The 72,089-nt window shown below is 38.3% G+C and overlaps 1 pseudogene; it reads left to right on the forward strand.

Moving 5' to 3' along the window:
• The first annotated feature begins 8,929 nt into the window (after positions 1–8,929).
• On the forward strand, positions 8,930–58,415 carry LOC108705052 (annotated as a pseudogene).
• The last annotated feature ends 13,674 nt before the right edge of the window (positions 58,416–72,089 follow it).

Here is a 72,089-nt window from a genome sequence, read left to right on the forward strand (position 1 = left end):
GGGATGAAGGACAGGAGGGAGTTGAAATCCCAATGCTGTGGGTAAGGAAAAGGCTGTGCACACTTTGTATTACCTGCAAGATGTCACTGTTAATATGCTGGTATATAAATAAAACGTGTGAGCAGGGAGTTGCAGAAGCAGGACTTGGTCCTGTGGCAGGTAGTGAACAGGGTGTATAAAAGGTGTAGGTCCCTTTGTCATGTAATGGCCCATATGTTACAATGCGCATGTATTTTAATTCGGAAATTAGACCAACTGCAAATAAGACACGGCATGCTTTTCGCTGCAGCTAACACAAGCAGTAGATCAGCAATGGCTTTATTATAACACTGGGGCTTTATTAATGATTGCATGGGCAGTAGCCCATAATGGCATTTATTTCGGTGATAATGAAAAGAAACAAGAGAGATCACTTAACAATGCTTTCTCTACTATTTATAAACACCAATATGCAGAGTGCAGAAAAGCTGTTTGCAGAATTAAGATTCAATAAATGTAATCCATCCTTTAATATGACTGCCAAGGTTAAGAAGTGGGAATTGTGTGGCCCTATTCAGACAGGATGATTTTGGATTTGGATGCTTGGATCAGTGTTGGATTAGACTTGTACCCAGCCCAGTAGATCAAGACAGACCTACTTTTGGATTCCCATATTATATGTTTACCAACAAATCAGTACAAGGATATTTTACTACGAGAAACACACTCATCCATCATTTAATAAAATGTAAAAATAATTCAGACTCACCCCTGCTCGACTAAAGCTGGCCATAATTGTGCCGACAGATTGTGTGTGGGGCCCTCCGATGGGCTTCCCCAATCAATATCTGGCTGAAAGTCGGTCAAATGTAGATCGGGTAGGGTTAAAAATCCTGTCGGATCACGTATGTATCTGTTCATTGATGCGGTCCCACTGCCCATGTTGCCTTGCATTATGTTCCGATCGTTGGGACCACGATTGCATCAGCCCGATATCATCCACCTCAATGTGGGCATATTGGGGAGAGATCCGCTCATTTTGCGAAATCTCCAAACGAGCGGATCTCTACAGGTATGGCCACCTTTACTGAATATCTCAGATGCACTGCAGAGGATTTGGTGTGCTTTCATTCATGCAGAACTCCTCATACTACATTTATTCAAAGCAAAAAAGAAGAAAAAATGTAAAGCACACTTCCTCATAAAATAAAACCACTGTTTGTTAATACATTAAAAAACACAAGTGGCTGTTGTTGAATGGCCACTTAATGCATTTGCGGAACACCCCTTAATCATAGACCTATGATTAAGGGGTGTTCCCGAAATGTGTTAGGTGGCCATTCAACAGCAGCCACTTGTGTTTTTTAATATATTAATAAACAGTGTTTTTATTTTATGAGCAAGTGTGCTTTACATTTTTTCTTCTTTTGCATCATTTAATAAGATTTATCCTGCTAAGCATCAGCAAAAAAATAAGTCACAACAAAACACAACAACTGATTAAAATGACAAAGCAATTGGTTATGATAAATGTAAACGCTATTTTTTATACCAATATATTCCATATGTGGGGAAAGGGGGATGTTTGCAGGTCAGTAGCAGTATTAATCTCTCCCCTTTCCAATTGCATTCCTCCCACACAGCCCAGTCTTATCACTGTATTCCACAGTCCAGCTGCAAGGAATTATTGGGGGGGATTCAGTAGCAGCATCAAATGAGGAAAGATTTTTACAAGGTTCTTAATGGGGGTGGGGGCAACTGGTGTTGACCATGAAGTTGTTGGCTCAGCGTTAAACTTGCATTATCCTATCAAATACCACAGTAGATCAGTTTAAGAAATAAAACACAAAAATCTGTTTTTGAGCTCTGTCAGAATAAAGAAATGTAATTAGAATAGTCAATTGTAATTATTGACATGACTATATTATGATGGTATTTTTTGTAATACCATTTTTGACCTCGTGTAAGACAAAACTCAGTAAAGGAAAACCTTTAGTAATAGTCAGGCAATTTATTAATACAGAATACAACATAACAGTTTTGTCTGGGTAAGCTGTTGGAGTAACACACAGAATGTCAGCCAAGGACTTACCAAAGACCCACCTCTTGGTCCAGACGTTATATAGCTTTCAGAAGGCATTTACAGTAATTATGACAAGGGGTTCACGGAAATACCATACATGGTCCGGCGAGGAGACTTACTGGAATATATTTGTACATTGCTGTAAGATGTGCAGTTTTGCAACATAAGAGATTTCTGGTTCCAACTGTCCACAGCCTCGTAAACATCTGTTGGCTAAACATAGCCATTGTGGTACAGACAGCTATTGAGCAACACTTCAGCAAAAGGGCATAAGAGACATGCTGACACTATGCTGACACTCTGGAATTCAAGTAACAGAGTGGGGATCATTTATTTGTATGGCCTAGTATAAACTATATGAGTGACCATTGTCCACAGTAGACCATTTAGCCCTTTTTAGTCCATCCTGCCTTGGGCCCTATAGCGTTATGGCGTCATAGAGGGTGGGGGTGACAACTATCAACCCTCTGACACTAGCCATTCGTCCGTCTTAGGATTTGGACCGTTCCAGCTATCAAATTCTACTGTCATATCAAATTCTACTGTCATTCCTCTCTTGAAACATTACATATGTTTCACATTAGTAATTACAGGCACAGTAAGAGTGCTGAGAGGACCCCCAGGAACAAGGGAGGTCTATTATAAATGGGACAGTGGTGTATGCTGTTGTGAGTTACAGTTCAACTGTCGTGGCAGCACCAATACAGAAGTGCAGCTGAAAGCTGAAATCAGTGAAAAGAAAAAACAGGAAGCTAGGGAGCTACAGATACATCCTGTTTCATGAAATAACTTGGTTAAGTGCAGTTGGGAACAGAAAACCCTATAAAATGACAAAGAATATACAATATATATGTAACATGTTATAAGAGACTAATATGATACTGATTTCATTTCTATTGAAAAGTAAAAAATTATTCTTTCTTTCTTTCTTTCTTTCAAACCTCCCCACACATGGCTGAGAAAAGCTTTATCTTATAGATGTAAATCAAATGAAAGCAGAAGTTGGGGGGAGGTGCTTATAGCACAAATTCTAACGGAGAAATATAGAGCAAGTATTAATGCTAGGATGACATGGATAGACTTAATGAAACTTTCAATGGAGTTGTTTAACCAGCTATAAAATTTTACCTAATCATTTGGCATAACTGAACTGTTCTATTAAAAAATTACACTTATTGTTGCAGCTCTAAAACTTTGACTATATGACATTCAACAAACATTTCAGAAACAATATGAGTACAACCTTCTTTTTCCTATCAAAACACATACTAATCTAAAATCATACTATTTTGGTCAGCTACTCTATTTATTTGAACAACCTCTATGTTTATAGTTACATAGTTAAATTGGGTTGAAAAAAGACAAAGTCCATCAAGTCCAACCCTTCCAAATGAAAACCCAGCATCCATACACACACCCCTCCCTACTTTCACACAAATTCTATATACCCATATCTATACTAACTATAGAGCTTAGTTTATGACGGTGATAAGATTTATATTTTTTTTATAGATTTAACATTATGGGCGGGACTAGTCTTGGAATCTAGACTCTACTCAATTCTAACATTAGCACATGACAGAGTTCTATTATTATGGGGTTTATCATTTTTTCTATGTCAGTGCTGTTTACACACAACCGGCTACATATAGAGCTGAGGACCTGGGGCAATAATACAATAATAAGTAATTGCAGGAAACTTCCCTTCTAAAAACTTTTGAACCAGATACAATTTTACCTTTGTTGTTTTCATAACTAATCTAAAACTAAACATATAGAGAAAATGTTACATTATCACATTCCCATTGTTCTTATAAATTGCACACAATTTAACTATATCACATTCAATACTGTATGAATCGAAAACTTAAAATTAACCAGTTTCAATATCAGTCCATCAGTTCATTATAGGGGAAAGTCCAATCAGAGAGACATCATGGCTTTGGATAGGCATATGAAGAAATATTCAACAGTCACTTGTATTCAGTCAATGCAGCAGTCTCTGTACAGTTTTTTTTTTTTTTTTTTAGGAGTTCATAATCAGTCCATAGTTTCGATATTAGGATAGGCAAAAATGTAAAGGCATCACAGATATGAATGGCAAACTTGGAAATGGCTCTTTGTATGTATGCAGAGTTTCTTTCAATGAGTGGTGTGATCAATGGTAGTTGTTCTATTTGGAATGGATTGGAATAATCTCAACAGCTACTGATGGAATTTTGCTCAGATCACCAACCTGGAAACAAAGAGACAATGTGACAATATCTGGTGTTCTGGTAATACTGACTTATCTAATGTACTAGCTAAAAAACTCTAATGAAACTACTGTATGAACTGTCAGTAATGAGAAGTGGTTGTACATTTATGATATGAGTGAAGGGCTTTTGTTTTCTTGTGGTTAATTCAAATGGAGAGAGTCCACAACACCTGATAGGATTGTTGCAGAGAATTGACAGGACAGCTGGGAATAAATCCAACCAAATGCTGCCAGTAATTGTGTTGTTGGAAGTGGGATGGTACAAAGACACGACTCCACTTAAGATCAGTGATATTTGCAATTTTGTAACAGAATCGAAAATGTAATTGTGTAAACTATCAAATACAACCTGTACTGTTTCCTTTCTTATAACAAAATAATATTGATTAATCATAATAACCAGGAAAAACATTTAACAAGTTCTCTCTTGTATCTATATTTATATATATATATTTATATTTTTAGCCTAAATGAGAATGACATAGACCCATTATAGTAGCATCATTTATTTCTACAAATTTGGTAGTGAAATTACTGGTTATCAGACAAAATCAACAATAAATTTAAGTCACTTCTGCATTTTCTTACACTTGCAGGCTTGTGATGCAAGATACACAAGTGCAAAGATTACGGAAGAAATTTTTTTTTTTTTTTAGCAGCGGCACAAGCACATAAGCTGCATTTTTATTAACTGAAACTTATTTAATTAGAAAAAATAGTAACAACAACATAACCCACAATATAATACTCCCCTCTTGTTGTACTGCAAATGCAGTACAATAATATGAAATAATAGATTCACATCTGTCTAGAGAATAATGAAAATAATTTAACCTGTACCAATGAGTGAATCGGGTATAGAATCAAACTGCGTCAAGTTAACCTTCATGTTGGTGAAAAAGATCCAGATGCAGGAGATACAGAAAAAAAATTACAGATGAGTATGAAATGGTAAAGTTAAAAATATGTGCTGTGGTTAAAAGTTCCTGAGCCAGCTGCCTGACAAAAGAGGAAGTTACAAAACAGTGAGAGAAGTTGAGCATCTGAAATATTGTGCAACGGAGGATTCTGGGAAATGTAGTTTTTATGACAGTACCAGCAAATAGAATCCTTCTTGTTATTAATTGGACTATGAACTAGATTTCCTCTAAAGGGTGCTGTAAGTCTAATGCACCATTAAGTACTTCAGTGTGAAACAACTGACGGTGATTTATTTGGTCGTCAGGACGTATGTCTTCAGAATATTCAGGGGAAGTACTACTGTTAATAAGCTTAAAACATTCTGAACCATTAGCTCAATAAGAATCTTCATTACTGGGGGCTGCACCGTCTGTGGAACCAAAAAGTTCTGAGATTGTGTAACCCTGTATCACTCTAAAATTGCCAATAGGCACATTCAAAATGGCATTTAATTGCTCCTGGGTATCCATATAAAGGACTGGATCTAATTTTGCTGAACAGGGAGCAGAGAATAGGTGTAATGTCTCAGCTGAAGTATATGTGAGAAATATCACTTTCTATATTGGTTGGCAAAAGCCTGCTAGATCTAATGGCATGCAATTTGTATAATAAAATATTTACTCTTTCACGTATCCTTTATCTGTCACAGTAGAATTTCAAGTTGTGAGGGAAGAAAACTATCGCCTTCTGGCCAGGAAAACGCAGTCTTGTCCCCTCCACTGTGACACTTAACAAAGGCTTTGAAACTTAAAATGTTTTGGGCACTCAACTAGCATATCTAGGAGGATTGTTAGATATTCTAAACTGATGGAACATGTTTTTTTCAGATCACAAGTCAAACATAATACCCTTAGAAAACAGTTATCAATCTGACACATAAAGATAAAAAAGAGAAGTAAGTTTAGTTTGAGACAAAAAACTATAACAGAGAACATTTAAAGAGACAACACTAATATTTCTGTTCACACAAGAAAGACAAGTGGAGTGAATTAACCTTATTCACGAGTAACCCATTCACAAACAGAAATACACAAGAGAACTAATGTTACTACGAGAATAATAACAAAGAAGACAATGTTAGGATAGGATACGAATAGTGACATGATAGTCTAAGACAAAATGACAATATTTTAGTGATAGACCCATAGAACAAATATTACATTACCAGAGGTACCTACTAAAACATTTAAACAGTAAAGAGAACCAAAAACAGTAAGGCAAACATATTCATTACAGACACATCAAAGTCATATAACCGTCAAGTCAAGTCAAGTCCTTTTCTTTCTAACATACACACAAGTATTACATTCAAAATATGCTCTAACAGACCTGTGGGATGCAAAAAAGCTTAGCAGCAAGCTATTAACATTGGTTTATAAAACAAACAGGGCAAACAAACAGACATATAAACTGGAGTCACCTGCAGGAAAAAATTATGTTATACTTTTCTCTGTAATTTAGAACAGACTTACAATTGAGTGGAAAGGGAAAAAATAGGTTTGAAGTTGCAGATGGACAAAACCTAAATGTTTGTATGACTCTCGTTTTTCATCTGACAATTCAAACGGACAGGAAAGTGATTCACACTTCACACTCTACAGAATTTCCTTCAGAAAACCTACAGATGACAGTTACACTAAAGTTATTCACGCACTCAGCTAGGCAAACATTCAACATTCATGGATCCTTTTGCATACATCAAACAACATACAGTACACGTGTAATTTCTATTTCAAGATGTTTTAGACTACACTTCATGATAAGGAATAAGAGACTTACAAAATACAAAAACAGGAAGGAAACTGCGGATTCCTATCATGAATGGCAGATAATTTCAGCTGATTAACACAACAATTAACAAAACAATAGGCAAAAAGAAGAAGTTAGAAAAACATATATACCCCACCCAGGGGTACTTACGCGCGTGTATCCATCATCCGTTAAAGTAAAGCTTTACGGGGAAACCGTCCTGGAAAAGAAAATATCCACGGGTAAACTATCGACATCCGAGAACAAAGCTTCCTCGGGTACACTCCAATGGCCACAGCCTGGAGCCCTCCATTGCCTGAAAAATGACTGGAAAAAAATGAATCACAGTCGGCGGGTCACCATATGATGGTATTTTTTGTAATACCATTTTTGACCTCGTGTAAGACAAAACTCAGTAAAGGAAAACCTTTAGTAATAGTCAGGCAATTTATTAATACAGAATACAACATAACAGTTTTGTCTGGGTAAGCTGTTGGAGTAACACACAGAATGTCAGCCAAGGACTTACCAAAGACCCACCTCTTGGTCCAGACGTTATATAGCTTTCAGAAGGCATTTACAGTAATTATGACAAGGGGTTCACGGAAATACCATACATGGTCCGGCGAGGAGACTTACTGGAATATATTTGTACATTGCTGTAAGATGTGCAGTTTTGCAACATAAGAGATTTCTGGTTCCAACTGTCCACAGCCTCGTAAACATCTGTTGGCTAAACATAGCCATTGTGGTACAGACAGCTATTGAGCAACACTTCAGCAAAAGGGCATAAGAGACATGCTGACACTATGCTGACACTCTGGAATTCAAGTAACAGAGTGGGGATCATTTATTTGTATGGCCTAGTATAAACTATATGAGTGACCATTGTCCACAGTAGACCATTTAGCCCTTTTTAGTCCATCCTGCCTTGGGCCCTATAGCGTTATGGCGTCATAGAGGGTGGGGGTGACAACTATCAACCCTCTGACACTAGCCATTCGTCCGTCTTAGGATTTGGACCGTTCCAGCTATCAAATTCTACTGTCATATCAAATTCTACTGTCAATGTTTAAATGGTGATAAATATATGTAGATTATGCTCTACAATTGTTTTTCAACCTGTCGAGCTACTGTGGGCTATTTTTCAGACAACCAGAATGAGGTTACAAAAACATTATGACTGTTTTTCAGTCAACATGGATACATGCTAATACTGGCAACATAAAGTACAAAGTATTGCCTTATTATAAACAAAAAGCTAATTGGCCCAAAATGAAGACTTGTTTGCTTAAATAATTACACTACCATATTTTTGAACTTTTATGAAGACAGGTTTTTGGATATCAGATAGATATGGTGTGTGTACTATGAAACAGTATGTATAGCCTATTCACATCACAAGTCATTTTGTTTGTCAGTAAGTTCAATAAAATTACATTGTATATGGGGGAGTTGATGCAGTATGAACATATAAGTGTATAACCTGGAGAAGACATTTAGGGGGTTATTTATTAAAGTCCAATTTTTTTTTTTGTTCTGACGTTTAAAGGGGAAAACACCATTTCTCATAGGAAAAAAGACTCTTAATTTTTCATGATTCAGTAAACCCTGATGGTGTTAAAAGTCTGAATAAAAAAGTACTCCATCTCAGACCTGTTAAGTTCATGTGAAAGTCAATGGCAGATGTCCTGTTTACAATTGGAAGATATCCTGATCTGCGCTGGGTTTTGTACAATAATCCGAAGTTTGTGTTTTTCAATGAGAGTTGAAGTCTCTGAAGAAGGGCAGTGACACGAAACGCGTCAGACCTCAGGCGCTGTTTTTACCAATGTATCATGATGTGTTAATAAAAGACGTTTTTTTACCTTTCAAGAATAAGCGATTCTTCTCAAAAGACCATGGAGTGTGCCGACACAACGACTGGTGCGAGTGGTGGATACGTTCTTCTTAGTGACGGACTCAGGGCGGCTGCACCTGGGTCACAACGCCGACCGGGTAAGAACTTTAAGTAAATGATGTGCAGACTTCACATATGTGGGGAGATTTAACCACTCCAAAACAGAAGCGTTAGGTCCGGGGCTGGGTGCACCCGGGCCAAGATATACCAACGGCGATTTGGGTAGTAAGCTGATAATTAACTATGTACCGAGAGTTGGCCTAACGGATGCAGTATTAACTTGGGAACCCCAGTATGGCGCTGGATATATTTGTCTTTTTCTGGCAGTAATCGAAAAAAGTCACAGTTGCTGCGCATCAAATCCAAAAAAGTACGTTTTCGGAGACAAATCAGTATTTTTTTACGATTTTATCTAGTCTTTTTTTTCATGAAAATTTATTGATAAATAGGGGAGGGGGCAGTCTGTGCGGATTTGGTCAGAGTGGTTTTCAGAAAATAGTGAGAACATTTTGGATTTTGATAAGTGTTTTTTGTGTACACTGCTGTATTGTAGGCAAAGAAAGCTTACATCTGCATTTTTTGGGTACTTCGACCATTGAATAGACTACTACGACCTTCGACTTCGATTCAAATGATTCGAAGTAAAAATAGTTCTACTATTCGACCATTCGATAGTCGAAGTACTGTCTCTTTAAAAAAAACTTTGACTACATACTTCGGCAGTTTAAACCTACCGAGGTACAATGTGGGGACATTCCCCATCACTTTTCTAAGTTTTTTTTGATAGAAGAAAAGATAGAAGATAGAAGAAAAATCCTTCGATCGATCAATTAAAATCCTTCGAATCGTTCGATTCAAAGGATTTTATCTTTCGATCGAACAATTTTTACTTCGATCGATCGAAGGATTAGCGCAAAATGCTTCGAATTCGATAGTCGAAATCAAAGGATTTTACTTCGATGGTCGAATTCGAGGGTTTATTAACCCTCGAAATTCGACCCTTAGTAAATGTGCCCCATACTGTGCCATCTACAATTATTTTCTTTCTAACTTGACCTTTATTGTTACAGTGTGACTAGATAATAAATGGTTGAGCTGAAAGAAATCTTATTTTGTGTGTGGAAAGTCTACAGTGATTCCATTACAACCCTACCATATCTAGCTAGACTTTTTGTAGGTTACCTGAAGTTTTGGTTCCATAATAGCAGTATGGCACCTGTTGTCCATACACGTTCTGCATAACCACAAATATCACTGTTCTTTATATAAAAGAAAACAAAAGCCCATTTCATTCTATTTTAGAAAATTCAGGTAAAAAGAAGGTCTAAACAGTTTTTTGTGCCACATAAAACCTCTAGACCATAGAGGTCACAAACATGTAGATACACTTGTCACCCTAAACATATGTATTTCTCAGAGGGACCCTCTGCCACATTCCATTTCATTTGGATTAGGTTTGTCGTTTATTCTCCAAGTCAGGTACACATATTCCCTTATCCCCCCCCCCATTAGTCATGTAACCCCTCGGGACATACACCAAACACTGTGTTTTGACAGGGGACAGGCAGCTCTGCAGCTAACAGTCTGTCAGACACCATGTTCACATCAAACTGTATGGGATATAACGTGCGGCTTTATGCCCAGACACAGCTAAAGGTCAAGGAGTCCTTCCTTTCCCCTTGCATTTTAGCTGATCAATAAGCCATTAATACAACACATTTAGGAGGGGCTCTGGCATAACAACTTTAGAAAGATCCCTAGAGGAAAAAGAAAGGCAATTTAGCAACTTTTTTAAATGTTACAGTGTAAAGCCTCTCATGAGACCTTTCCATGTCTGTAGTGTGACAAAATACAGCTGATTTGTATATCTGACAGCAGTGCGATGAAGAATATTGACAGCTGTATGGTGGTCAAAGAGAAGATCACTTCAGGGCATTGGATTTTGCATTTAATTAATATGCATTCAAATGTTCACTATCACTCCAAGGGGAACTAATAGCACAACGCATGGTGGGTTTATTATTGAACAAAGGAATAGGATGTGGTTTTTTTTGTTGGTAAAAAGGTTTGCAAAGTAGCTGTTCTCCCAAACACAAATAAAAACACTTTAAAGTAGCACTATGGATATCTCTTAATAACTGTGATTTGTTGCTGTAACAGTTTGCTGTAATTACATGCTACAAAGGTAAAACCCATATTTAATAAAAGGCACACAGTTTGCCCATAGCCCATACCAACAATATGATGTTTAATTTGAGCAATAAATATTAACCAAAGATAAAAGCAGCACAGAAGGCCAAAGTGTAAATGCACTCACCAAGTAAAAAAGGTGCTCCAGATGCATGAGCCCCAGAAACTCAGCATAGGGAAAGGTAAATCCTGAACAGCAAAAACATGGGCAAATACTCAAAGGATTGCACAAAGAGCCACTAAAGTAAAACCTGCTGACCATTAAAATTATACACAGGGAGGACCAGCTTTATATTAAATAATGACTGCATCAAAATGCTAGAAAACATTTGTGGGGGAATGTAATAAAAGACGCAAAGAGCGAAACAATTAGCACAAATATGTAAATAAATAAAAAGTCTCATTTCGCAATGTAATATTTTTCCATTACATTGCGAATTTTAATTGCGCATTGCACACTTTTAAGAAGTGCTTGAAAGTGTCATAATCTTTTGGAGCAAACATAACAACTTTTTCAGTAAGAAGTTTTATTACATTCACTGCGCATTGGCACTAACTAAAAAATTCGCAACCTTCTTCCACTGTCGAAAGTGGTCGCTTAACAGTTTCCGGGTTCGCAGAAGCTATATTAAATTCGCAAAAAGGCAAATTTTTCCGTTACCGACTTTTATTACATTCCCCCACTTGTGCGCCATTAACCTTAATGATTTTTGCAATTGAAGCAAATGCTGATTTGATTTAAAATAAAACAATTTTGAATAAAATGGTTTGAATGGTTGAAAATAGTAATGTCCAGGTACCTCTGACTTATTTAGATCTGCAATGCTGAGAAATTCCTTGATCTCCTGGTTTCCAGTCTATCATTGTTGTCAGTGTTCCAGATGTTGCTGTGGAACAACTTTAGACACATTTTTCTACATGTGTTTACTTTACATACATTTCTTTTTCTAAAGTGTAATGTTTAATTGCTGTTGTTCGGCACCTACTAGTCTAGCCTTTCTTCAGTTTGCTGACTTAAAGATTCTCCTACAATACTAGTTGGAAGGCTATTTTATGTAAAGCAAAACAACACATTTAATTTCAGTACTTCTAATATCATTTAACAAAAGCTGACCTATACCACTGTTATAGATGCAGTAGTAATGCTGATTTTATTTTCTAAATTAGTCAAAAAAGGAGTTACTCAGGGTCACATACATTCCAGCTCAGTACTCAGTCTCCCTAGGCTCCTTAAGGTCGATACATAGACAGCTGGTCAAATGAAGGTCCATACTGATAGCTGTGCCAAAGACCAATCATTGCTATTGATCAGATCAAATTGGGGCAGCAGACATGGCAGTCCATTCAATATATTTTGATTCTCTTCAGCACTCACACAGTGATTGTGGACCAGCTTGGGGAAAATGTCACAGGAGACCATTGTTAGCTCTAGATTTGTATGGAATTCCCCAAGTCAGACTGTTAAGAAAGTTTGTAAGCAGGGTTGCCAACAGAAATGATGCATCCCCATAAGAAAACATTTTCTGGGTAGTAAAACACTTTTGGACAAAGTATTATTAAGCCTGGCACCACATTAAATGCCATAATTGGTGACCATTCAATTTCCGACAGACTTAAAAATAAAAAATTGGTGGCCAGGGCCCCTACCTAAATAAAGATCATTAGCGGACAAGGTAGAGCCCCCTACAAGTAAAAAAAAAAACATTGGTGGCCAGGGCCCCTACAAGTAAAAAACAAAACAAAACACTGGTGGACAGGGCCCCTTACAAGTAAAAAGAAACATTAGTGGCCAGGGCCCCCTACCTAAATAAAGGTCATTTGTGCTGAGGGCTACCTATAAGGTAAAAAAAAAAAACGTTGGTGGCCCCTACTTTTCTATTTTTTATACCTGTACATGTGACGATTTTATTGTAATAAAAACAAACAATCCAACGAACCAATGGTCACAAAAAAGATCATATTTCCACAAAGTTGTGCAGAATGCTGGCGAATCTTCGGTAGCGTTACTTCGTCAGTGCTAGCATTTCATAGCAAAGATGCGCTAGCGTTCGTTTGGTCAATTTGCATACAGCAGGTAATTTAAAGTTATAAATGTTGGTGCAAATGCATGAAGTTACCACTTTTTATTACAAATGTCCAGGGAACCTTAATAAAGACAAGAGAGTTAAAATAATGTCCTACACATGAGCCCACTGTAAAATGAATGTTCCATATGTTATAAAATGTGTGGCGAAAACCGCTCACCCAAAAAAGTCTAAGTTAGGACTTTTGCAGTTAACCCCGCTTAAAAAAAGTCACCAGCGTTTTTTGAACTTTAATGCATTTTCGGCACACAGGATATGATGTAAGTGACAGAAGATTGAGGAAGATCTAGCTGCTTTTTAGCATTTCACCTGGTCTTAGGTGGTGAAGTCAACTCAGGCGAAACGCTGAGGTAATGCTTAGTGATGGGCGAATTTGTGGCGTTTAGCTTTGTTGAAAAATTTGCGTCTCGTTTTTGACGTTTTTTTGGACTGTGGTTTTGCAAATTTATTCGCCGGCGAACCGCGGGAATTCGCCGCAAATTCACGCCTGCCGAATAAATTCACCCATCACTAGTAATGCTCAGTAAAATCCGCACTTAAGTGAATTTGCAGAGTAACGATCGTTCGCCAGAGCGAAAAGTTGTCTGGTGATAGAGTGCAAATGAACTCTAGTTACGATCACGTTCACTTGTGAATTGGCATCTGAGCCTGTTAGTGAATTGTCGATGTCCCTACGGGTGGCAACGCTGGTGAAAAGTCGCGTTAGCCACTCCACCCTTTAGTGAATCTGCCCCCATGTATCAAAGCAAATTGTCTACTTGCATGCTTCTGCTTACTAATTGTAGACACAGAAAGAAATTGTCAGTGCTCGGTCTAACTCACGCTGTGGCGTTGAACAGCTGCCATAGACACCATTGTCCCAGCGCTCAGTCTAACCCACATTCAGGAGTTGACCAGCTGCCGTAAACTATAAAAAGCCACTATTTGTACACAAAGAGAAAGAGAAAATTTTCGGTGTTTCGTGTACACATTGTCGCCAAATATTGCCTATGTAGCTTTTTTACAACAGGGAATCACTTATAGATGTACGTTAATCGCCTGGGGCTAAAAAGTTCCTTGCTTTTTCACTATAGCCCCTGAGTTAAGGGGAAGTGCACCATGGTCTTATTACTCAGTGACATGTTTACTGGGGGACTTGATTTTAAATGCACAACAAAGTTATAATGCTTATATAGTAGGAAGATTATTATTCACAGGTGTATGTTTGTTGGCTGGGCCTTAAAAGCTCCCAGCATTCCCACTACAGCTCCTGAGGGTAAGTGCACAATGGTCTTGCTTCTCAATTACACTGGTTGCTGGGGGGACTTAATTTTAAATGCACTACAAGCTCACAAACAGTGTAGGACTCACGTACAATGAGGGGCCTTGATGTGGCATGTGAGCTTACATATATTGGCCAAAGTTTGGTACTAACACCTCATTTTTTGTAATTGTTTTTAAAGGCAAACTACTAAATGTACTGCATGGTACTCCTCGGTGATACAACCCAACCACACTTTTGCATATATTGTGCAGTGGGCCTTGCTTCTTACTTTCCTGAAGTGAAATTTTTGGCAATGAATTAGCGAGAAAATGTGAATATTGTTAAATGGTGTAATGGAGTACCACATCAGTAATGCAACGGAAAAGGTTGTTGGCGATGTGTGTGTGTGTATATATTTATATATTTACAACAAACAAGGAAAAGTTGTGCTCACTATATATATATTGCATGTGACAATGACAGCAATCTTAAATCGGCCCCTTTGTGTCACAGAGAGCAGTTGTTTGTGGCTAGTCATGAGCAAATTCAATTTGATATAAATTTCCCTTTGATGTAAGAAAAATAATCATGTCTCTAGCAAATATCTACATCACTTTACCTTCATGCTGAAATTTGCACTGTGTAATTTTAAATAGAATTAGTGACTGCCCAACATATTGAATTGGAATTGAAATCTTGTTTTCCAAATATGCAAAAACATATTTCTATTTTAATGAGCCATATTATTTGTTTTAGCATAAATTGGGGAGAAATGCATCCTCATTTTAATATAATCTAGTAAGTGAACATGCATTATGACACATAATTGGCCAATCAAATATAGGCACTGTTCGAGATATTATGGTATGATTACCCCATATACATCTCAGGATTTTAACAGTATGTTTAAACAGTGGAGGCCAGGATGAGACTGGCTTCCGCTGTGCAGATTCTTGCTTTGCTATCAGCAGCAGAGAGTTTAAGAAATCACATACAGAAAACAGAGGAAAGAGTTTAATTCTTAGAAAAAAATCTTAAAGGGATACTGTCATGGGAAAACATGTTTTTTCCAAAACGCATCAGTTAATAGTGCTGCTCCAGCAGAATTCTGCACTGAAATCCATTTCTCAAAAGAGCAAACAGATTTTCTTATATTAAATTTTGAAATCTGACATGGGGCTAGACATATTGTCAGTTTCCCAGCTGCCCCAGTCATGTGACTTGTGCCTGCACTTGAGGATGGAACTACTTTCTGGCAGGCTGTTATTTCTCCTTCTTAATGTAACTGAATCAGTCTTCATTATATTGGAATCCTATAACAAAATGGAAGTATAATTTAAACTACATATAATATGAAAATATAAGCATATATTCACAAAGAAAAGTAAAACTAATATTGTAGTAGTAAATAATCAAGTAACCCCCTTTAAACCTGCTGTCGTACTTGCAACTATATTCTCACTAGGTTCATTCTGTCCTTACGTAACTCGAGCAAGAATGCTAATGTTCCACCGTTCTTATAACACAACACGACATTGTTTATCACTGGCATCATCCAGTGTTAAGAAGAGTTTCTTTTATTCCACTTTCATTTAAAAGTTTGAGATAACCTCTTCAACAGCTTCACTTTATCACCATCGCATGGGGCACACACCTACAACATAGGGAAAGCTGTCTGTGACCCTGATACAGTGGCTAGCGCAGATCTCCCCTATAGCATAGTGGGAAAATCAGACTTGGCATGACAGATTACAATGCAATTTAGGAATCTAAGCAGTCACATAAAGAGTGGGGGAATTGCAGTCTTATTCTGTAATAAAATGAATTTTGTGTTCAATATATACAGTCTGTCCGTCCATAGAGTTATGCGTCGGATGATCAAAGAGACCCAAGCTTTGAGGCTATCACATTTAGACCCCTAATGCTGGCATGTCAAAACAAGATTCCTAAAAGAAGCTTTGAGGTGGGTGCCTCGTGGGAGCCTACCCCCCTTCTTTCTGCATAACATATACAGAAAGTGGCTATTATAGCTCTCCTCTAATTCCCGATGGACATAAATGTAAACAGAAGAAACATGAGCAATATACAGAAGATTCTTGGAACTGGAAATCTCTGGGGTCCAAAGGGGACTCTCACATGCCCTATCATAATGTCTACTCCTGGTAGTAATGGACTCTGAGTTAGTCAGCTTTACAGGTGATAACTTGCATATGATTGGTCCTGTAGACAGTATATTCAATATTGATACTTATGGTACAATTCCAAGGACAGGGTTGGGCATGATAAAGGATTTTAGTACTTGGAAAGAATAATCAGTATCACTGAAACTCATAGCTTATTGCAAGGGCAGGTTTTGCTGAAGATCTAAAGGTAAAGTATACCATACTCAAAAGATTATACTGAATGTTGTTGTTGGTTTTGTTCTTCCTTTTATAGCTGCAATCTCCACAATATCGTCTTTCACTGAAAGCATGTTGACCAATAGAAAACACCAAATAATTTGTTATGATTTGCTCCAAAGTAACAAATAACAAAGATCACCTATTACAGCATCATATAATTATAATCTGGTCCCAACATATTTTATAATGGATAATCTGTAAACTGCATGGAAATGTTGAAATTATGTTATACATGCATTTTATTATTGACAGTAGGGACCTAATGGGCTGCAACCTGGCTATGTTATTTTTTTATGTCAGTACTTTAATAATAGTTAATACTGAGGAACCCAGGTTTTGTTAAACTAGAAAATCACCCCTGTCTATATCCTGAGTTAATTACTCTGTTTTATAAATGTACAGATTACACACCACATAAAGTGACCAAATGTGATCATATATGCATATGGGAAAGCAGCTGGTCATGAAATCATGGTAGAGTGGAGCTCAGCTCCTCACTTTCTGATGTTCCAAATTCCAATCCAAATGAACAGAGTGATACAAAAGTGTCCAAACCTGTGGGCACTTCAGTCGGATAGCACACAGGATCTGTCCACATATGGACACATTTTGGAGACCGTGCACTCCGTACAGACCTGCACCCAATCCTATGCTGCTGATTGCCATCCTACTCTAGAAGTTCCTCTCCATTTTGTAACCTGCAGCAACCTGTTGCAATAGGGTTGCCACCTTTTCTGAAAAAAATACCGGCCTTTCTATATATTTATCTTTTTTCCCTATTAATAACATCATTTTTACCGGCCAGGTGGCAACCCTATGTTCCAATGATGTCACAAATAGGTAAGGTTCGCAAATTGATGTCCTAGTTAGTTTGATCCTCCACATGCCTGAACCCACATCACAGGCCCAGGACTTCGGCTGCTAGAACTAATGCAAATGCTTCAGCGTAATTGCTATAACCCATGGACATAGTTCCGACAGCTTGTTAGCTCTTTTATTAATTATTTTCATTTTTTTAATGGGTCAAATGTTATGATTTCCCACCAAGCTAATACTAAGATGCGGTTAGAAGGACATGTTAGTCCTTTTTGCCTTGTTTGTTTACTGCTTATTTCCTGTTCCCTCAGTGGGTAAGATGTTTACATCCAAATTTGATTCTAACATTTTCACACTAGACGTTGAGTAAGCCAATTGTTAATGTCAGAGGCATTAAAAGAATGAGCTTGCTACTGACATATCTGGACATAACTGTGCATATCGGGGAGGAAATTCACTAAGCAAGAGTATTCAAGGTCTTCAATACCAGCTGACACTATTTTTGTATTTCTTTATAAATTACACTTATCATATATGATATACTGTTTACAGTCAATGGGGCAGATTAACTAAAGGGCGAAGTGGCCGTTGATAGCAAAAAAAAATCAGCAGAAATCCAATTTGCATGGATATCGCCAATTTACAAACAGGTGTAGAGGACAATGAAGTTGTGTGCCCTTTCGCTAGGTGAACTTCCATTGCAGCAAACGACTGTTACTCCGTGCAAATTTTCCATAACGTTACCCCTTTCACCAGCATTTCCTTTGCAACTTTAGACCTGCCAAAGTGATAAGATGATCCTGTATGCCAAAAAGTTTAAAACATTGTAAAAAAACACTGCCGTTTTTCCATATTTTAAAGTGGGATTGTATTTAAAAGTTGTAACAGTTACATTTTTTTTATTATAATATTGTCTTTGGTAAATATTTTTATCCCCATTACCAGTAAAGATTACAAAGCTACAGGTAAAACTGTCTGACACTTACATTTCCAAATCTCAAACCAGAATAAAGTTCAGTGATGTTGTGTTATGCAAAATATATATTTAAGAACACATGGTGTGAAATGAAAAATGGATAATAGAACAAACTGGCACTAGAATTAAAACACAAAGAAACTCTCTTTCTAAAGAAACATGCAGAGTGAACCAAAGACTTGTGGGATAAGACTTTTTTTTTTTAAGAGATAACAGAGCCAGTATTAACTCCCTAAATGTGAAAGTCAGTTTGAAGAATCCTATCTTGGTGGAATAGCAGAAGAGAAGCAGAGACAGATCTTAAGTGCTTCTTAGTATTGCTTTCTTTTATCAAGTTGAGATGAGACTTGAGCTATGTTTTTATCTCTAGGTGGGTGACTCCTCTCTCTCACTCCCCAGGACCGCTGACCCAGGGGTCACTGAAATGAAAGTGAAAAGCAACAGGTCCCTGGCAAAGGTCAAAGGGTGAAATGCAGCTCATCTTATTTGAAAGGTTATATAAATGACTATTATGTAGGGAAGGAACATTTCCATAGAGAAACCAAAGATCCAACCACATCTTTTTAAAGGGCGCCGATCACTTTAAAATTGTTTCCCTACCTGAGGTGCAGGCTGGCAGAGCCCACACTTCTGATGGGAAAAACAATAGAATTTTTTGAAGAAAATGCCCTTAGTGAGCAATCTGGTCTCCACACTTGGAGCTTCCAGCGAGAGCAGGAAGGTAGGATTGGGGGACACATCAACCAATGCTCTATTAAAGTAGAACTAAACCATAAAAACAAATATGAGTATATGTGTATTACTTTATTTGTAAAGCGCTGTTAAGGAGCCACACAATAATAGAGCAGAAAAAGATTACATTATGTTTTGGGGCTTCTGTACCAGCCCGAGGCAACTACAGCCCTTTAGGGAAGATCTGTACCGCCAAAGATGCCCCAGTAGCTCCCCTCTTCTTTTCTACTGATTTGATTGCACATGCTCTGTGCTGCTGTCACTAAGCTTAGGGATCAACTCACAATATACTGAATATATAAGATACAAATGTCACAATACAAAGCTGATTAGTAAATCATTTAGATTATTGGTGCATGGCAGCTCAGAAACCAGCAGCACAATTAGCATCAGAATTTAATATTCAACCCTGTAGCAGCAATTTATATGACATGAAAACCTAATATTTTACTTGATGATTTGCAATGACCCCCAAGTTTAGCTTCTCAACAGTTGCTCAAAGAGCACTTAGCATTTGTATGATCCAAGATGGAAAACTCTTGTGACAACTTTGAAGTCCTGGATCATTAATACTATAAAAATGCTGAACCTTTAAACTTGTTCAAAACATGTAGTTTATAAAATATGGCATAGCTACACATATTCATTTTTAGGGGTTAGTTCTCCTTTAAAGCACATAACAGGTACCTTGAAGTATATCTACGTGTTTGTATCATTTATTTATTCAACTAATAAACCTCTTAGTCCTCCATACTTTTTTTTACACTCTTTTTACTTCTAATCACACTCTCTGCACTAAAATAGCCAAATTCTGGCTTAAAAAGAAATTTCCTCTCCTAAATTTACCAGGGGCAATTACAACAAATTTAATTATACCATTATAATGTTCTGTCTTTAAAGTGCCGTTTTCACCTTACCCCATGGCAATAGCACCCTTGAAGAGCTTACAATCGAAAGGTCTATAATTACATACATAAATAATTTGTATAGTGCTTCAAGCTCCAAATTGTAAATTTTTTGAGGGTTTAACTTACCCAATGCATTGGGGGATCCAGGTGCTCACACCTTAAGCCTTCAGCTCAGGAAGGCACTGTGACAGAATATCAAATGAAAAAGGTTGGCACAAACTGGATCACTCTCCACGATGTAGTTAAAAAAATGTATTTATTTAGAACAACAACATCCCAAATGCCTTACGAGTTTAGTGCCTTTTGGGCACTTAATCATAGGCTGCCTATGATTAAGTGCCCAAAAGGCACGAAACGCGTAAGGCATTTGGAATGTTGTTGTTCTAAATAAATACATTTTTTAACTACATCATGGAGAGTGATCCAGTTTGTGCCAACCTTTTTCATTTGATATTCTATAATTACAGCCTTCTCTCTAACTATGTCCCATCAATTAAATTCAGTGCCATTCTCTATAAATACAATATTATATAACATTTTGTACAAATAAATGCTATTAGTTTGATAATTTCTCTTATCCACTACTCAACACTAGGGATGGGCAAATTTTTTCACCTTGTTTCGCCCCTGGAAATGACGCCCATATGTGCGTCAAAAAAAAATATTTTGCCGCATCAAAACATTTTGATGCCCATAGACTTTCGTTGCAGAAATGATGCCCATAGACATGTTTGGCGTTGCGCGTCAAAAAAAACAATGATGTGCGTCAAAAATTTCACTTTAATGGGTGTCTGTGACATTTCGCCGGCGGCTAATTTTTGGCAAAACAAAACTGGTCAAATTTGCCCCAAGCCTACTCAACACCTAATCACGCAATATAAACAACAGTGATGTAGGCATTTGATGATTACTAGATCATTAGATGACTGGAGCACCACACAATACTGCACAGACTTTCACATTGAATGTACAACACATTCCCTAATTGTTATGTGATCTGGTTATCTTAGGTAAAGAAGGAAGTAAACTGGCAGAAAATGTCCATACAGAGAATAATAAGTTGAAAGGAAAATAAAGAGTTTGTTTCGAAAGAGAATGATAGCTACAGAAAGAGGATCGGTTAGATCACCTGCACTTTGCCCCTAATGAGAGTAAATGTTTATTCCAAACACCATGAGCTGAGCTGCCCTCTTCCCACCCGCTGAGATCCATATTGTAATCCAGTCAGATCCTGTTAGTGGACTTGAGCTGACAGGGCGAGAGCCTCCTTAATGAGGGGAGGCAGCGGCTCCAAGCTTGGGTGGGGGTATTAGCTGAGAGAGCATCATGTCTGCAGTTGCTGGCACTTAACCCTTGAATTTCGCTCAAATATTATAGGCTCTTACTGAAATTCTCATATACGAAATCCAAGATTGCTTGTGTGACCCCTTTCTTAAAAAATATGTTTTAAGACAAAACATACTCAGTAAGATCACTAGAGTAATGAACAGTGCTAATACAAGGAGAATACAAGTGCATACGTTCTATTACCTGTTAATAGACAAAACTTCACAGTGTGCTTCAAAACAAAGAACAAAACATTGTACATTTTGGGTCTTTATATTTACACGTGACTATGGCACAATCATTTCCCAATGCGCCGCTAGCTAATAATTTATCTTTTTAACAAAACTGGATAACTTCATTACTTTGAAATTTATTTATATGCCTTTAATACCTAAAAAGCTGTGTTTAAACTGTGCACAGTACCAGCAGCAATCCATTTAATGACTTGTCCTGCAGACCTACTGGCAAATATAATTTTAAAGAAGAAGTAAACCCTAAAAAGAAAAGTGTCCAGAAATGCTGAATTTTAGATACTGAACTTACTCCTAGCAATCTTGAATTTTGTCAGAAGTGTGTCAGCGACATACTGACATACCCAGTGCTCTGCAAGTATATACACAGATCCTAAATTGAAAATGTTGCTTTTGTTGCAAATTATTTCATGATAATTAAACATTGCAGGTAATGCTCTGGGTATAGATATGTGCACATAAGTTTTACATAACCTGTAAAATATATCCGTATGTGTTATATCTGTTACATAAATGTATCTGCTGAGGAAACAAAAACGAACATAAATATCATCATAAACACATGGCAATCAACAGAATGTGCAATGGGAGAAGTCATTCAGTAAAGAGTGGAAGGTAGGTGCACTGCATATCTGTAATGATAAACTCAGCAGTGGCTATTCTTTAGGGTTGAGACACATGGGCAGATTCAGGGAGATTTAGTCACTTGGTAAACTGCCTTCGTATGTCTTCCCGTCAGCTATAATGAAAACTCTCCTGTGCTAAAGCACAAGCGACACTTAATTTTCCGAAGTTTCCTCGTGAGGCAACTTCGGGCGACTTCGGAAGATGAAGCGTCGCATGTGCTTTAGCACAGGCGACTTTTCATTATAGCTGATGGGAAGACACGCGAAGGCACTTCGGGGAGATTGGCACCCTGACGAAGAGACGATTAGTCACCAGCCGACTAAATCTCCCCAAATCTGCCAGTGTATCACAACCCTTAATGATATGGTATAGGGAGTTAAATCTGTGCTACTATGGGTGACAAAGCTTCCCATCTGCTATCACCCTTATATAAAACAGATCACAAACTACTTCAGTAAAGGGGGTCTTGTTCTTTGTATGGCAGCCTTCCAGATCCTACCTCCAACAGCCTGTCCACTGTACACATCTTAAAATCGTATGTTATCATAAATTATTTTGCACATTTTGCTGCTAAATTTGCCCTTGTGTCAGTAAGAGCAAATAACGTATAACCAAAACCATTCCCATAATCCATAGTGGAATGATATTTTTTTCCATCTTGGATACATTTAGCTCAAAATGAATAACCATATTTTATTTTCACAAATTAAACAGAATGTCTGGAAATGTGATAAAGCCAGCATATTTGCTTTTTTTTAATGAACTTTGAAACATCCATAACTTTTCTTCTTTCTTTTTTTTTTAAGCTAGGTTCCACAAGTTTTTCTTTGCTACCAAGAACTCTGGCGCCACCAACTGGAAAACAGTGATAAGATGTAAGGATATACTAGGTGGTGGTTACTAAATCTGCCTTTGATACAGTAACACAGTATCGATCGGTTGTTAACACTAAATGTATGCAGATAACGCACTGCTGCGATATTAGGTGGAATGAAAAACATGTTTAGAAATCACTTCTATATAACAAAAGGTGAGAGGTTTCTGCATTGACACTAACATACTTATTAAGTGTAGTAGAGAATTAAAGATATATGTGCAAAAATGTAAACAGAGTTGACAATTAAAACTGAGCTGCTGCTATAAAATATGGCTAAATATATATATATATATATATATATATATATATATATATATATATATATATATATATATATATATATACACATGTGGATATATACAGGTTTGGGACCTGTTATCCAGAATGCTTGGGACCTGTGGTTTTCCGAATAAGGGATTTTTCTGTAATTTGGATCTTCATACCTTAAATCTACTAGAGAATAATTTAAACATTAAATAAACCCAATTGGCTGGTTTTGCTTCCAATAAGGATTTTGTGAATTATTTGATATGGATTGTTTGATGGATAATTTGATGTATTATAATGGAGTCTATGGGAAATGGCCTTTCCATAATTCATGGCTTTATGGTTAACGGGTTTCTGTATGATGGATCCCATACCTGTGTGTATGTGTATATTTATATATTTATATTTATATATATATATGTGTGTGTGTACATCCCTGTATCTAGGAACACAAATCAATTGCCTTTAGCAGGACAGCAGGTGTCTGCAGTATTTATATTGTATATGGTGAAAGGTAGATCTGCCTATATTTATTAACATGTATTTATATAGCGCCAACATATTGCGTAGCACTGTATACCAGAGATACCCCACATATTAGTAGTATGTTAAAAGTGGCAAACCTGCACTTGTGCCGTGGCTTTATTGTTACTTTGCTATTAATATGCTGATATCAAAGACTAATCCTATATTTGCCATACCAAAAATAGAACGGTAAGATGCCCAGTTACTTAGGAGATACCTAAACAAATGACAATGTTAATAAACACAGATGAACCTAAACTTACTTGATGATATAATATAATCAATGTTGTTGAACAACATTATCAAATAAAGTATATGTATAACAGAACTGAAAAAGCATTGTACCCTATTTGTAATCTGTTGTATAACAAAAATGTAAGAGACTTTCTAGAGAACTGGCTAAAAGATAGACTACAAAGAGTGGTGGTAAATGGAACATTTTCTAATTGGACCAGTGTTGTTAGTGGAGTACCGCAGGGCTCTGTACTAGGTCCCTTGCTTTTCAACTTGTTTATTAATGACCTGGAGGTGGGCATTGAAAGTACTGTTTCTGTTTTTGCAGATGATACTAAATTGTGCAGAACTATAGGTTCCATGCAGGATGCTGCCACTTTGCAAAGTGATCTGTCTAAGTTGGGAAACTGGGCAGCAAACTGGAAAATGAGGTTCAGTGTTAATAAATGCAAGGTTATGCACTTTGGAAAAAATAATATAAATGCAAGTTATACACTAAATGGCAGTGTGTTGGGAGTTTCCTTAAATGAGAAGGATCTAGGGGTCTTTGTAGATAACACGTTGTCTAATTGTGGGCAGTGTCATTCTGTGGCTACTAAAGCAAATAAAGTTCTGTCTTGCATAAAAAAGGGCATTAACTCAAGGGATGAAAACATAATTATGCCACTTTATAGGTCCCTGGTAAGGCCTCATCTGGAGTATGCAGTGCAGTTTTGGACTCCAGTCCTTAAGAGGGATATAAATGAGCTGGAGAGAGTGCAGAGACGTGCAACTAAATTAGTTATGGGATGGAAGACTTAAATTATGAGGGTAGACTGTCAAGGTTGGGGTTGTTGTCTCTGGAAAAAAGACACTTGCGAGGGGACATGATTACACTTTACAAGTACATTAGAGGACATTATAGACAAATGGCAGGGGGACCTTTTTACCCATAAAGTGGATCACCGTACCAGAGGCCACCCCTTTAGACTAGAAGAAAAGAACTTTCATTTGAAGCAACGTAGGGGGTTCTTCGCAGTCAGGACAGTGAGGTTGTGGAATGCACTGCCGGGAGATGTTGTGATGGCTGATTCAGTTAATGCCTTTAAGAATGGCTTGGATGATTTTTTGGACAGACAGAATATCAAAGGCTATTGTGATACTAAGCTCTATAGTTAGTATAGGTATGGGTATATAGAATTTAATTAAAAGTAGGGAGGGGTGTGTGTATGGATGCTGGGTTTTCATTTGGAGGGGTTGAACTTGATGGACTTTGTCTTTTTTTCAACCCAATTTAACTATGTAACTATGTAACTCTCTGTATAAGTATCTAATAAGTATCCAATAAGTATCCAATGTTTACTAACTGTCCCCCACTAGACTAACTCTCTTTTTCTGACTGAATGGATTAAAAGGTACATACATCGGCAACATTCACGTTTGAAAGAATAAAAGGGAAACAAAAGGCAAAAAGCTTTTATTTCCCAAAATAACAGTGTAGAAACTGTACAGGTCAGAAAGTGTCAGAAAAGACTCACTTTCTATCTTGAAGCTCAATGACCTGAGAGAGAAGGGCCAAGAAGCGTTAGTGTGTTTCATGCATCGGTGCTTATGGACGTACACTTAGGTAGTGCAGGTTTTTTTTAGGACACACTAAAACATACTTTAGTGAAATACATTTTAGAATTTTACTTAAAGGAAACCTAACACCAAACAAAATTGAGGAAGAATACTGTTACATACTAAAATTAATAAATTTCAACATTAGTGAGATACATCAGGGCTCAGGTAAACAATGCTGGTGTTTTTGTTTACAGCAAAATTTTTATAGGAATGTGTCAGTATCGCTTTAAGGTATTATGAAACATGACTAATATACTTCAATTACAGTAAACTAAGTTGTTGTGAATTACAGATTGCCTGCTTGAGTATAGGAGGCAATAGTTTTCATGTAAAATATTTAGCTGATATATATATATATATATAAAATCATGCATGTAGCTGGAGCACTCAAATCATTTAGGTAATTGCCCAGGTGCAGGTTATCTTGAAAAATTCATAGAGCAACAAACACCACCTGAAGAAGGCTCGAGTACAGGAGCCGAAACGTTGCAATAAATTGGTTATTACTTTTTGCACTTAACAAGTCCTTTGTGTGCGGTTTTTGTTGCTCTATATATATATATATATATATATATATATATATATATATATATATATATATATATATATATATATATATATCGCCTTGTCCTTGGCAATGACAGGGTCTCAGGTTTTCTTTGGCCAAGGCAAAGGATGTACAATTAGTTAGTTTGGGTACAATTAAATTATAAAGTTACAACACTTTGTACAGAGATGTTAATATGTTTATAAAAGACAGAAAAAATGCTAAACATGAATAAATGACTAAAGTATCTATTAAATATCAGCACTCAATATAGGCTTTTCATGCAAATGCCTGGAGGGCAGCTCCATTTATGGGCCAAGGAAGTGGAGCCGCTGAATAGGAGAGGAAGCCGAATGGTCCCGCCGGTGTCCCGCTGGCCCAGTCTGACCCTGAATATATGATGCTTTGATTTTTTTGGCCAGAGCTGCTTTTTACTCCCAGTCCGGCTCAGATTCACTGAGGTCCTCAAGAACTACCATCAAGCTATTTTTATATTTTAACTCAAGTTTAACTAGGCTTTTTGGTAGATCCTACAGAAAAGACAAGCCCTAAGAGAGATACTAGATAAAATATGAGGTTGAAGAAAAAGAGAAAAGGGGAAACCACAATGTGGTGTTTATACAAATGGACTGTAGATGTCACTGTGCCCAGACTTATACTGTACATACTTCCTGACAGCTTAAAAGTGAAAGTTACTGTTGTGTAATGGCTGCATGAATCTGCTAATAAAGCACTGTTATACTCTACTCATCCTCGGCTACCCAAAACATAACAAATGGCGATAAGGATGGCTCTTCTACCTCTGCAGCAGCCTGTAGCTTTTCTTCCAAAGCCTGGTGAGCCTACCATACCTTCTACTGCTTGGATCCGTATGTTTAAAAATTACATAATTGCTGCTGACCAAGGGGAGATTTCTGCTGCTAGAAAGCGTGCTTTACTTATTCACTGCCTGGGAGCAGAGGGACAGCGTATATTCTATACATTACTGTTACCTTATGAAACTGCTCTTACTGCAATAAAGAAGTTTTTTGTGCCAAGAGTAAATGTGGTTGCTGAAAGATATATATTCCGCCAACGTGGACAAGGTAATGGCGAATCCACAGAACAGTTTGTAGCAGCTTTGAGAGAGCTGGTTGTTACCTGTGAGTTTTGGAATCTAACAGATGAAATGCTAAGAGACCAAATACTGCAAAATGTGACTTTTACATTGTGAATAAGGTTACTGCTATACTTGGAAGGGATCTCTTTATTGCATTAAACCTACAATTAGTTGATGGTCTCATTACTACAGCACCAGTGCCTGCCACACAGTCAGTGTCTAAAATTTCACCACAAAGCAACACTTCACTGGGTTGTGCAAAGAGCTTTGTACACAAAGTTAAGTTGAGAGCAGATGTAAAACCAGTACCATTCCCTGATTCAGCATGGGAAAAACTTGCTATTGATATTGTTGGTCCTTTTACAGATGCTCCTATAGATTGTAGATTTGCTATAACCTTGATAGACTATTACAGTAAATGGCCTGAAATGGCATTTGTTTCTCATATAACATCAGCTACAGTAATAACATTTCTGTCTACAGTCTTCAGCAGAGAAGTTAATCCAAAGTAGTTAATATCAGACCACAGTTTGTCTCATATGAGTTTGAATCCTTTCTGAAAGAGAGGAATATTGTGCATAGGAAATCTTCAGTGTATTACCCACAAGCAAATGGAGAAATCGAGTGATTCAACAGAAGTCTGAAAGAAGCACTACAGACAGCAAATCTTACTGGGAAATTTTGGAAAGTATTTACAACAGAGTTCCTACATAACTACAGAGCAACGTGCCATGCAACAACCCAATCATCTCCAGCTGAATTATTACACGGCAGACAGATGCACACTAAGTTACATGTTGCAGACATCAAACTTCCACAAAATACAGTGCCTATAAAATCGTCTACTCAGGCCCGAGCCTAGGGCGGCAAAAAATAGGGGCGGCATGCCGCCCAGCAGCATTGTGGGGACGTGTGCGTCCCCATTCAATGACACCAGCTGCGCCGGCGCTTTTTTGCCGGTGCGCTGGGAAGGGGTAGTGTAGGCGGGCGCTAGGACTGCCTGGTTGGACCACGCGGCCTAGGGGCGGCCGGGAAACAAATCCGGCGCTGCGTCTACTGCTGACATTGTGAAACATCAGCAAGCCAAATGCAAGGCTTATACTGACAGAAAACATGGTGCCAGAGAAGTACACTTTCAGCCTGGATCTTTAGTCAGAATTAAGAAACCAGGAATACTGAAACAAGGACAATCTAAATTTACTAGACCACTTGAAGTAACGCCAGCGAGGACCATACACATATGAACTGTCTGATGGACGCATATGAAATGCAAGTCATCTTGCTCCTGTTAGGAATGACGTTGGAGAAGCTCCATTTGATGAAGGAAATTTTCCTACCCCTGATGCCAACTGCAATGGGCCTGAAGAAAGTGAACCTATAACGCGTACGAGTCAGAAAACTACCTGCATGAACCTAGGACTATGTGATGTGAATAATGTATATTACTGCTTTAAGATGCATTGTTTTTGTTTATTATAGTTGCCCAAATGCTTTCCTACTATAGGGGGAATATGTGGTGTTTATACAAATGGACTGTAGATGTCACTGTGCCCAGACTTATACTGTGCATACTTCCTGACAGCTTAAAAGTGAAAGTTACTGTTGTGTAATGGCTGCATGAATCTGCTAATAAAGCACTGTTATACTCTACTCATCCTCACCTACCCAAAACATAACACACAATAAGGTGAGTTTAGAGAGTAATAAATAAAACTCACCCACATTCTATTAATTCTTATGGGATTTTTAGAACCGTATTTACCAAATGGTTTTAACGTTCTCCATTGTTATACACAATTCAAAAAAAAAAACAATAGAACGTAGGTGAATTTTTATTTATTGCGCTCTAAACTCACATTTTGATACATCTGCCCTAAATCTAAGGTAACAGAGATATATGAACAAAATCATTAAAAATCAGTTAATTAAGTTCACTGAAATAACAGCACCATTTACTAAGGGATAAACATAAAGTGGGTTAAACAGCAATTATAGTCTGTATTTTCTACTCACAAGGAACTGTCAAGAGGTTGTGATCACCATTTAAACTTTAGGCACTTCAGAAGGACAAGCATTGCAGAACATCTTGTAACCTTAGATGACACAGGGTCCAAGCCCTCTCCCTGATCACCTTCATGTGATGGAGTGCCCTAAAGGCTTCTTTTGTCCCTTTGTGGCAGATGGAAGAGCAGCTTTGACAGGTTGTTGAAAAAAGACCTTGGCCTGTCAGTAGACATGCCATCTCCTCTCTCTACACCTGTCCTCTTTCTTAAGACGACATGAAGGCCTCCTTTGCCCCAGGTGAGGTCACTTTGTCCCTTTAACTGTGGCATTTTGAAGTATTGTGATATATTTACATGTACTGTCAGACTTACTACAGTTTTCAATCTGTTATCTAGTAAATAGAAGTTTAACATGTATGTGGAAAATATTGATTTAAGAGACTAAGAAATTAATTGTACTTCATTGTACAGTATTAGGGGAATGTAATAAAAGTCACAAAGAGTAAAACAATTTGCACAAATAAGAATAAAAATGTGCATTTCACAATGTAATACTCTTCCTTAAACTGTTATAGCATTGTGAATTTTCATTGCCATTGCAAATTTTAATTGCGCATCGCCCACTTTGAAGAAGTGCTTGATGGTGTCATAATCTTCTGGAGCAAACATAACTTTTTCAGTAAAAATAAAATTCATAAACCTTCTTCCCCTGTCGAAAGTGGTCACTAAGCAGTTTCTGGGTTCGAAAAAGCTATGTTAAATTGTTGGAATACATGCAACAGCATTCATGCTTAAACACTGGAGTATTAAAATGGTCACAAGGTGGCGCTGTGAATATTGTTAATGTATAATTGCAATGATCTTTGCTGTTGTTTTTCTGCACTCTGTTGTTTTTCTTTTCTATCCACCATATTGGTTTTGATCTTTCACACTGTTAAATGTGCTCTGTATTATCCCTGAGTGATTCACAAGTAAATCCTTTCCCAAGTTGCTGTGCTGAGTGTTCCCTGTGTGATCATCATAAAGACCAACTCTGCCAACAAAATTCACGCAAAGGCAAATTTGTTCACACAAAGGCATAACTTTTCGCATTGCGAATTTTGTTTCCGCTACCGACTTTTATTACATCCCCCCATATATGATTTAAAAAGTGAGATATAGAAACAAACACTCCGGATAAAATAAATAAGGAATTTATTACAACATGAGATGGATCCACGTTGCCTTACGCGTTTCGGGAAGAAGTTCCCTTAATCATGAAGCCTATGATTAAGGGAACTTGTTCCCGAAACACGTAAGGCGATGTGGATCCATCTCATGTTGGTATAAATTCCATTTTATCCGGAGTGCCGCCTGTTTGTTTCTATATCTCACTAAGGCACAGCTGAGGCGCTGGTGGCTGAGCATCCGGTCCTGGAGTGGCATTAAGTGGGGGAAGAACACCTGCGAGGGGTGAGTTTAAATCTTTTTGACTATGATTTAAAAAGGCATGCAATAAAAAGTTGGGCTATTGAATGTTCAATGTCAATAAATATAAAGTTGTGAACCTGGGATGTAAAAATATCCAAGCCACCTATAAAGGGGCGATCCTGGCCCATCCGCCGCCTGTGGCAGCAGCAATTGCTGCTGCCCCTCCTCCCCTGGAAATTCGCTCTTAAAGTACCAGGAGCAGCATTTTTGCTGCCCCTGGTACCTAGTGGGGCGCTGCCGTCTGAGGCGACAGCCTCAACTCGCCTCATTGGTGAAGCACCCCTGCACCTATACCCTTAATGGGACTGCACTAGGCAAATCCATAATGGAAAAGGACCTTGGAGTCTTTGTAGATAATAAACTTGGCTATAGCAAGCAATGCCAGTCAGCAGCATCAAGGGCAAATAAGGTCTTGGGCTGTATTAAAATGCTGCTAAGGCCCCATTTTGGATATACCTTACCAAGGGTAAAAGGTTGAATTTGAATGTTTCTTTTGTCAACCTTGTTGCTAATTATTTACTTAGTATGTAATGAAAAGCAAGAGCAGGTAAATGGACATAAGCTGAACTAAAAGATTCCTTTGCCATTTCAGCGTGCATGCATTTCAACACCATAGATTATAATGTGGAAATGGTTAATTCCATTTGTTTCACATGGAAATTAACAATGCATCATCTACACAGGATCTTTGCAATTAGTTACTGGTATAAACTGCCATGTAAATGGTAAAGCACACACATTCAGTGGGCTGAAGTTGCTAATTTAAACAAAATTGACAAGGAATTCTTTTTTTACTGTCCTTGGTTCAATCACAACCAAAATTGCTGTAGGATAGGGATGTAGTGAACTGTTCGCCGGCGAACTTGTTCGCGCGAACTTCGACCATTCGCGTCCGCCGAATGTTCGCGAACGTCGCGCGACGTTCGCATTTTGAGTTCGCGTTCGATTCGAATACAAATCGTTCGACCATTCGACCATTCGAATTCCTTCGACCGCTAAAAATCGAACGATTTCCATTCGTTCGAACGATTGTAAGCATTCGATCGAATGAAAAGCATTCGATCGAATGAAAAGCATTCGATCGAATGAAAAGCATTCGATCGAATGAAAAGCATTCGATCGAATGAAAAGCATTCGATCGAATGAAAAGCATTCGATCGAATGAAAAGCATTCGATCGAATGAAAAGCATTCGATCGAATGCTTCGATCGTTCGATTCGAATGAAAATCGTTCGATCGAACGATTAAAATCCTTCGATCGTTCGAAACGAACGATTTTAGCGGGTGTTCGAAGTTCGCAAACTGTTCGCGAACGTTCGCATTTTTTGCCGGTGTTCGCGAACGGCGTTCGCGAACACCAGATCGGCAGTTCGCTACATCCCTACTGTAGGAAGCTTCAGCATATTTATACACAGGAAGCATCAGAAGAATCTTGTTCCCAGTAGTGACCTCAATAGATTGCAAATGATACTGAGCAATAGATGACACATATGTTTTCGTAAATAAATCTTTAAAACTCTACAGAAAAAATAGTTTCAGCTTCTTTTGCAGCACGAGAAAAATGAAGTGACAAACAGCAATGATAAAAATGCTAATCATTTGGTATGAGATAATTCCCATGGGTGGGTGCATAGCAACAAATGGATCAGATTTGTTTGAAACTGACTACTATAATCCACTGTAGCTGGAACATTTCAGCGATCATTCTGCAAAACCCAATTTAGTAACGCTGTACATGTGTCTTTTTAGCTATGTTTTTTGTTGCTCCTCCCCAAATGTATCCCAAAAATGTACTGAAAAATACAGAGTCCTCTGCACTCAACCCATTATCAATATATTTAAGACAGAGTCATTTTGTGCATACGGCTACTAAAAAATGCCTTACCCTTTAAACAACACAGGGATTGTTTGTCCATATATTGCAATATATTTAAGATGGCCAACTACGTCAAAGTCATCCCATATCTGGCCAGTCCTATGCTCAATTTTCATCTGATTCATTAAGAATTCTATTGCTTCATTATACATTTTACAAAGGGACTAAGTTTTACCTGCAACTTACTTGCTGCTTTCAAAGTAAAACTCCCAAACTTGGCTGCCCTTTTATTAGACACCAGTGGGATCACCTGACTATAGCTGGGAAGGGTGGGAGCTGCAACATGGAGCTGGTCACTGCTCCTGTATAACTATAACAAACAAAGGAAAGTTGTGCTCACCACGAATTTTTAAAACCATTAGGCGGGGGTGCAATGAGGCTGTGACCACAAAATACATATAGACAAATACAAGAGTCCTCTGCACTCAACCCATTATCAATATATTTAAAACAGAGACATTTTGTGCATACTGCTACTAAAAAATGCCTTACCCTTTAAACAAAACAGGGATTGTTTGTCCATATATTGCAATATATTTAAGCTGGCCAACTACGTCAAAGTCATCCCATATCTGGCCAGTCCTACGCTCAATTTTCATCTGATTCATTAAGAATTCAATTGCTTAATTGTACATTTTACAAAGGGACTAAGTTTTACCTGCAACTTACTAGCAGCTTTCAAAGTAAAACTCCCAAACTTGGCTGCCCTTTTATTAGACACCAGTAGGATCATCTGACTATAGTTGGGAAGGGTGGGAGCTACAACATTTAAGAGATCACCAGGGTCGGACTGGGCCCAGACCAGCTCCCTGGATCATTGGGAAAAAAAATACACAATCAGCTAACCATTGTGCACCATTTCTGAAACAATAATGTTACTCTTCAATATTCACCTCTCAGCAATATGTCTCTCTTTATGCAGGAAATTTAGAATTTTGTTGACAATAATAGTAAACACACCGGCAATGATGCCCTTACTGCCACCTCATGACACCCCCAGCACTTACATTTTTGCTCCTTTAGATGCATGAGGGGCCGCGACACTAGTAAAGAAAGAAAGATTTTAACTCTTAAAGTTACTAGGAGCAGCTTTTGCCTCCCCAGGTAACCTGCGGGGCAAGAGCAACTCTGACACAAAGCTGCATGTAGACTAGAGGAACAGAGAGGGGATAATTTTCAATTAACTTCATTATTTCACAAATGCTTTAAAGGAGGATAAAAGTTACTAAAACATTGCTGATCCGAATAAAAGATCTCATTAAACTAACCAGTTTTTCTAAGTTTACCAATGTAAAGCAGTAAATCATAACCCAGCGTTAATTGCAGCAGTCAAAACACCCCCATCTTGTAAGGTAAAAATAAATTTCCTTAGGGGCATATTTATTATGCTGTGCAACAAACAGCGGGATAATACATCAGGCTTTGCCATGTAAAAAACGGCATAAAAAACTGAGTAACTTTTTTAAGCGTTCTTTCTTAGAGTGACTTCCGAAGGAAGCAATGTGAAATAACGGCATCAAATCTGGGATTCACATGGTGTAAAATGACACACACCTTGACAAATTCGCCATTTATTTTACACAACTTTTTACATAATTTCTTCTGCGAATTTAGTTTTTCACAGCATAATAAATATGCTCTTTAGAGTTCAGTTAGCTGAAGGGCATGTGCAAAAATTTCCCATCCCATAGGTTAAACTATGCCATTTTGAACCCAGAAGCAGTGCACTCCGATGCAGCCAAATTAGCTGGCGCCCCAGCAGGGGTGATCCTGGCCCCTCCACCGCCTGAGGCAGCAGGAGTTGCTGCTGCCCCCCCTCCCCTGGAAATTTGCTCTTAAAATACCAGGAGCAGCATTTTTGCTGCCCCTGGTACCTAGTGGGGCACTGCCGCCTGAGGCGACAGCCTCAACTTGCCTCATTGGTGAAGCACCCCTGCGCCCCAGAATGATCCTGAAGTCCTTTTACCATCTAGACAATGAAAATATCTATTGCAATTCCAGCTGCTCAGTCACAATATATCCAATACAACATAAATATTACAGCTTCCTATGAACAATTCACTGTGAAATACAGTAGGGGTATAGCTCTGACTTTAAAAATGACTGACTAGATCAGAGATGTCAATTAACGCTATGGCTTGGATTTTTTTAAACCTAATTCCCTTTTACTTCAAGGGTTTCTTCATGGGCATTTAAACCTACATTCCCCTGATGAGGCTTTTTTACACATTCCACCTCATAGGAACACAGAAGTTAACTGACCCGAGTCTTTGCTATGGAGACAATACCCACAGATGCGCACTTAAAGACAAGATAATATTAGAAAGGCACAATTTTATCTGTGTTCAACGGTTACATGCACTCCCAGGGGTACAAGGAAAATAGCATGGTCTATGGCCCCTTGTAAAAATTATCAATATGAAAACTAAATTTAAAAAGAAATATAATGCATCCTTTTTTATCTTGGAGAGCCAAAACCTTGACTTTCTGTAAATACATAAACACATTATTGAAAAGGATCTATTTCTTTTGATTATAAACTTATTTAACTGCTAATTTATATACTTATAAGGGACTCGTTAAAGTAACATCAAATTTGCATATACATATAAGTAAATGTTGCCCTTTTACATCTACCTTAAAATGGACCTTTCACCCAGACACAAAAAGCTGTAAAATAAGTCCTTTTCAAATTAAACATGAAATCCAATTTCTGTTTTTTATTAAAGCAGTCATAGCTGTTGTAAACTCATATAAAAATCTTAGCTGTCAATCAAATATTGTCTGCCCCTCCTCTATGCCTTAGGCATAGAGGCGGAGCAAACAATTACTTTCACTTTCCATTCAGCACTTCCTACATGTCACTGCTCTCCACACATTCCCCCATTCTCTTCACCGTTTAATTTTGTCTGGTGCACAAACAAGATTCTGAGATGATGCAAGGCTTGCCTTAATAACAGTGTCCACAAAATGGCTCCTGCCTGCTTGCTATAATTATGAATTCCCAGACTGAAGGAAACAAGATTCAAATAATTTATATTGTGTCATTAAAGTTAATTTTGCTTGACTAATGTGATAAAATAGGATTTTGAATAATTTTTTGGGTGACGGGTCCCCTTTAAGCCACAAATTTGGTGTTCTCCCAAAAAATGGTCTTATACTGGATAATCCAATGGCACATATTAGAAAATATATTTTTGATAAAATGGTTTTTGTTATCTTTTGTTATATTTTTCTTCATTTATAACATTTTTATCTATCACCAATACATTCTGTATAAAAAGGGAAAGTTGTGCTCACTTCATTTTAAATCAATAGGGTTACAATGAGGCTGTGACCACAAAATTCATACAATGACAAAATGCCCTTCTGCGCTTACCAATTATCAGTACAGGTATGGGTTCCGTTATCCGGAAACCTGTTAACCAGAGAGTTATGGAAAGACCACCCCCCACAGATTCAATTTTATCAAAATAATCTAGATTCTTAAAAATGATTTCCTTTTTCTCTGTAATAATACAATAGTACCTTGTACTTGGTCCAAACTAAGGTAGAATTTATTCTTATTGGAGCAAACCAGCCTATTGGGTTTAGTATTTACATGATTTTGAGTAGACTTAAAGGACAAGGGAAGTGTAATAATAAAGAAGTTTTCTTTAAGTGTCATACCTCCTGTGATGCCATCCTTTTTTTAAAGTCAGCTGTATATTAAGCTGTTTGTAAGATCTGCAGAGTTATATTACAAAAAAAACCGCTGACCTCCAGAATTGAAATTCACAGTATGTAACGCTCCTGCAGCAAGACCAAGACCGTGGAAACTGCGCAGTTTGTCAAACACGAAGGCAGCGCGTGCGCATTATTGTGCCAAGTTGTAACAGCTCTCAAGCTTTGTAGACATACTCGCGTCCAGTGGGAAGAGTTTTGGCAGCATGCGCATTGAGGTTGCCGGTGCCAAAAACAAAAAGTGGCACTCTGTTAGATAAAGGGGTAATGAGAAAAAAAAAAAAAAAAAATATATATATATATATATATATATATATATATATATATATATATATATATATGAGTTTTAACCTTGGAAAGCAAGTTGTAGGTACAACTTAGTCCTTGCGAAAAATGTAGAATGGCAATCAGACCAGTCCCTGGATCTACTTGTACTATGAGCGATCTTTCATAAACCTGTATTCACACCCTTGCTAAAAAAGCCATCCAACCCCTTCTTAAAACTTTCTAATGTGTCTGTCAGTACAACTAATTCAGGGAGCGAATTCCACATTTTCACAGCTCTCATTGTAAAAAAACCCCTTCCAATATTTAGATGGAACCTCCTTTCTTCTAATAGAAATAGGTGACATTATGTCAGGTGTAAAGTCCAACTTCTAAATAAAGCATTAGAGAGATTATTATATGATCCCCTTATATATTTATACATAGTTATCATATCACCCCTTAAGCACCTCTTCTCCAGCGTGAACAAACCCAATTTGGCCAGTCTTTTCTCATAGCTGAGGTTTTTATACCTTTTACCAGCTTAGTTGCCCTTCTCTTGGCCCTCTCTAGTTCAATTATGTCCTGTTTGAGCACTGGAGACCAAAGCTTTACAGCATATTCTAGATAGGGCCTTACCAGCGCTCTGTACAGCGTAAGAATAACCACCTCCTCCTGCGAATCTAGGCAGGATACAGCTGAAGACTTTATATGCTCTTAAAGCTGCTGACTGGCATTGCTTGCTACAGCGAAGTTTATCATCTACAAGGACTCCAAGGTCCTTTTCCATAATGGATTTGCCTAGTGCACTCCCATTAAGGGTATAAGTGGCTTGCATATTATTACATCCCAGGGGCATGACTTTACATTTATCAACATTGAATCTCATTTGCCACTTAGATGTCCAGATTGCCAGTTTGTCAAGATCATGTTGCAATGATGCCACATCCTGGATGGAATTAATTGGGCTGGATAGTTTTGTGTCATCTGCGAACTCTGATACATTACTTACAATACCCTCCCATAAGTCATTAATAAACAAGTTAAATAAAAGTGGACTCAATAGACCCCTGAGGGACCGCACTAAAAACTTTACTCCAAGTAGAGAATCAATGTACCATTACCAACCACACTCGACTGTACCCTTCTGTAGCCAGTTCCCTAACCCCACTGGAGTCAAACTATCAGACTGTTTCTGAAAAGCAGTCAAGCCATCAAACCATTTATTTCAATGCACACAGTCAAGCTATCAGACTATGCTTTTTCCACGTATTCCACCACTAGTGCCATGAAGCTGACCCCAACCTGAGTAAGTCCACTTAGTTTGGTGAAATTTCACTGTGGAGATTTACCACAAAGCTCCGCCAAATTTAGCTTGACTCCAGACTTACTCCCCGATAATAACAACATTATTTAGTCTAGTACTAAGCATTATATTCTTTATAAATATATTTCAGACAGCGCTTGCGAGCTGGATTATCTATCAGGCCCGGACTGGCAATGTACGTGTTCGGGCAATTGCCCGATGGGCCGTTCATCTCATAGTTAAAATGGGCTGGCTCGCTTGCAATATTGGCTCCGCCTCCGCTCCAATCGCTTCAGATTTCAGCTCCTGCTTGCTTCTTCCGTCTCCAGGCTACGTTGGGGAGAGCAAGCAGGGGGCAGGAAGTCCGTCATTTCATTTGATTTAGTAGGAAGTGCTGGAAGCACAGAGAGCCTCGCAGTGGGGATTTTTTTCTCTTCGTTCTCTCAACCCCCCTCATTGTATAATCATTCTCCTTCCCGGCCAGGACTGGCTTAATCACGCAGCCTGACATGACATATGGAGCTGCTTCTACATTAGGGGAGGGGCGTCCTTGATACATTACACTGCAGGTGCAAGTGCATGGAGTAAGTTTTTCTCTAAGAGAGGTCTGTGTGTGTCTCTCTGTGAATGTCTATGTGTGTGTCTGTCTGAGTGTCTGTCTGTGAGTGTGTCTGTCTGCCTGTGTGTGTCTGTCTGTGTGTGTATCTGTCTGTGTGTGTATCTGTGTCTCTGTGTGTGTGTCTGTGTGTGTGTCTGTCTGTCTGTGTGTGTCTCTGTCTGTCTGTCTGTGTCTGTCTCTGTGTGTCTGTGTGTGTGTGTGTGTCTGTCTGTGTGTGTGTGTGTGTGTGTCTGTCTGTGTGTGTCTCTGTCTGTCTGTGTGTGTGTCTGTGTGTGTGTCTGTCTCTCTGTGTGTGTCTGTCTGTCTGTCTGTGTGTGTCTCTGTGTGTCTGTGTGTGTGTGTATGTGTCCCCATACAAACTTTTTGTGCCTGAGATAACTGGTAGGCATGCTGACTGGCACAGTCCCTGGGCTGGACTTTGTGTTTTAGACATTTTTTGTGGAGCTATCACATGATTTTGCTGGAGTTCTTATTATTATCATTGTTGTTATTTTTTTTTTTTTTTTGGGCTGTTCGGGTCCCATGAAGAGAAGGCATCTGTCTTCTTGCTTGATCAGGTAGATTTTATGTGCCTGCTGCCTTACAGCCCATTGTGATCATGCCTCGGCTCCCCAACCCAGAAGTGCAGCAGATCGTAAAATCTACAATCTGTGGCACTTGAGTCCCTTTATCTGCAGATCGTAGATGCTACGATCTGTGATACTTAAAGGGTTAACCCAATATATAGGCGCAGCTATCATCGCGTTTCCATGTGGGCTGCTTTGATTTTTTTGCCCGGGCTGCTTTTTACTCCCAGTCCGGCCCTGTTATCTATGAGTACTTCTAGGCTGTTCGACTTGTTTCTAAATCATCATAACGCTATTACACACACACCTGGTGCACCTGAGCCTCTTCCTTGATTTGGTGAGTTTTCTAACTTGACTGGACCACTACCCATGTTTTTGTTATTATTCCCTTGTCACCCTTTCCTTGTGTCCCATTCATCTTGCTCATGAAAAGCTTCAGCCAGAGCCCTGTACTTAACACCTACTCTGAGTGGGTTTTGTTTCCTTTGGAAGGCTGAAGTTGGACATGCACAGGCTGTCTTAAAACGTTTGTCAAATGTTGTGGATTCTTCACTGTTGTGAAAAAAGCCTGCTTAGCCCCTGCAGTTCCTACTATGCATTAGGGATGTAGCGAACCGCCGATAATGTGTTCGCGAACGCCGTTCGCGAACACCGGCAAAAAATTCGAACAGTTCGCGAACAGTTCGCGAACTTCGAACATCCGAAAATCGTTCGATTCGAACGATCGAAGGATTTTAATCGTTCGATCGAACAATTTTCGTTCGAATCGAACGATCGAAGCCATTCGATCGAATGATTTCATTCAATCCAATGGCTTCGATCGTTCGATTCGAACGAAAATCCTTCGATTTTAGCGATCGAATGGTCGAATGGTCGAACGATTTTGACGCGAACGCCTATTGGCGAACGTCGCGCGACGTTCGCAAACTTGCGGCGGACGGGAACAGCCGATGTTCGCGCGAACAAGTTCGCCGGCGAACAGTCCGCGACATCCCTACTATGCATTATGCTCTGGTAAAACTCATTGATCATAGATGTACTTAAAATATGTAACACCACACTTATGTTTAGTTGCTCTATGCTCATCACTTTTATATTCATTTCCTTGTATTTTAATGTCTTCTCTCCAGCTTTCATTTACTATCCTTTGGTTCCACATTCCAAGTATTATTTTCTTATTCTTTCACACTCCTCTCACTTCTGCTCAGGGCTACTGTCAGTAATGAGGCCTCATAATACTTAGTTAGTTTGGCTTTTTCTTCTGGTGTGGACTGTACTGCAATTCCTAAGCATGCCTAAGTACTTGCATGCCACAGGATTTTTCTTCACAGTTGAACTCCCTTTACAACCATGCAGTAAATGTATTGATTATAGAGAAGTTTATGTTTACCCCTGCCAATCCAATTCCCACATGGCTGTACCAGGACATTTAAAGGAACAGAAACATCAAAAAAATGAAAGTGTTAAAGTAAAACCAGTTTTTTTTTTTACCAGAAACTCTACTATTGTTTATATAAATAAGCTGCTGTGTAGCAACGGGGGAAGCTATTCAAAGGAGAAAAGGCTCAGGTTACACATCAGATAGCAGATAAGCTCTGTAGAACATAATGGTGTTATCTGTTATCCACTATTTAACCTGTGCCATATAGTCTTTTCAATTAATGCCATTACTACACAGCAACTTGTTTATATGAACTATATATGTGTTTCTGAAGCAAACAGATCTGTTTTACCAGTGCAGGGCAACACTACATGATATTTTCCTCTTAAGAACCAACTCTACCAGAGGAGCTATATCACAAAACTATAAATTCATACAGAACAATATTGACTATGACAGTTTAACCACAGGACCCAAACAATGGACAATAGATATACCAGAATTAGCAATGGAGGATATGTTCAAAAAGTACAAACAATTATGGCATACTTTACCTTCAAGTATATATAGGGAAATGTTCCTTAACCTGTTGTATAGAACCTATCTGACCCCAGAAATACTTTTTAAAATGAATAGGTGGGAGAGCAGTGATTGCCCAAAATGTGGACAAACCAAAGCTAATCTCATACACTGTCTATGGGCCTGTCCATTTATACAAAGGTTCTGGAATCAGGTACAAGATTATGCAACAAGACACTTGGTAACTATATCCCACTGTCAGTAGCCTGGGCACTTTGGGTCACAACTCCAAACATCCATACCAAAATTACACGGGGTGCAAAAAGGCTCCTATTGATTATAACAGCAGTGGCAAAAAAACTAATATTACAAGTTTGGATATCTACTACCCCTCCCACTATCAAACTTTTCCTGGAGAAGTTAGTCAGAGTTTTTTATATGGATTGGGTAGAAGCATCTATAAATAAAAACACAATAGTTCAAAGGTTTTTTGATACTTGGGAGACGTTTATTGAAATCATCCCACAAACAGTATAGGTAAAGTTACATGAATGCTTCCAATATACAGAATGGTATATCACAAGAACTGTGAGTGGAGATCCTCCTATTAACCTGTGACTGAACGTGTGCGAAGTATAGATGAGACCTCCGGCACCGCAGCAATGGCGACAAAATGAGACCTGTAAATAGACAAAGAGAAAGTGAAATGATTATCACTTTTATATTGGTTATAGAAAAGGTTAATGTGTTATATATGTTGACATGTTTTGAAAAAATGAGAAGACCATTCATATGACTTAATAACCTGCATTTAAGCCTACATCTCGGTATATAACTGGCATGATGGAGATTGTAGAAAATAGGAATTAACAGTAATGAATGTGTAAAATGCATGATCTATTTGTAAATACCCTACAACACTGTTAACACATACATCTGACTTGTAAACAATGTCAAAATGTAAAGACAAATGCTAATATCCAGAGATGGAAGAATTATACCTGACCATTGCTTGAATAAAAAATTGTTTTAAAATGTTTTTTTTTTAAATACACAGGTTTCAGTGAGGCATGTGACACAAATAACATCACTAAGCATACATTTTAAATAATGGCATCACCAAGCACCATTTATAAAGATATATAACAATATTTTTATGACTCCTGTATGCATTTAAAACTAAGTCACCGGCCTCTGGTTAATGAGAGCCCCTTCTTTATCTTTTTATACATTCTCGATCAAATGTTTAATCTTCCAGGTTATGGAATAACCTGGAAGATTATATTTGAGCAGTGAAGAAGAGGTGCAGAAAGCTCTGAAGAGGAAAAAAGACTATATGGGTGAGTCACTAGGACTGTCAAAATAAAGCATACCTATGACTTTATATAGAGAAAATAAATTGGCTGGCTTATAAATGTAGAAACCAAAGGAAGGACGGCACTCCGATCTATCAGAAAGCTGGTTTATTGCATAGCTCTGCAGTGATTTCACACCTTAAGCGTTTCGGGACTCAATCCCTTAGTCATAGGCATACATAGGCTTATGAATGACTACATGGAGGAAAGTCTAAATAAAGGATGCATGAGTTTAATTTGTATGTAACCCATATTTCACAGACGGCCGCTATATTGAAGTGTTCCGTGACAACTACACAAAATGTCCCAGTGTCACATCAAAGGCCCAGAGCAGACCTTGGGAACAGTGTGACAAGCCAGAATTGCAGCAGGATTATGTGTCGGAGTCTGACAGGTTATTTGTACGAAACTTACCATACAGCTGCACCGAGGATGATCTAGAGAAATTGTTTTCCAAATGTTTTGGAACTTGTACCTGATTGTTCTCTATTGTTTTGTTTGGCAAACTTAATTCTCTTTACATACCATATAGTTATCTAGCAATAATGGCACAAAATGCAAATGCACAAATAACAAGTTCAATTACCAAACTAATTTTAAAGGGGGCATTTAAAAACCTTAAAATTGATCCAAACTCACTCAGGGTTTTCTCCTGATCACTTTTGACAATTTACATTCATTTTCTACTTCTGAGGTTAGCATTTTGGGACTGCTAATAACGGGATTTGGTTCAACTGAGAGTCCTACATACAGAAAGTGCCATTATGGTCTCTGACACTAGTCTAGGCCTTTAAAAGAGAGCTGTTCTAAGCTATCCTTATAAAATCAACTGGAGGATATATTTTGCTCTAGTTATGTTAATTTATTTCCTTTTCATTTGACTTTTTCCTTCTCGTGAATTGCTGTTTTTTATTGAAGTTATTCTAGCAGTTTACAATACAGTTAGGCATCTCTTCAGCCAGCAGCCACCCAAAATACAAGTGTGAAAGGTTACTTCCAATTTATAGTGGGTATTAGGTAGTTTTACAGACAGTTGTGGTGACCACTCAATAGAGATGAGCAGATGAGGATAACTATAGAGGATATTAAAGGAACAGTAACACCAAAAAAATGAAAGTATTTTAAAGTAACAAACTATAATGTACTGTTGTGCTTTCATGGTAAAACTGGTGTGTTTACTTCAGAAACTCTACAATAGTTTATATAAACAAGCTGCTGTGTAGACATGGGGGCAGCCATTCTAAGGCGAAGAGGGGAAAAAGGCACAGGATACAAAGTGGACAACCAATAATTTCTAGAGTATACAGTGGGATTCTTTAGAACGTTATCTGCTGTTTATCCTGTGCTTGAATGGCTGCCCCCATGGCTACACAGCAGCTTGTTTGTATAAACTATCATTATGTTTCTAAAGTAAAAGTGCAGGGTAACAGTACAGTATATTGTTATTTCTTTAAAACACTTTCATTTTTTGAACTGTCCCTTTAAAAGGGCAGTGCACTCCCTTGATCAACTAAAGTTCAATGGCTTGTGCTGAACACATTTTTTATACTTTTGTTATGCTTGAGCTAAACATGGCAAACAAGGAGATTGAAGCAACTCCATGTTTGGTGCTTGCAAAACACTCACAACAAAGGAGGACTGGTGCTGGTGGTATACAGCTTATCTAATTATCTACCTCCCAAGAAGCAAACTGTGAGTAGCTTCAATCTCTCTCTTTGTTCCATTTGGCACACAAAATAGCAGTCATGAAAAATGGTATTTAAACAACCTGGGAAAAGTATGTTAAGCGTAAACCTTATTTGTTGCATTCATATGGGAAAAGACGGTGGTCTTTTTTATTTTTTTACTGTGGTTTAATCAGTATAGTCTAGCATTAGATTGTAGCTTATTTTATAGTAATTCTAATATAAATATCAGTGTATTAAAATATTTCAATTCAAAATCGGGAGTCCATATAGTTATTCAGCCAGGCCCAAGGGACTCGCCCCAGTTCAAAAAGGCATTCAACTGCAGAAAAGTTTATATCAAAAACGATATAAGTCCCAAGGCCTCTTCAAGTAAAAAATATTAATTTATTGTTATTCACATTAAAACAGTAACTAGTGGGGTATGTGGGGTAGTATGTACTAGTTACTGTTTTAATGTGAATAACAATAAATTAATATTTTTTACTTGAAGAGGCCTTGGGACTTATATCGTTTTTGATATAAACTTTTCTGCAGTGTATTAAAATATCCAATATGTATCTGCCTTCCAGGTCCCATCTCTGAAATCCATTTGCCTATTGACAGCCTTACAAAGAAGCCCTTGTTACTTTCCTCATCACAGAACATGCTGTAAAGGCATATGCAGAAGTAGATGGACAAATTGTCCATGGTAAATATTTGGCAATTTACATATGTATGCAATTACAGAGCTGGGTATCTATGTTATTAGGGAAACCTCCTAATTCGGTTTTATTGAGGGTGAGAGATGGCTAAAAATGACTTGTATCTCAGTAATGCTTAACTCAAATATGTTACAGATAAGATATATATATATATAATACAGAAAAGCCATGAATATCCTGTAAATTATATCCTTATAAACGGTGAGTTCTGATGTCATCAGTTATAAACGGTGAGTTCTGATGTCATTTCTGTCACATGACTCACCGAAACTTGTGTATTATAATAAATAAAGTACCCCCAGTTGCAAAATATGAGGATATTAGAAGTTACCTCGGAGTTTCCTGACCTGTATAAAAACACTCGGCCTTCGGCCTCGTGTTTTTATATGGTCATGAAACTCCTCGGTAACTTATAATATCCTTATATTTTACAAAAGGGTGTACTTTATTCACTATTTATGTTTCGTTTCATTACAGGCTTTGAGAAAACTTTGGGATATTGCATGTGTCTCCCTCTGGTGACATAACCTGTTACTACATTCTGGGCTTTGTCCTGTGTCATTTCTTTATACAGGCTTATCCCGCCTCACTTGTGCCAATTTTTGCCCCCCCCCCTTAAACAGGCCTTTTAAAAAAAACAGTATCATTTTCATGAAAAAATGCAATACTTTGCAGTGCATTCTCTCCTTCTCTGCACTTCATCAAAAGAAATCTTTTGGCAGCTGCAAGTTTGTGCTCTAATGCTATGAGATGAAAAACTAATATAAATCTTATTAATTGTTACGGTAAATGATTGAGCCACAACCGAATATGCAAGATGTGAGCAGTATTCTATGATTCATTATTAATAACTGACATATTCCTAGGGAAGGATGCTGCATGTTTTGTCTTCTGCTGCAAAAAAGGAAGAAGTGAATGAGTCAGAAGGAGAGGCATCTGGGTACAAGAAGCAGAAGGCCATAAAGGATAAAGCAGTCAGTTCCAGGTAACAAATCAAGCAAAGCAATGAAAGGTGATTTTTTTTTTTTTATACAGAGTAATGAGGATATTCTACAACAGTGCTGTCCAACCTCTTCTGTATTGTTGGCTCATAACCTACCTGAAGTTTGAGGGACAAATGTTGCTGCTAGCACTTTTGGGGTTGGGGAGGGAAATCTCATGACTTTTTGTCACAAAACAAGGAATAAAAAATGCTTTCCCCTTCCCAACCCTAATTTGCATATGCAAATTAGGATTTGGTTCGGTATTCGGCCAATCTTTCGCAAAGGATATTTTGGGCAAAGAACATTCTTCATTTTCCATCTTGCAGCTAAAGATAAATTTGCTAATGGATTAGACCACAGGTTTTCATCAGACTATTAAGCCTCCCTTTGTGGCCAATATTTTTTTTTTACAGCCCCATTAACTTATATCAGGGTTTGACCATCTAAAAACACTGGTGTATAGAAAAGTGTTCATCCTCCAATCTCACCACCATTGACACCCAAACTGGTTGCACGTTAAAGTACCCTCCTCCCCATTGCATTGGGCTATTATCAGAGTGGGGTAGCCTCACCATTATGGAACCTCTGAAATACCCTAGTCCCCAAAAGCCACTTACAACAGGACCTTTTACATTTGTATGACCGATGTTATGTGGAGTCAAGTGAAAAGTCTTATGAAGACGAGCAGTATTGATGCTCCCAATTATATTTATAATTAAGAATTTACAGGGAAGAAATGTTAAGTATGCAGTGTTCGCATACATTTCAGGAGGATGCAAAGTAAAATAAATAATAATAATAAAAATCCTACTAAAATAGTTTGTATTTTGCTTCTTTTTTTTTTTGGTTAATACCAATTTTACTAATTATTTTTTCAGCAGATCACATTAGAAATATTAGATGATGCTGCCTGTATCTTTCATCTATAATCAAAAGTGTTTCTTATCTATAGTTCTCACAACTGGAACACGCTATTTATGGGGACCAGCTCTGTAGCTGAAGTCATTGCGCAGAAGTACAACACCAGCAAGAGTCAAGTGCTTGATGATGTGAGTGTAAACAATGGCATAACTACATATTACTGGGCCCCACAGCAAATTATTTTTCAGGCCCCCATTATGTCTAGAAGTTGGCTTGTTTTACCAATATTTATTGAAATTGTTTATGAATTAGGGCCTCATGGGGCCCCTATACCTCCTGGGCCCCCCTGCAGTCGCAGGGTCTGCTTCCTCTATAGTTACGTCCCTGAGTGTAAACACCTTTTGTGTATTTGTATTTACAAAGGTTACTGCAAATGAATGTATGAATGCCATATTTATTATGTACGTCTAATGTGGAGAGTGCTATTATTAGACAATTTGCAGTTGGTTTTGATTTTTTCTATTACTTGTGATTTTTGAGTTGTTTAACTTTTATTCAGCAGCTCTCTGCAGTTTAAACAATCTTCACTGATTTGAATAAAAGGCTGGAATATGAATAGAAGAGGGCATGAACTGAAAGATTAGTAGCAAAAAGTAGAAATAACAGTAAATTTGTATTTGTATGGGGTCAGTGACCCCCATTTGAAAGCTGGAAGAGTCAGAAGAAGGAAAACAATTTAAAAACTCTAAAAAAGAAAAAATGAAGGCCAATTGAAATTTTGCTTAGAATTAACCATTCTATAAAAGTTAACCTAATGGTGAACCACCCCTTTAAACATTTTTTAGACATACCTTAGATTGAAATTGCGCTCCATTCTATCCTTAATACAAATCAGCTCCTCTTTGGTGACACTATGGCGAAAACTATGTCCTTCACACTGATTCAAACACAGTGTGAATCTGTCCTGTTTAATCTGTGTGAATTATGGGGAGGAAGGTGGAATTGTACCTTGTGTCAACATTAGTGATGGGCGAATTTATTCGGCAGGCGCGAATTTGCACGATTCGCCGCCAGGGAATAAATTTGCGAAACACCCGCGAAAATTCGCGGCAAAAATTCGGCGGCGTCAAAAAATTTTTTTCTAAAACACGGACGCCGGCGTCAAAAACTGGCGCCGGCGTCGAAAAAACGGGCGCTGGCGTCAAAAACGAGACGCTGGCGTCAAAATGCGTTTCGCGAATTTTTCGCCGTTTCGCGAAATTCGGACATTTTTCAGCTAAGCGGCGCAAATTCGCCCATCACTAGTCAACATGCTTGCAATCATATATGTGAGGGAACAGTGTTCTTTATTGTTTTTTATTTGCCCTTGAGCTGGACCAATAATAATAACTATAAAAGAATTGCTTGTTCTACATTCTAGTTGCCATGTATGAATTAACTACCATAAAAGTAATTAAATTTGGCAGTACAGTCTGCTTAAAAATAATACACGTTGCTAAAAAAAATTAATGTGGATATGGTGTGTTATCAGAGTTTGTGCGATTATGTGATTGAGTTACAGGTGTATCTCTATACTCTTTCCCTCTGTTCCTTGAGTTCTTGATGCTGTGTTTCACGTTATATACATTTTGGTTCTGCAGGAGGGGAAAGGTAGCCTTGCAGTCCGGGTAGCGCTAGGAGAGACTCAACTTGTACGTTGTGTGTCGCTTTCTCATAGAGAATGGAGTCAGCCTTGATTCTTTCAGCCAGGTAAATAGAAAATAGAAACCCTGTACAGATGTTGCATACTGAAAGTAACTATGAAATGTTGGAGACAATGAAGTATATCAACAGAAATGTACCTTAAATTGTGTTACTTTTATTATGTATTGTATTCTTTTTAAAAAATGTATTTATAAAAACAAGTTGTGCCCAAAAATAACAATAGGAATTTACAACGTGTTTTATTTATTTTGTACTTTCCCTATCATTAGTTTATATGTAAATCCACAGACTGCATACAGTGCTGTGCTATATCTTGATTACTTTAAAGCTGTGATATTGTCTTGAAAACTCTTTACTACTTGCTACAAGTGCTGCGATTGATATACATGGTTTGCCCTTTATCTCTCTTCTTCTGTTCTCAGGCTGCAGGAGCACGGAGTTAAACGGTGATCCTGGTAAAGAACCTTCCAGCTGGACTGCAGAACTGCAAGAGCTATTTGGACAGTTTGGAGATCTGGAGAGAGTGCTGTTGCCAGAAGGTGGCATCAGTGCCATTGTGGAGTTTCTAGAACCGACAGAAGCCAAACATGCTTTCTACAAACTGGCCTACACAAAGGTACTCTTAAACACATCAGCTGCTGCATCATCAGCTACACAAAACTCTAGCATGCAACTGCTTGCAGTTTAGCAAGCAATACATTTACATAAAGTTTTAATTATCCAACTGTAAGAATGCATATTTACCTTACCAATATGAGCTTATGCATGCTTAGCATTTGCTCAAAGGGTTGGCATATTGTATTTCCTATATTTTTTATGATGCGAAATCCTTTTTTCATTGCATATCAGATTTTTTAGCATGGCTTCATCCATGTCTTTCCCCTTCCCAGTTTCATCATGTACCACTGTTTTTACCTGTCCTCCTCCACAAAAGAAAGTTGAACAAACAGAGCAAGTGACTTCAGAGGAGCAGGAGGAAGGTGAGGGAAAGGAGCATAATAAAAAGGGAAGCTGCTTGCGGGAATGACTTATATCTGGCTTAATAAACACTGAAGCCAAATTAAAGATGTCTTTGGGAAGCAGATTGGATTCCAATGTTTGCTTGGGAATTTTGTGGGCTTCAATATCTTCCAGTTGCATCACTGGACAGAGGGGACTGCTTATAGAACCTGGCTACAGTAATTGACCTATATCACCAACTTGCTCATATTTCAGCTTGATAATTTCATGCTGCATGTTCTTCTAACACAAATCAAAACTGGTTGGGGGAGCAGCACTGCGATTTTAACGTTTTAAGATATGCTGGAAATTTGAATGTATTGCTATTAGTTGTCTTTCTAAAACACTATGTCAGGCCTCTGTTTTCTTTTCCTGCAGATAGTACCAAACAAGATGTTAAAGAGCTGGAAGTGGAGGAGCAGGAAGAAGATGAAGAAGAGGCACTTCCTGGTTGCACTTTATTTATCAAAAATTAAAATTTTAGCAGGAGGAAACCCTTAAATAAGTAAGTATCATTGCAAAGGATTTGTGAGAGCCGATTTCCCTGCCTGGCTATTCTATACTACACTTATTTCCAATTGCATTTTGTTTTGTAACAGGTCTTCTCTAAAGCTGGAACAGTATTTCTAAAAAGAAGGACGAGTCAGGTAAGGTTTAGTAATACCTTAAACCACCAAATTCAGGTGCTTTGCCTACATTTATACTTGAGCGTAGTCATGGTCAAAATGCCTTTTGTGCCATAGGCCTTAGTGAATGTTTTTACTTAGAATATGGACAGATCATGAAAGAGAGGATTGCATGATTGTAATTGTAAAGAGCCAGTCGCTGATCATTTATCGACTCTGGGAAAATTTGTCCATGGGCAGTAACCCATGGCAACCAATCAGATATTTGCATTCATGGTTCTCCCTGCAGCTTTCTGAAAAAGCACAAGAAGCTCTCTGGCTACTTCAGGTTTATATGTTTTTGTGCGTGTATGTCTAAGGCAAAAAAATCAGAAACATTGTAGTTCAAAAAGAGAAGTATGTATGTTATATAACTAGTCAGGATTAAATATTGATCATAGCAGTAAATAAATGTTTGAAATTGCATGAAAATTCTTATTCTGCCTCGTCTTTTTACATTTTGGCTACCATTTCAATATCTAACAGTTAGAAATCTGGTGAGCAGTTATATTGTATGTAAAGCAAAGCTGCCACTTTAAAGCATGCAAAATATACATACTGTAGTAACATAGTATACATAGTAACTTGGTGCAAAATGACAACTATCTTCATTCACCTTTCCATAATTCATACCTCCTCACCACAAATAGTGGTTTATTTCTCTCCAATTAAAAAGTTGATTGGAGAGGGGAAAACATATAAAGAAATGCAGAAAATGATAGACCACTCGGCTTAAAAGATCTGAAATGCTTTCAAATGGCAACCAAAAAAACTGGGAGTTAAAAAACCTCCCAGTTGAATTGTGAGTATATTCGAATTTAAGAAAATTCACATGAATTCAAAATTCGGCCTCTATCTGTTTTGTGGCTATGGTCTACAAGGTGTTTTTGGAAGGAGGAGAAATTAAAACGAATCAAGAACATTACACAGAATAGAAACCAGTTGGGGTGCAGCGTGATAATAGTGAAAGTTAGATTGCGAAAACAGAGGGTTAAGGACTGGGTGCGACTATCAAAATAGAAGAAAGGAAGTAGGATCTAAAGACAAAATATAAATAGGGTAGTAAAAGAATGGGTGAGAGATATGTGAAGAAGAAACATTGGAAAGAGAAAATAAACCAACACAAACAGGTATTATTCCCTCACTTTTCCTTTTTTATGTTTTCTTTACTCACCAAACCTTTATATTTCCTTTTACTCTCATTATTCTTTTCATGGCCAGTGGGGAGCTTAATAAATCTTTGCTCTACACCACATCCTTTGTAGGTTGCTGTAGCTATAAATGCAGTGTAAAATGAGACATTCCTCCTGTGTGCCACATGATGGCAGCATTGACTGGCTTTATCAGAAATCCGGGTATATTCGGGAGCTTATACTTGGCCGCAATAAGTGTGTTTACTTCTACAACATATTGGGTTGATTAAACTGGTACATTTCGGCTTGCAAAAACACGGGTATGGTGTTCATATATCCCATTATCAACAGAATTGTGCAGCACACACCAGTAAACATGTACTTATTTCAGACATACCATTAAAAAAATCCAGTTGCAAAAATGATTCATCTGTATTTGCTGATGAATTATAGGGTGACCTGTGGCATTCCTTTTTTGGGAGGGGGGAACCTAGCATATATGATGGAGGGTGAGCTAATATTGATCGTTTGTTGTTGATCATTTAGATCTTTAGGGCTCTTACACACGCGGGCATTTGTTCCTGCGTCAGGTGTTAATCCTTCTTGCATTTCACCACTGGGTACTGCAGGAACAAATTCAGCCCATGCTTCCTGATTGGGTTGTACGCAATATGGCACATGCGTTCCTCCTGTGTTCAGCACTTACATACTCCTATGAAACTATTCTACGTCTGCTTCCAAATAGGCAAGTGATAAGCAGCCTGTGTTTACCTGACTTTGGTCTCCAGTATTTATCATGAGATATAACATGGACCCTTTCACATCACAGGGTCTTTAGAAAGATGCTTGCAAAAAGCGAGAGAATTTATACTATAACCATTGAGGCAAAATACACAACACAATCATTTTGAAACAATGTTTACCTTAATGTTCACTTCTAAAATGTAAATGTGGTTTCCTTTATTTCTGTAACTCATAGAGAGGAATATGGAGGGACCATGGGCCAAAATTTGTTGCAGTCTCCTTTATACACATAGATCTACTGTGGGGGTCATAACCTGCTGCATTTCTTATATATACATAGGCTTGGTAACCGATTGGTTACTGCAAATGGTTCTGTTCTGTTCAGTTCGATAAAATAAAAGCATGAGCAAAGTCTATTCTGGGCTTAAAGGAAAGGAAGGGGATGCTTGCAGTCTATAGTGCCTGCTTACAGATGGATCATGAATTGACTATGAATAAGTATGTACACAGGGAGAAACGTGTGTCTTTTTGAATTTGCTGTCAGTTTCTGTGTGTATCTTAGAATGTGACGTCCTACCATAGGTAGTTGTTGTCGGACAGCTGAGAGTGATAAATGCCCTGCTTCAAAGTTGTGATAAGGAGAAATGTGTGCTGTCAGGCAAAGCGGGCTTTCATCTGCACTGCTGACCCAGTTGGACTGGCAGCCTCATAATTCTAAATGATTCTTTTGCCCTCCCCCCCAGCACTGCACGGTGGATGAGCATCAGGGGGAAATCAAACTGTCAGAGAGGGCAATCAGGTGAGTGGCTGAAGCATTTGCTTGAATGCAGTGTTCAAGTATTCGAATGGAAGCATTTGCTGTGGGATGGTAATGATCTTTTCATTCTTGCCTGGAACCCACGGAGCAGCAAAAAACAGATCTCCAAAAAACAGCAGAGCTCAAAAATTCTTGTGCGCAATGTCCCCTTCCAAGCAACGGTTCGTGAAATTCGTGAGCTTTTCAGGTGAGCAAGTTCAGTCAGGCACTCTACTGCTCCTGATACAATTAGATTGTAATTCTTGTGTGTTGGCAGTAGGGGGAGCAAATGTTTCATGAGATAATACATACTAAGGCTGATTGTTTATACACAATTTACACATTTAGTGACATTGTCAGTTGAGGGATAGACTGAGAGATGCCTAGTGCCTGTCACCATGCTTAACTGTGTTTTGCATAGGTTAATGCAAAACTTCTGATTTATATATTTTTTTGAATGCCACCGTTGGGGAGAAGTGCAGCATTCCTGCTGGACTCCCCATGACCTTGGTGTGCATTGAATACACATGATGGTATAGATGGTATTGTGTTTGATGACATCAGGTGTGTGGGAGGCATAGACACCTGGACAGAAACATTATTGTGTGTTGTAGACATACAATATGAATGAGTCCTGTGGACAATGTAATGCATACTGCCATCTGAGCCAGAGATTTTATGTAAACTACTGCACAAAATGTTTCTGTGTATGCCTTGGAAGATCCCATTGTATTTCTGTCTGATATGGTTACATAGTCTTCTAGAAATTTGATTTAATTGAGCAAATGGTTTAATTTGATGGACATTTGTCTTTTTCAACCTCCATTGCTACTATGTAGTATTCAAGACTGTGCAGATACTTTGGTTTTTGATGACATCACATTTCCAACACTATGGAAAAACATTAAACGTTGTCATGAATGCACAATTTGGGGTCTGATACACACATCTAACAGATTTTTTTCTTTACTATAGCACATTTGGAGAACTGAAGACCGTCCGCCTACCTAAGAAAATGGTTGGCACAGGGACTCGCTGTGGGTTTGGCTTTGTGGATTTTGTCACCAAACAAGATGCAAAGGTTAGAATAGCCTCAAATTCTCTGTGTATTTGTATTTATATATAAATAGAAGCTTTATACTGCTTTCTTTGGTAGTGATCAACATTAACTGCATTCCAATAGTTCTCTCTCATGGCTGCCCATGAAAAATATGGAAAAAGCCTAGGAATGCACCAGCTTAATAAACCTGTGAGGGAATAAGACAATGCACACTCATGTTCATGTTAGAGAACAAACAATGTATAGTGATATAGTAGTATTAAAAGTAGTAGTAATATAGTAATATTTCTCTTTTTATTCTGTTTGAGTGTGGGCAGAAAGGCTCTCCCTTCAAAAAACAAATTCTCCCTTTTGATAGCAAGGAGCAGTTTGTGTGCAGCGATTTACTGTAGGGAAAATTGCTGGAACTGAAAGGAGCTAATCATTGCTGCTGGCTTATCAGGTCATGGTGGGATTATTGACAGAAAAGACTGTCCACATTCACTGCTGACCTTGCTCCAATGAGCCATAGCCTTGGTGCATCCGATTGGCAACAATGAGAAGTGATTTTTAGTGTGAATGCTGGGATTTCCTACAAAATCATGGGTATTAAATAACCCTTTGTGCCATTGCCCTTATGGTAGCCTTGTAATATTGTCTTTGTATGCTATTTATAATTTTGCCATAAAGTATTTGAATTTTGCTTTTACATTACCTGTCTGATGCCCCATGTTCCTGTATGAGGGGGCTGCCATATTTGTGCAGCAGTAGTCTGTTTGCATTAGAAATGTATCTTTTTTCTATAATTGATGGATTTTGCCCCTGATGAAGACCACTCATGTGGTCGAAACGTATTGGGCCACCGCTGATATGTAAGTGTGTATTTTTTTGATGGAATAAAATTAATTTTTGCCTTTTTAAATATTGGGTGTGCTATCCTTATGTTAAATATTTGATTGAAGCTTAAGAAGATTATATTTGGGTGGTCTCCATGGAATAAGCACCCCACAGTTGAATATAGGGTGTGCGCAGTGGAGTAACTAGATGTTACTGGGCCGCACAGCAAATTAATTTTGGGGCCCCCAACATATCCAGAGATGGTGCTGTTTTACCAATATATGTTGAAATTGCTCTTTGTTTGGGCCTCATGGGCCCCTTACACCTCCTGGGCCCCCCTGCAGCCGCAGGGTCTCCTTCCTCTGTAGTTACGCCCTTGGGTGGGCGCCTTCTAAATTCTATTTTTCTATGCATTAGAAACAATAACTGACAGTTTGAGAAGGGACAGTCAGGTTGGCAATACAGTCAGGTTTAGAAACAATTACTCACATATCTGAGACATATGGGAGAAAAACGATTAACATGACCTATAGTTCATTAATATTTTGAAGAGTCGTTTTTTAGTGTCAGTATCACTTTAAGTTCATTTTCAGTATGTTATGGAATGGCCAGTTCTAAGCATCTTTTTAATTGGTCTTGATTATGTTGAGTTTTTTCATTACTTGCCTTCTGACACTTTCCAGCTTTCAAATGGAGGTCACTGGTTCCATCTTAAAAACAAATGCTCTGTAAGGCTACACATTTATTGTTATTGATATTCTTGATTACTCATCTTTCTAGTCAGGCCCTCTCCTATTCATATTCCAGTCTCTTATTTAAATCAGTGCATGGTTGCTAAGGCAAGTTGGATCCTAGAAACCAGATTGCTAAAATTGCAAACTGAAGAACTGCTAAATAAAATGCTCAAAAACAAACAAATAAAAATTGCAAATTGTCTCAGAATATCACTATTTACATAATACCTAAAGTTAATTTAAAGGTGAACAACCCCTTTAACAGTCTTTGGTCTAGGAAATTTATGATTTTTGTCCAACTCTGAACATCTATTTCATTTCTATTTTATAAACATCACATTTGCACCGTGTTGGAATTCTGCCACTTTCTCTTCACCAAGAGGTTTCATTCTGCTTCTTCCTGAGTCTTTCCCTCCAGACATGAAGATCCTATTTTCATTCTCTCCACCCTTTTAAATAGCTGTTTTCACACTGCCTGTTTCCCAATTAACAAGTGACGAATCTGTGTAAATAAACAGGCAGAGGGGGGTGATGTTTAGATGCTGTTTATGTTGCACAAGATCTTCCAATTACAGCTTCATTTATACTCTTACTTTCTCACTTCTCTCAATATTTGGCTCAGGCTGTCGCCCCTTCTGGCCTCACTCTTCTCTGGCTGTCATTTCAGCACCTCTCTGAACCCTAGTACTAATGCCGAGGAGGTGGTACTGTATTATTGAACAAATGTTTTGCTCTAGATCCAGCAGATTTTTGCATTAATAATCAGTGACCCAACACAAATGGAATGTACAGCATATAAAAGTTCTTGAACAACACATTCTGATCTTCTTTTCTTCTTGACTTGTATTCAAAGACCTGATTGTTCCATTTGTTTTATCTTTTATTCTGTTCAAGGCTGTATCCTTACATGTTTCACTGAAAAACCAAGGATACTGCTGAAGTCTTATTTTCTTAAGTCTTAAATGCATAAATGTTGGCTTATGGTTTTATGTCAGATTTTACGATAAATAGTTGAATTGTCTGAAACAACAACAAAATAAAATGATATATAAAAGTATATATCTATATAAACTATATTTCTGAGTCATGTATTATCATTGTGCAGGGCAAAGTTATAATGTTTTGTTCACACACCATAGAAATTAACATAGAATACCTTCATTACGGAACCCTAATCACCATTTATGGACTCTGTGCCTTAATTCCTATAATTACATTGGGTGAATATTAATTTTTTAATCATATAGGCATTGCTAGAACTGGCAGATTCCTAAGAGGGAGGCAGTTAGTAGCCAGAAAACCTACTTACAATATGTGGTTGACTTGAGCTGGATTGGACTCATTGTTAGCCTCATTTGCCACCTTATAATTGGCTGTGAGACAAATTCATTTTATCAGACAATAAGAGCTTCTATTATCGAAAGCTGTTGGGGAGTTCTGGAAAACCACAGGTTGGACATTACAGTTTTAGCTTTGCAACACAGTAATTAGCCCTCACTGAAAGGGGCCATCAGAGGCCATCGACACTAACACAGTAATGAGTTCAAATATAAGCAGACAAATTACTTTATAATATTCCTTAAAACTGCTATGACTTGATATGAATATAAAAGATGAGGGATAAGAATCCCATTATGGCAACTTCTGACAAACTGCACAGCATGATAAACAGTGATCTTCCTGTCTTTCCTTTCTCCTGACAGAGAAACCCGGTGTCACAGCACCCATCTTTATGGGCGCAGGCTGGTTCTGTAATTGGCAGAAACCGAGGATAGTGTGGAGACTTTGCGGAGAAAAACTGCTGAACATTTTCATGGTAAAATGGGGGAGGTTGACGCGGACATAAGTTTAAGCATTTTTACTATCTACAGTGGTGGCTTTCCTGTTCCCATTGCATGTGACTGGCAATGTTCAAATAGTCATAAATTCCAGTGTTACTCCGGAACACATGCCTGAAATTTTGATACAAAATGTATGCACAAAGGAAGGGTCAGTGGTCTTTTACATGTCAAAATGTTATAAATATGCAATTAATTGTATTCCAGTTTTCTGCATTATTATGGCATACAATTAATTTGCATGTTTACTAATATACCACAAACCATTGAATTGTTCCTATTATATTAGGCCTATTGTGATAGGAGACTACGTTGCTGCTGATTAATACTTTGGCTGTATCTTTGGGAGAAGAAATCTAAAATTCCTATCCAGCAAGTTTCTTTTTAAATTAGTTCAATTTTCTTCTTGGTAATATCCTCATCTCCTCCTGTCCCTTTCTTCTTTTTCCTCATTCCACTTTCCCCTTTCATTATTTCTGTGCCACTTACCCCTCCCGCTTTATCTCTGTCAGCAACTGTGTCTCCTGGCAGGTTAATTAGTATTGACTAGCTTTCTGCATTCTGTAAACATGCCAGTCAGTAGGGGCCTTCACCTTTATTCTCAAAGGAGGGAACTTCCTAGGTCAAGCAATTGTGGGAAGTGATTGGGAAACACATAGCAGGGTCAGGCATCTGGCCCTTGGCTTGAATTTAAAGCAATTCCCAAAATGATCATGACATTTAAATTACTCCTAAAATAAAATAGCTACTGACTGATGTACTGTTACTTTTGGAAAGTGCTGCAGTACGACACTATATGAATAATATTAATATAGTGCAGAATTCTTCACACTGTTAATATTAGTTAATTCTGCCTTCACTGGTTCACATGTGTTCCACGTTTTTGTTCCACTGGATCTCTAAAGAAAAAGAAGAAGGTGTCTGACCTGATTTACAATTTTATGGAGAGCTTGGATAAGGACAATGAGGATGAATAAGTTCAGGGTCTGGGTATGTGATCCATGTTAACAATATTCTAGCTAGGCACAAAAAGTAACAAAACACTGTAAGAATACAATGAATGTGTTGCTGCTTAGAAATTACTCTTCCATAAAGCCATAATTAGTCTTGGGAAGGAAATTGGTAAGGAAATAAAACAATTTCCTCTCAATGCCAAATAAAATTCTCAACTAAAGGAATGGCTATGGATGGCTTGTAAATTGTATTTTTTGCTTTTTTTTTAGTCCAATTCTGCACATACGTATGTACATGTATTTATGTACTGACAGGTGGTGTGCCAGCCACTGTGCAGGTAGTTAAGAGGAGCTGGGTCCAGCCACTGCTCTAGGCAGGGATAGATGAGGTGGAATGATGCCCCCCTTCCTCCCCTCCTGGGCACAGCATGATTGACACTTACAAATGACCCAGCTGAGCGCGCAGTGCTGTGACCAAGCTGCTCCTCCCAGACTGCCAGCGTTTTGTCATCTCATTACCAGCCGTCCCCTGATTCCACTCAGCCGAGAGAACCTTTAATACCAGCAATCTCTGTGTAACACTGTGGCCAGATGGGCTCCTCTCCCCCCTCCTTTTTTTTATTAACACAGCTTCCCTCTTTTGGATCCCCTGATTCCTCTTCTTCTGGTGTATTCTTGCTTGTTCAGGACAAACTCTCTCCAATCTCAATGGTTTTAAACTTACTACTGATTTGTCCAATGCTCTGGGCTTAATCTCTGTTTTGTAGGATTCCTTCTTTCCCACCTGCCTCTGCATTCTATCACTTCTGACTGCCTCTTTCCTCATTCCTTTGTATAGTCGTTTGTGCTGCAACTTCTTCTGGCTTCTTAAATTCCTTTTGTTTTTTAATCTTTACTCCCTCATCTTTTGCACTTCATATTATTTACCTCTCTGTCTCTCATTATAAATTCATCCAAGTCATTATGTCCTTGGATGTGTACACTTTCTATCTGACTCTTGCAAAAATAAATTCTGCTTCCATTGGTTTCTGGCAACATGATATTGTACAGGCGGAACATAGTGGTTGCTGATAATGCTTGCACTTTTCTTTCAAAATAAAGTCTGGTCTTACCTTTTCCCACATAGGCTCAATAAACTGCAATTGAAGCTTTTCAAAGGACATCATTTGCCAATGTTTGAGCTGCTGGATTAAAGATTGAAGGGGTTACTTGTGCCAGCTGGACTTAATAGTTGAAATTACAGTACATTGTCAGCCCTTTCTCAGTTCAACTCATGTCTTTGCAGTTTTTAAAACAATTCCACTTTGCCAACATACTGCATTTACCCACACCCAAAGAAAGCAATGGATTTACTTCAAACTACCTAGGATCAGAAGGTTACTTTGAGAGTGGAGAAGGAGTCATGATATGCTTGCAGAAAAGGTTAACCAAAGTGAGCTGTTGTACTTTCACTGCTTTCTGGGACATGCCAGCTCTCTGGAGATACAAAAGCTTCCTGATACAGCCACAAAGTAGCCTGCTTCCTATTAATCATATTTAAAACAATGAGTACAGGCCCAGGGGTGTAGTTGGAAGGTCTGCTTGTTTAATTAAAAGTACCATTCTCCATATTTATTGCCCAATTCTGTTAAATATTAAGAGCCTGGGATGGGAATTTAATGGGAAGGTGGCTAATGTAATCTGCAAGAGACGAGAAAGGATCAGCAAGGTTGAGAGAAATTGCTAAGTGTTAGGAGGGAAATTAAGGTTGCTGAAGGTGAAGAGGAAGCAGAAACAGTGCGTCTGATCAGGAGGCTAGCTAAATGCACTTTGAGTTATGAAGGTTGTTGTGTACTGATTTGGAGGAGGAAAGGAGTAAGGCCTCAGATATAAGCAAAGATTGCATACAAAGAAGTATGGTCAAAGAAAGATGCTTAGTTGCCAGTGGGAGGGACCAATAAGGATCAGATGGCTCAGATTTACTGTGCAAGGATTTGCATTATGTGAAACAGAGACCTGACCTGAGACAGAGAGTTATGCTCTGTTTCTTTTCCCTTAAAGAGTGCATTTCTTGAACATGTTGTCAGTGTGTTATGTAAGTGGCCTTCAGTAGTCACTGGTAGTGGCGGAAACTGCTGGTGGCATAAGGAACCTTAGCTGTACATGGTATCCTGTTTGCATCATCTGACACCCTTACCCTTACTACTGCCATTCCAATATAAAAATTCATTATGACAGACAATTTAAAGGGATATGGTCATTACAAAGTTACCCCATTTTATCATAATACCTTTTATTTTTTAAACAAGTTCTTGTACTTATTTGGGGTTGGAACTAGGGGTAGACAGAAGAGACGTACCTTTGGCACAATTGTGGGGAGTTAGGGGTTGCAATTGGAGTGGGGAGTAACATGTGGGGAGGGAAGTGTCCATGGTGGGACAGAGGGAAGGGGGTGTTGAGAATTCAGGTCACTGTTCCAAGTAGTCTTGCCTTGGGTGCCAATTAAAATTTCATGCATTTATAAAGTATATAAGTTCAATGCCTCTGCTGATATTGCTTCCCCTAAGCCACCTTAGATTAGATCAGAAACAGTGCAGTAAATGTGTGTGAGATGTTCAGATAAACCCATGACCCATGAGACACAGACTCTGATCTTAAGTGTATATGTGAAATCTTTGCCATAAAGAATGAACGGTTTGGTTGTTTGGGGGCTTATCGCTGGAATTTATGCTCTTAAAGGAGAATGAAACCCCAATTAAGTTAAAACCCATCATCTGCCATCATCCATTGGCCCCCCTCCCAGCATAATCTTCTACTAGAAAAAGTGTCCCTGGCAGCAACGCTGACCTATCTATGCAGAGTAGTGCAGCATAGCTCATGGGTGCAAGCTTCAGATTTCGCAGTTGGAGTCAGTCCGTATAAGTGCTACCGGAAAGCTTCCATAAATCACCCGAAGAGGATCCGAAGATTGCGCCCATGAGCTCCAGTGCCCCTGGATGTGTACCAGTAAATAGCTTTTCCCATTCATTCAAACACAAGTTCATTGGGTGCTCATATTGTTCAATCTTCACTTGATATCATGTGTTCTGGATTGCAGCTGCCCTTCACTGGTACACTCTGATGGACACTAGAAAACAAATCTCTGTAGGGGAGTCCAAAATGGATACTGTGATGCAGTACCCTTAATGAATTATAATGATGTACCCAGAGCAACACACTGTGTTAGTTTAATAAAAAGAAATATTTAGCAAAGTGCATGTGCTGAAGACCCTTCAGGTAACTGACCTAATTGGGGAGTGTGGTTGAACCTCCATATGTGTGTGATCTTGTAAATTGTGGGAGAGGGCTCTTTTGAGGACAGTAATAGTGATAAGAAGATTGTTTACCTGGTATATTTGAAACATGCAACACTTAGATGGGCAGCTTGACCAGTTCACTCTTCCCTAAACATACTGCTGCATTTTGGGGTCCCTTAGGAGGCAATTGCAACAGATCACCATGCAATTCCATCAGAGCTCAGTTGGTCTGTATAGATTTTGTTATTACTAATGGCCTCCAATTGGCTTTCGGATGCCACTTATGCTCAAGTACCTGAAAAAAAGCAGATCAACACACTTTATTATTACAATTGTTCCTAAAGCACAAATCGAGCGGTACCTAAATATTTGGGCTATGGGCTGATCAGTCATATAACCCAAATGTATGGCCATTTATAAGATCTTAAAATTAAGCAGTATTTATGGGAAGGAACACCTAATTACACAAACACATAAAAGTGGTGAATGGAAATGAAACTTGAAATGTGAGAGAGCAAGAGCACAGGCACTAATAATGAAGGGGAAGGAGTGCTGATTTGGGGGGCACAACGCCATCCCCACTGCCCTTTAATAAGTGTTCTCCCCTTTTGCACAGGATAACCATTAGGAGAACTGCTTAATCTATACAGAAACCACTGGCAATGAAGGATTACTGGCTAGGTTGAGGGGCAGTGTGAAGATGTTAACGCAATGTGACATTTGTGAAATTGAGCCCCTTCGTTGCCACGGTGACAGCCAGAACGCCATGCTGCTTGATGAGATGTTAAATGGTTTTGGCCTCCTGTCAGTATGGAGACTTCCCTGGGGTGGGGAGGGGAAGGCTCTCTTTGCGAATCCTCACCTTTCCACCCTATTCAGCCAAAATCACACAAGATTTGAAGTTTCAGCCTTGCTTTAGGAATGCACTCAGATGTTTCTTTTTATGTTCTACCATCCAACTTCTTGCCATTTTCTCCCAAAGTATAACTGTTACTGCCCCATCATCCAGCTTTGCTCTTTCTATGCAACACCATCATGTGTCCCAGAGAAAGCTCTATAGTTTCTGTACAGTTAATATTATCCTGCTTTGTTTCCAGTCTCATTAGACTTAAAAAGCTCAATTTATTGCAGCTATTGTCTAAATAACTCTATCAAGGTTTGAGAATGTGCACTAGGTTTTTTAAATTATTATTTATTGTTTTACCTGCCTTTTAACATGTCTTGCACGAGCATGGTATGAAGCTGCCCATATATCCCAATGCAAACAATCAAATGTTTGCTTTTACTATACTTACTGGACTAGACCGATAAAAGCTTAACTGCTGTACATAGATCTCTATGACCTGTCATCACATTAAAGGGGTTGTTCACTGTTCAATGAACTTTTAATATGATGTAAAGAGTGATATTCTTAGACAATTTGCAATTGGTCTTAATTTTTTTAATATTTGTGGTTTTTGAGTTATTTAGCGTTTTCTCCAGTTTGCAAGTTCAGCAGTCTGGTTGCTAGGGTCCAAATTACCCTAGCAATCATGCATTGATTTTAATAAGAGACTGAAATATGAACAGGAGAGGCCTGAATAGAAAGATGAGTAATATAAAGTAGCAATAACAATGAATTTGTAGCCTTACAGAGCATTTGTTTTTTTAGATGGGGTCTAAAGTGACCCCCTTTTGAAAGCTGGAAAAAGTCAGATAACTCAAAAACTATAAAATATAAATAATGAAGGACAGTTGCAAAGTTGCTAGGAATTGAATATTCTGTAACATACTAAGGGGCCGATTCACTAACCTCGAGTGAAGGATTCAAAGTAAAAAAACTTCGAATTTCTAAGTGTTTTTGGGCTACTTCGACCATCGAATGGGCTACTACGACTCGAACTAGTCGAACTAAAAATCGTTCGACCATTCCACCATTCGACCATTCGATAGTCGAAGTACTGTCTCTTTAAGAAAAACTTCGACCCCCTAGTTCGCCATCTAAAAGCTACCGAACTCAATGTTAGCCTATGGGGAAGGTACCCATAGGCTTGGCTAACTTTTGATCGAAGGATATTCCTTCGATGTTCGATTCGAAGGATTTTATCATTTGATCGAAGGAATAATCCTATGATCGGTCGATCGCACTATTTGCGCTAAAATCCTTCGACTTCGATATTCGAAGTCGAAGGATTTTAATTCCCAGTCGAATATCGAGGGTAAATTAACCCTCGATATTCGACCCTTTGTGAATCGGCCCCCAAAAGTTACATCAAGGGGAAACAACCCCTTTAATTTAATTCTTGCAAAATGTACGCCACAACAGCTTTGTCCTCGGCTCAACCCCCTGTTGATTTGTCACTGCATCATAGTGCTGTATTATTTATAGTAAATATTATTTTTGTGTAACACCCTGCTTTAGAGAGGGGTGCAGCTCGCCTAGGATGTCTAGGTCCGTTTAATGTTTGCAGTGCATCCCATGAGCCTGTTAGTATAATAGTAACCATGTAAATCACCTGCTTGTTAATAGTCTATCCACTCATTTTTTCCTTTTGAATTTTCTAGTCACCCACTAAAACGATTACCTTAATTTACATTCTGTATTCCCTTTATGCCAAACACTCTTAACCTATGGGTCATGACCCAAAATTGGGTCCAAACTGTTTACAGTCTGTCACCACAATCCCCTTTAATGTAATTAGGCCCCCATGTAGAACTGACAATAGTAATTAAAGTGAGATACATAATTCGTAACATTGGTTTGCAAACCCCCAATGCACACAAGCTTGAGAAATTCTGTGTTATTGTGCTGCTGCAATTTCCCTTGTACACAGCCAAGTGCAGCATTTTTCTCAGTATATGTCTATGTTTAGCTCTATCAATCTACAATAGTCCTTCTGTATAAATCCATTTAATCCACATAGAGCTCTGTCAGTTGTCTCTGTTCCCGCTATAAATGCCTGTACTGACACTTACAGCTGTTACTATGATTGGCCTGTGCATTTCATGTACTGTTCAAAGACATGCCTGTCCATAAACCACAGTTGCTATTATTTCCATACAAATAGTGTTCTCACTTCAGTAACACCAGGCACACCTCTCTCACGCTGCTCTCACAACCCCATCACCCTACCTGCTGTATGTAGTTCTGCCCGTCTCTAGAACTGTCACTCCACCATCCCACTACACTCGATGGGCCAGATTTACCAAAAATTGAATTTGATTTTTTTTTTGACGATTCCAATTTTTTTTGCACCCAAACTCACGCATTCGAGTTATTTTTGCTAGAACTCAAATGTCTGGTTATTTAAAAAAGCTGGTGAAGTCATGTGAGCGTTGGGACAAGTCAAGTCCTAGGCAAAGCTCAAGTTGTTTGGTTGATTTGAGGGTTATTAGCCGAAAACTCAATCAATTCAAGTTTTTGGGAAATAAACCCAATCAATTTGAGTTTTTTCGGGACACAAACATGATCATTCGAGTTTTTTTCCCCAACGTTTTTCATTTGAGTTTTTGACATTCAGATTTTTTCATAAATACCCAAACATTTGAAATTTGAGTTTAACATTCACAAATTAGATTCTTGATAAATATGCCCCCAAGTGTTGTACCACAGGATACAGTTCTATTATCTCCCCATCCCAGTGCCTTATTCCACTGCTTCATCAGAACTGTCATGATGATGATGATAAGCCTACAGTCTTGCTTGTGCTGCCCAGACAAAGCTTTTATGTTACCAGTTAACTGCCCTGTTAAAGATGTATTTCCAAAATATCCGTCATTTTGCCAGTACCTTGAACCACTGCCAAACCTAACTCCATAGTAATGATCTGTGTCACATCATGATCACTGTCTCCTGTACTATTCTTTTAAACCATCAAGCCACAGGTCTTCCATTTCGCTACGCATACAGCTCCGTGCACAATGTGTTGTTTGCTACATGTATCCACTCAGAAGATAATGGCATCCCAGGTTGTATATCATCATTATTTTTATTTTTGTGCATATTTATAACTCCAACATATTCTGCAGTGCTGAACAATAAATGACAAATGTAGACAATGTATACTGGTCATATAGATTACATACAAAAATGCAACCAACAATAGAAGAGTTAAAAAGAACCTTGCACAAGAGAGCTTACTCTCTACATGGAGAACGGAATATGAGATGAGGCAGGTCCTGAACTCCATTTTGCTCTTAGGCTAATGGAACATGGGGCTGAGGAGTCCTTATGATTTTACTTTGCATATACAGTAGATTTTAAGGTTTCCTGGAATTTACGTTATTTATTTGCAGTCCCATACAGACAAGAGGCGTCTCTCGTCACCCCGGCCCAAGTTTATGGTTTTGACTCCGTACCCGGGAAACATAAATTCAAGGTTCTACTGTAAATGCAGTGATTCAGATGAGGGGATCATTGATTATGACTTCCCTTTGTTATTCATTGACTATGGGGCACATTTACTTAGCTCGAGTGAAGGAATAGAATAAAAAATACTTAGAATTTCAAAGTATTTTTTGGCTACTTTGACCATCGAATTGGCTGCTTCAACCTTTGACTACGACTTCGAATCGAACGATTCTAACTAAAAATCATTCAACTATTCGACCATTCGATAGTCGAAGTACTGTCGCTTTAAAAAAACTTCGACCAACTACTTCGCCACCTAAAGCCTACCGAGCATCAATGTTAGCCTATGGGGAAAGTCCCCATAGGCTTTCTAGCCAATTTCTGATAGAAGGAAAATCGTTCAATCGATGGATTAAAATCCTTCGAATCGTTCGATTCGAAGGATTTAATCGTTCCATCGAACGATTATTCCTTCGATCGTTTGAACGAACGAATAGAGCTAAATCCTTCGACTTCGATATTCGAAGTCGAAGTATTTAACTTCGACAGTCGAATATCGAGGGTTAATTAACCCTCGATATTCGACCCTAAGTAAATGTGCCCCTATATGTCTGTAAGATGCTGCAACTGCATAAGAGTAGTTACTGAGGGGCCACAGTCACAATAAGCATTTTTAGGGAATCTTAATACACCTTGTTCATGATGAGATTTGTACTTCAACTTATACTAGAAACTTAGTGCCCTTCAAAGATGAAAGCAGTCAAACATGAGTATACTCAATGCAGAATCTAATGCTTCCATCTAAGCCAAATAGAAAAGTATGGGAACGCTTTATATATAAGTATATGTCTTTATAACTTTATTATAGCCCATAATGTCCATATGGTTCCACTATAATCCCAAAAGTGAAGGTGACATTGCTTGCCTAATTACTCACTGGAGTAAGGACATGAGCATCTGATTAACTGTTGTGCAAATTGTAAGCAAAGTGCCTCCTATTGGTGGCAACAGGGTCACATTAGCAGCGATGCCCCCCTCACCTGATCACTACAAGAGTCAAACAGGTCTGTATGCCACTGGTTTTTAGATTTTAATATATCATGACTGGCTCATTCTTATTGTATACCCTAATGTAACATACAGCCTTATTCCTGATTATTCTTGCATCATTATGGCAAACACATCCCTGATATGCCTTTAGCAGATAAGCAAAATAAAATAATGCCAGGCGGCATTTTAAATTTCCCTTTGGGGAGTCAAATAATCCAAAACCACTTTTACTAAAGGTTAAAACTCAACTTCCCCCTTCTGCGGTGCTGCTTTGCTTTTTATATTGACTGTGTATATAACTGTACTATTCATCCAGCTTGTGCATCCAATAAAGTGCTCAGAGTAAATATGTGACCCATAACTTATGGTTTTCAACAGCCTATGCCACTGTCCTTCACCATTCCTGTATAATCTATCACCTCTATACAAACATACCACACCTATACCACTATAACCTTCCCCAGATATGGACGAGAGTGTTATTTATGGAACTTTCCACAGCATGTCAATATACTGATGTGAGGTTTACTGCAAGTTGTAGAATTCTGTTTTACTGCCATGTGCTGTTCCAGGACTGAGTCTCCCTGAGCCCAGTGCATATTCTTACAGCGGTGCTATCTGCAGTTATTATTATTGCTGCAGCATGTATTCTCCTCACTTCTCTTTGCTTTGCTAAATTCCCCTAATACATCTGTTTTATTACCCTCTTCTCAAGGGTCATTAAGGTATTTTCCCCCAGATCCTAATATTATATCCTTAAATACTAACCTGATCAATAGAAAACGGTTTATCATTACCGGCTAAATAAAATGGTGCATGGTGCAAAAAGTGAGTATTGCACAACAGACCCCTACATTCTCACATATATATTTGGGTGAAAAGCATTAATACTAATATTGACAAAGTATAACAACATGGGACAGAATATAAAGAGATGAATTGCTGATTGTAAGGCCAACATCTTAACCCCTTCATGTGCAAAACTCTACTCAGGGATGATAATCCATCCTAAGCACATTAAAATTTCCTGTATTTCTTGTAAATAGCTTTATCTGCTGAGATGCCACAGATCTTGTTGACAGCAAGAGGAAAAAAACTTTCCCTATCCCCAGAAGCATTTTCCTAGCTGTCCCTTTAAAATATAAATCCTAGAGTAGAATAAAATCGCAATAACCATATGCAAATGTGTTGAGCGGAACGCAGCGTGTAAATCAGAAGAGAGAAGAGCCAGGAGCAATGGGGAGCGAGAGAGAGGGAGGGGGTGACCTGGGGTTAATCAGTTTTACTGCTCAGTGAGAGAAAGCTGAGCGAGGGAGGGGGCCAAGAAATAGGAGACAGAGGGAGAAGAAAGGAGAAATGAGAGCAGAGAGGTACAGAAATAAAGGGGAAAAGGATAGAGAAACAAACAAGAGCATGGAGGAAAAAATAAGAGAAGAAAAAGGGATAGGAAGGGAATGACGGCAATGCAAAGCATAAGTAAGGAAAGGAATCAGAAAAAAGAGGTTAAGGAATTGATAAGAAGGAAGATGAAAAGAAGAAAGGAAAGGCTAAAGACAAGACCGAGCAGAAACAGCACCGCTGTGCAGACAAGAAGAAGAAAGACTGGTTAGGAGGAGAAAGAAAGATAACATTGGGCAAGGAACGAAATGGAAGGATTAAGAAAGCACGAGAAGTAGGGTTATGAGATTCAGAATACAGAAGCTGTCGGAAAAATAAAGATAAAGAGGAGGTAAAATGAGCAGCTGTAGGAAAGCTAGTCGAGTAGGAGAAGGGATGGAGGGATGAGGAATATGACAGACAGATAGTTGAAGAGAATTGGAAGAAATATGAATAAAAAAAGGTAGAAAGATAGGTAAATTCAAACTTGACTGTGAAAGGTAGAGGGGCACACACTAAGGACTAAACAATAGTGCTCTAGAGGAATAAAATGGAAATAATATATAACACATTCTCATGAATATGAAGGTTAAGTATATTCCACCTACAAGGAGCAATCGTGCATTATACTAGCATGTCAGGTTTCACAACCACAAACTCCGTCATGCTAATGTAATACAACCATAGATTTTATCAGATTTTTTTCCAAATGGATTGCTTGATAGAGGCTATTAGTATTCAAAAGAAAGTGACTCACTTTGCGTTGTAACTAAGGTCATTTGGCGAATCTAATGGGGCAAATTTACTAAAGGGCGAAGTGCCCGTCACTAGCGAAAATTCTCAAAAAAGACAATCCGCAGGGACATTGCCAAATTACTAACAGTAGTAGAGGACAATTTGCTATCGAAAGAGCTCAGCTCTCTCCATTATGTTACCCCTTGCACCAGAGTTTCCTCCTCAATCTTATGTCAGTGACATCATATCCTGTATGCCGAAAACTCATAAAAAAAGAGAAAACACTGGTGTTTTTTCATATTTTAAAGTGGGATTATGTTTAAAAATTGTAAATGTTAAATATATATATATATATATATATATATATAACAAACAAGGGAAAGTTGTGCTCACCACTAATTTTTAAAACCACCAGGCGGGGGTGCAATGAGGCTGTGACCACAAAATACATATAGACAAATACAAGAGGACTCTTGTATTTGTTTATATATATATATATGTACCCACCCTATTCAAATTGACCTAATGGGAAGTGTGTTTATGAAGTTTCACTTGGCAGAAATTAATGCTAGCGAAACTTCACTATGAAATGCTTGTGCTGCCTAGTTTTCATTTATCTACCGAGGTGTAATTTCGCATTTTGATGATTAAACATATGCGCGAAGTGTGGTGAAGCATTTCAAGGTGAAAATTCCCCCTATGTTTGCAAGCATCTTGTGATCTTGGGGCATCATAGATTAGATTCCAAAACTCTGTTGCACTAGGATTTGATGTGTCTAGAGCAGTGATCCCCAACCAGTAGCTTGTGAGCAACATGTTGCTCTCGAATCCCTTGGATGTTGCTCCCAGTGGCCTCAAAGCAGGTGCTTATTTTTGAATTCCAGGCTTGGGGCAAGTTTTGTTTGCATAAAAACCAGCCACACTGCCAAACATAGCTTCAGTGTAGGTTGGCGATCCACATAGGGGCTCCCAAATTGCCAATCACAGCACTTATTTGGCACCCCAAGAACATTTTTCATGCTAGCGTTGCTCCCCAACTCCTTTTACTTCTGAATGTTGCTCACCCCTGGTCTATAGGAATGTGTTCTGAACATCTTAAATATGGCACATAAAAACACAGCTATTAAAGGGGCAGTATACCCATTGTTCAACAATTAATGTGCTGAACATTCAGTTTCTCCTGTTGCCTTAATCATGCAAAATTGATGTTTTTTTTATCAATTATTTCTTGAGCTACACAAAGCAAACAGGGAAACGGAAGATATTATATGGCTGGTCCTTGAAAGGTAGATAATTAGATTAGCACTGTGCAATCCACCCTAAACTGTGACTGTTAACAGGAGTCCATTATGCAGGGCTATTATTTTGCACTTGCGATCTAATGATATACCTTGCAAGAACCAAACATGGAATATCTTAAATTTCCCTGTTTACCCTGTTTAGCTTAGGGAATAATAAGAAAAATAAATAATAATAGGTATTTTTGTGATCAACTCAATAGACAAACTATGTCTATATATATTCTTCCAGCCAATACTTTGATGTTATGATTAAGCAGGAGGCCTGCTATTGCTTTGATGCAATGCATAATATTCATATTTTTATCAATAGGTTTCATGGGTTTTATTTCCTATTGACACACTCCAAAAACATACAAGACGTTTAATTTAATTGGCCCCTAATCAAAATAGTTTTGTGGGTGTGTGGGGCTAGTCAAACAACTTGTGAGTAAAAGTGTCTCATATGTTCCTATGACCCTATACATGTTTAAATTGAATCATCAGTCGTGCATTTTCATTTTGGTTGATTGGCCTTGTCCCATATGCACAAACTGATCAGTCAGATTGAGAGTCATGCACACAGGATCATGTAGTCTTCAATGCATACATTTATCTGTGCCTGTATGGTTAATACCTTGTGCACCAGCTCACATTTATTGCAGTAGAACCCTGATTTGTACGTTTCTAAAGGGGTGGCCTCAATATGGTGTCAATTCTGGGGGAAACAAAAATAAACACTTCTTGCCTGTATGGGGGCTGCAAAAAAAATCATGTCAGTTCTGTGAAATTGTAAAAGCCCAGTCCTTTTCTTTTAAATAAGCTTCTCATTGCCAATGCCCTATAAGCATTAAGCTTGTCTTAGTTAAGTGGGACATGCAAAACAAGGTATGATCTGGAGCCTCTGTTTTGGCATTAGCAAGAAATGACATGTATGAATCAGCATTGTGCTCCCCCACGATCCCCTTGTCCGATCAAAGCCACAGGGATTAGTACTATCTGTAAGTGCCGCCGCCGCTACAGATCTTGGCAAAGAAAATGCTTTGTTTAGTAGCAAGCAGCAGAATGGGGCAGACCCCCCTCCCCAGGGGGGCACTCAGTACATCTATCCTTTTATACTATCAAAGGCAGGACAAATTTGTACAAACACCCCCATGCTCAGTTTAATTTCTGAGCTAGACCAGAGGGGATCTTATATTAGTGACATAGGGTAAATACTTTTAGATATTTATCTTTGGTAACTCTTGTCTTGTTCACACTTGGGGAAGTGGTAGGGGTTTTGTTTTTAGTCGGAATGTTCTAGATGGCTGCAAGTTTCAATTTATGGCAGAAAAAGGCAAAAGATAAAATTCAACAGATAAAAATAATGCAAAAATGGGCATCTCCGCTGATTCTTTTCAAATCTATAATGTTGCAATGCTTTTATTTATATAATATTTTGCGGGCTAAAATTTTTATTTTTGAATTTCGTGGGACAAAAAATGTTATGGTTGTGTAAACAATGCCTCGTCCCATCCTTTGAACTTACCCATTGTGCCACACCAAGTTCAGCCTTTTCTCAAGCACTCATAGCAATGTACTGAATCCATTTTGGAGATTTTGGTAAATACCAGACCTCCACTAAACATTTGGAGAAACTGAATTAGGAGGAGTC

This window comes from Xenopus laevis, chromosome 1S (assembly GCF_017654675.1).
Source record: "Xenopus laevis strain J_2021 chromosome 1S, Xenopus_laevis_v10.1, whole genome shotgun sequence".
Taxonomy (NCBI): Eukaryota; Metazoa; Chordata; class Amphibia; order Anura; family Pipidae; genus Xenopus; species Xenopus laevis.